Source organism: Xiphophorus maculatus, chromosome 23 (assembly GCF_002775205.1).
Source record: "Xiphophorus maculatus strain JP 163 A chromosome 23, X_maculatus-5.0-male, whole genome shotgun sequence".
In the NCBI taxonomy this organism is placed as follows: Eukaryota; Metazoa; Chordata; class Actinopteri; order Cyprinodontiformes; family Poeciliidae; genus Xiphophorus; species Xiphophorus maculatus.
The window spans coordinates 30,441,579-30,513,667 of record NC_036465.1 but is presented as its reverse complement, the minus strand read 5'-3'; the positions used below and the strand labels follow the sequence as shown (position 1 = coordinate 30,513,667).

Here is a 72,089-nt window from a genome sequence, read left to right as displayed (position 1 = left end):
TAGAAGCTTTACGACCTCTGTTGTTTTCCTGACTGCCCCCTTTGCCTGTTCTTCTTTGACAATAAAAACAGGAGTTTTTGTGAGAGCAGATCAGAACGCTCTGTGGAACTGCTCGGAGGAGAAGTTTGATAGAGCCTTCCCTTTTGCAAAAGCTCCACGTAAAATTCATATACGTTGTCTGTGGTTCTTTCTTTTATTTAGGTTCGAAAGGAAAATACCTATCAGAAGGTATAACAAGCTTGTGCTTCTACCTACATTTTGTCCCGTCTATACTTTGTGTTCTTGCCATTGACAGGAACTTAAATATTGTCTCTCTATCTCTGTTTTAGTCTTGCATCGCGTTTTTGTCATCATTTTGTGTTTTTTCTTTCTTGGCTTGTGTATGGGCGGGTTAAAAATAAATAAACTTATAATAAGAAAAGCTCATTAAGCAACAGATGAAGGAATGATCCCCTGCCACCATTTGCATGTGGTGGTGAGAAAGATGAAGCAAGGGTAAAGAGCAGCCGATAAAATAAAACCCAAGCCTGGTCCTCATGCACATCCTGCACAGCTGCAGCGTGCCCCCCCCAAACACACACACACACTCACACCATGCCGTGTGTGTGGTAAGTCTGACAGACGGAGGCTAATTCATCCAGGTGATAAGGCGTGTCATTGGCTCTTTGTGCTCTGTGGCCGTTGCTACTATGCTTAATTTGACCTGCTGGTCAATATTAGCTCTGCAGCCTCCAACTCAAAAGGACATATTTGTTCACCCTGAGCCCCCCCTCACCCCCCATACCCACACAGAGAACAAACACACACTCCAAACTCACACTCACGCAGGGTGCCGATGACACTGATAGCACGGAGCAGTCAGTCACCGCAGCCCTGAGCCTACATGGAGACAGTAACAGCAGATGTTTGATGGCCAAGCAGTGCGTTCTGGGTGTGTGTGTGTGTGTGTGTGCTGAGGCTTGGACGTCTGCCTTTACCAGGATTTTAGTTTACTCTTTAGAACTGCATCTTATCCCCGTGACCCGACTAGCAAACACAGAATGTATTCTTCAGCCATTGATCCACTAGTCTTAATGGAAGCTTTAGAGACTCTGATGAATGTGACGGGTTTTCCTCAGCGGATGTCAGAGGCTGTTTTAAAAAAGTTGTTTCTGCTCATAAGGAAGTGTGTATTTCTGGGAATGTTTCATTTGCACTTCAGACAGAAAGGTCCAAATGTGAAGGTAGAAGAGCAGGAACAGAGTTCCAACCAGCTCACTCTCCCCTCCACCTGTGAATCCAAGGTAGGGAATAGATTTGGCGTTTTTCATTACACAGCTCATGCGTGTCTTAAGTTTCCAAATCCTATATGAGGCTTTAAAGTAGGAGGGTGTGGGCGGACTGTGTGAGTGTTTCAGCTCACATCCTGTTTGTTTCGACTCTGCAGTTCTTTGAGGGTAGCAAGGTAGCGGCTCACTGGGTTTAGATTGTTTGTCATTTAGGATTTCAAGTGGAACTAACAAGCCTATAAAATGGTAACGAGAAGAAGACACGAGGAGGCGGAGGGCTTCTTGAGGAGGATAAGGAGGGAGAGACGTTCAACGTGACATTTGGAGACAGGAGAGGGAGACGGAGTGAAGAGGGAAGGAGGAACCAGAGACGGATGGTTAGGAACAAAAGGTGTGAAGGGAAATAAGAGGTGTGGGTATGAAAGGCAAGAGGTTGAGTGGGAGAAGACTCACATGAAATGGTTTGTGAGATTTAGTTACAACATCAGGTTGTTTCACACTTTGATCTGTCTGCCCCTTCCTTCACTCCTTCCTGATTCATTCTTCTGTTTGTTCCCAGCACCGGCCTCATGAAGCAGCTTTTGTTTTAAAGCCAGTGGCACACACAGAAAAAAACACACTTTAGAAAAAAAGCCACATGTGGACTACAGCTGTTCAGCTCCAATATTACACCACTGACACCAGGTCAGGTTAAAAATTAAATCAAGAACTGAACTTCCTCTATAAACTGAAGATTGAAAATTTGCAGCTTTGGCTGCTGAGACCCATGTAGAAATATGAAATAGAAAATAGAAGGACAGCAATGAAAGTATTTTTCTTGCCTTCCTATCATGAGTGATCATTAATCATTCATTCAATACAATATGTCAGAGATTATTTGGCAGTCTCTATCTTCTCTGCAGTGAACAGATCTGTGACAGCCAGAGGTTGAAAACGTAAAGAGGTAAGCAGAGCAGCTTTGCTGTGATCTGTTTAGCCTTCCTGTTACCCGCTCTGACTCCTGCTCTCACTCTAAATGAACCACAGATACAGTCTATCTAAGCATGTTGTAGATGTACACTGGGAAAAGCAAATAGTTGAACCAACTTCATTGAATTGCTTCAATTAGTAACAAGTATTTCAGTGAAGTTTAACCAACTTAATTTATTAAGTTGGTTTAACTTGACAAATTTAAGCCAGTCTTACTCCAATAATTTAGTTTACTTCAAATAAAGAAGTAAACTAATAAATGATCTCTTGTTTAAGTTTATAATGCCTTTATAATGACAGAGATAATGAAAGAGGTGCTAGACATGCGGCAAAGTCATCAGGCTGGGAATTGAACCTGCTACATTGATGACGAAGGTCTCCTTATGTTTGTTGTGCTCTACCCTGCGACACCACAGCACTCTGGTTATAAGTAAAGTCAAAGTAAAAAGTTCCGTTTAGTTAAAAATGTGAAACTTTTAAGTTGATTCAACACAATAAAGTAAGTTGTCATCACTAAGCCAAAAGAATTGAGATTACGGTAATATAAATAAGACCATAAATTGAACTACAGCCCAAATACAGTTTTTAGAGTGTAGCATTAAAACATACAAAGCAAAACCAGACCGAAGTGTACTTATTCATATGCAGATTTACATATGTCACTATTCTCACGCATTCTGGTAAAAACCAGCCTCTTGTTCTACGCTGTGCTTCATCCAGACGACCTGGACCCTCAGTTTGTTTAAAATAGAGGGACATGGAGACAGAAAAAGGTGGAAAGGGAGGAATGTGATGAAATGGGTTAAAGGGAAAGAAGGAGACGAGAGTAGAGGAGAGAAATTAGCTTGGAGAGAATACAAAAACCACAGCAACACAATACAAACTACAAAATCACTGAAAAAAACACTTTCCAAGTTATTATCAGATAGAAAACCTGGAATATGGACTCCTCCCTGTTCAGTGTTGTTCAGTTGCTCTTCATTTAGCCATGGAACCCAATTGGATTTCTGTGTTTATATGAGTTTATCAGTCATCTAATAGGGGACCTGCTGAAATATGAAGAACTATAGTCAATCCTGATGCCAGATTTAATTCAGACAAGGTAAAAAAAAAGCAAGCAGCAGATGTGGAGAGTGTGTCAAGCTGTGTCCACTTTATTCCGGTCCAGTTAGAACGGTCTGATCGCTGAGACTTTATGATTTTTGTTATGTCATTTCTTAAGTAAAACCACCTGACCTGAGAGGCTGAAACAGCAGGAAAGCTAGAAGCATTTATTTAGTGCAGTATGAAGGTTTCCAGCAGGCTCACATGGGCAAGTCAGTAATTGTAATTACTGCAGTGTGCTTTCTGTTCGCTGCTCATTCCTTCATCACCTGTGGTTTTAAACCATGAACTCAGTAATGGGTCCTCCTGTCTAAAAATAATAAAAAACACAGGCTGTGTTTCAAGCAGTGGCTGAAAATCACTTCAACATTTACTTTGGCTTTAGCATCTTTGTAAAGCATTGAAATACTTTTGTTTCATTCAGAAGGTTGCAATCTTTTCAAATCAACAAAATAGAAGTCTTAATCAAACACTTCAATGTACCTATGAACTCTTCCCTTTTCATAGGTAAGAGTGACTCAGCTTTTCTGAGTCGTGTTTTGTTTTAGACTCTAATAGCTGTTGCTACGAGAACCTGAAACACATTCAGTGCGAACATGATGAGCTCTATGCACAGAAACCATATTGTCTTGGAGATATCTGATAAGATGTTCACCAGACTTATAAGTAAAAATCAAAGCACATAAAATAATTGTGACCCAAGAAGAAAAACAACAACCTTACTCTACAATCAGGATCTTCATACAGGAGCTGACAGGAGAGGAGAGCCAGTCAATTCTGCTCTTATTCAGTGTTGTGACCTGGAATGGAGTTTTCCTTCAGTGTGGCACGTCACACTTTACGCTCCTGTTCAGGCTCTGTCCTTTCATGAATTCACATTGTACACATTCGCCATGCGTATGCGTATTGTTGTTATAACAGTCAGCCAGACAGCCACATATATTTATAGTGAGTGAGTATATAATAGTGATTGGAAGGTGAAAGTTTCTCTGACTGCAAATACAATCAGGGGAAGCCTGCTGAATCAGTAGGTTGAAGCCACTTCAGCATAAATAACTAAAGTGGTTGTTTTCTGAAGGAGCCGCTCACATCCTTGTGCAGAAATTTTGTCCCTTTTTTCCATCTAACTTTGCCTTGATTCAGTGAGGATTACCTTGCAGTGACAGCTGGAGGCACTGGGGGTGCAGGACTTTCTGAACCAGACTGAAAAGCATGTCATGGCAGACGGGTCTTTATGGTTAGAAAGCTAACCAGTGAATGCAGTGCCGCACTCACTGCTGTTAAGAAATACCACTGACACAAAGAAAGGAGAACATCTACAAGGTTAAAAGCTCAGTACTGCCAGAAGTCACTGAAGCCCTTATGGTTCTGCATGAACCAGTCAAAATCCAGAAATCAGTCCTCAATGTCGCAGTTGAGTGACGAAAATCTCATGATTTTGTTCTCAGCATTACATCATCCACCACTTCTTCTCAGAACCTCCCGGTGAACTGTCTGCCATCTTCTGCATGTGAAACTGTTGTCTGATTGGTCAGAATTTCATGAGTGTGTTTATTTATGCGTGAAGCAGCCCCAACTGCTCTACTTCCAAAAAACTTTGTTTTCAGCCAGAGAGCAGGATGGATTGTCTTGAGCCTAAATGTGAGGCTGTGAGGAAGTAAATACTGTTGGACCAAAAAACTGAGCCCCCCTGGTTCGGTTCTGGTCCCACTCAGTGGGTGAACGTCTCACCGATGCCTTCTGCTCTTTTATTGGCTTCAGATAACATTTAAAAGAAAATGAGATGTTGCAGCTCCTCCTCCAAGCTTCAGAACTTGTGTGGTTCTTCAGTTCAGGTGTGTGGTAGACCACCGCTACGACCAGCCACTGTGAAGTGTCCTGCAGTGGGAGGTTCATGACAGCTCGGTTCAGTGGGTTTTGTGTGTGTGTGAAAACAAAACCACGTGACCACGTGCCGACTGTTGAACTTCCATCCTGCCATGCTGGACCCTCTGGGGCTGTGCTGGTTCACGGTTTCAGCCGCCAAGCTGGGAAAGTGGCTTCAGCAGATTTAAAGAGAAACATTGACAGATGTTGCCAATAAAAGTTCACAGCTAGAAACAGAACTCTGTACTCTGGAAAGCCCTCGGGTTCATGATCAAAGTTTGAGTTGGAACCAGCCCAGACAAGGTTAATTTATAAATATTAATCAATAATTAATTAATTATTGATTCATTGATTATGAATCTGAATATTGATGTTCTGCTTTTTCTTTCTTTTATGTTTTTCACCTTACAGATGAAGAACCTTCAGCATGAGCTGCAGTTGTAGAGACGCTGTCCCAAACCGGCTCACATCGTTCCGCTTATGCCGACTTTTCAGCTTCGAAATCATAACCATCATGGCAGAAGGTTTGTTTGCTGCTAGTGGTGCCACACTCACTGCCAGTGGCCACTGAGACAAGATACTAAACGCTTTCAGCTGCCTCTGTCTGTGGTCAGTGTGCATAAATACTGTTGAATTCAACGCAATAAAAATGTTGTGATTACAGACTTTGTTGGCTGCAGCGCTGATGTAGCTGCAAGCTTGAGTAGAACAGAATAAATGCAGTTATAGGATGTGAATGGGCCAACTGCTGTTGTGGATAAGACTGCATTAGAACTTAACTTACTAAAGCAATCTGTGACGATCACCAGCACTCGTTCTTGGAGCTAGAAGCCGAACCCTTGAGCAAGGCAGTAATCAGACCTCCTCGTTTCAGCCAGATGTGTTCAGGAAGAGATTCATACTGTTGCCGCAGCGCTTCCTTTGTGATGCGACGGCGGTTGTTATTTGTTGTGATGTCATATTGCTCTTCACCATATGCTTCCCCCTAGAGAGACCAGGCTCTCCGTTGATTAGCTGAACAGCTTGGGAGCCCACAGGCCGCGGTGCTGGATGACCTCTGGGGGTGAGCAGGGAGGCATGTAATTTGCTTGATGGTGTAAGGTTATAACACTTGCGCATGTGGGGGTGTGCGTGCAGGCGTGTGTGTGTGTGTGTATACACAGGCATAATAATTAAAATGCTTCCCTTGATTACAGTCTGTGATTTGTAAGTGAAACAGAAAAAGCTGTCGATAAATGAACACGACGGCGTTATGCATTTTATTGTCTCCTGAACCCTGCTGTTACTTCCTGGTTCTGCCAGCTGATGTCATGTTTAGGGTTCTGTTCTGTTATTTGGTCTCCCTGATGTGAGTGAGATTAATCTATGCCTGTAAAAATTTTCACCTGGCAGCCATCTTGCTCCTATCTTGGCTGCTTCCTGTCAAGGAACTGCACATAAAAAACTCTCACTATTATGTATTTGCATCGTGTAGCTGATCTCTATGGTTGGCCAGACATTAAAGTCTCATCCAGTTTATCTTTTTTTTTTTTTTTGGAGTCATGGAGTCCAGCAGGGCTCCTAACTGCCCATACCACAGCGCTGTGGCCACTGCCCTCTGCACCAATTACCATCTGCTCCACTGGTGCTGAAGAACGAACGTAAAATTGCAGAAAGTTTAGGCAATGCTCAACCAGTCAGGTGAAATAGAACTACAGTTTAGTCCACGTCTTCAACAAGCAGTGGTTTCTCCATCGTCCAAACCCTCTGGACGAAGCAAAGCTACAACAAAAGGCTGTTTTTTTCCAGTACTTTTACTGATCTAGCGACCCAGAACAGGAGCATCTAGCTTATATATTCAACTCAACCCAGAACAGGAATCAAACCTATTAGTTAAAACAAAAAGATCCAGAGAAACTCCTATTAGTCTATGAATTATGGAGTAGCCTACTTTTTGCTTTTTCTTTGTTATTTTGTTTGTATTTCCTCTAATTCATGTAAAGCATGTTTAATTGCCTGGGGGCTGAAAATGTGCGATATAAATAAAATGACCTTACCTGACCACTACATCTCCGGTCCACTAGGCATTCACATCAAACCATCCAGTCATAGTTAAACGGACTAGAGTTTGATTAGAGTGGATTAAACAGGGCTGGTGTGAATAATCCCAAACACAATGTCTGACCTACAGCTGAATGGTTGACCATGACACCTTGCTTATTTTAGAACAATTGCTATGGGCACCAACCATTGTGGCACCAGTAATGTTGTACAAAATATTTTAGTAAATTTTAGTAAAGCTTTCTCTTATTGGTTGGTGTTTTTAAGCTTTTTCAATGATGTTAAATAACGATTAATTTATTTAAAGAATTTTTACACAATTTCACCATTGGTGCCAATAATAGTGCAGTGAAACACAGCAACTGCTTCAATCACAGTAGGTTTAATCTTCAGACACCAGTTCTAAACTATGACGGCAGAAATTTGCAAGAAAAAAAATTCAGAAATTTGGAGATTAATGAGAGAAATTTTCTAGTGAAAATGATTGAAATTTGAGTTTGAAACATACATTTGCTCAGTAAAACTCTTTTGACAGTCAGACATTTTCAGGTTTTCTTCTAGCAAATTTCAGAGTTTCTTGTCAGATATTTACTCCTTCTTTTTGTTCCTCTGTTTACAATGGCCCTAATATGCTGCCGTACTAAACAGCTGATACAGTAAAACCTTTACTGGCCAATAAATGACTGTACCAAATGATTTCCTCCTATCAACACTATAGCTGTGCATTATAAGGAGGAAACGTGGCAATGTCTCAGGAGGTTGAACTTTTTATTGTGAAGAATCAAAAATGAAACAAATATTGAAAGCAGACAAACATCAACTGCAGAATAATTCATAGAGTTAAATTCAGACTGTTTATCTCAGTTTTATGATGTCTTTGCTGGTCAAATGTCAAAAAAAGCCATCAGACCCATGCAGTGTTGCAGGAACATTGTGACACTGCAGGCAGTTAGGGTCCTTTATGATTCTGTTATTGTCTTATGTACAAATGAAATGAAAGTGATGCTACAGTGGTTTAACAGGTGGAGCCCCTGCAGCCCTCTAAATGACCCCACTTTTTAACTCGCTGCCTTTCAGAGGCAAAATAACTGAAAGCTGCATGTGGTGCAAAGTGGCCTATTACAATAATATAGCATAATCCTCTGAAATGTACTTCCTTTCATAGTTTTTGCCTCCTCCTTCCATCCAGGAGAGTTGAAATCACCGCATATACCTGAGGACTTATTCCCAGTATTCTTTGTGTATTTTTCTGATATTCCTTCTTAGAATTATTAGACATCCAAGAACCAAGTGAGAAGGACTGTGAAAGCGTTTCTAAAACTCACTGAGCGACTGTAAATCCCCTCAGGTTAGGGTGGTATGGTTAGAGGAGGATTACCAGCTGCATGAATGTTAGCTGGAGAAGACAGAGGATGATGTGCTGCGTTATCATCCAGCGAGGTTTAAGTGGCCGAAAGCACCACTAGTGACTCACTCGCTCTAGTCAGCAATGACTCATTAATATATGCTTAGATGAGGCGATATATATTTTCAATATGTTTTTCAATGTCATATTTTCTACCATTAACACCTTTTCAGTAAACCTCTAGCAGTGCAGAAATAATTGGTTACTCTGTTTAAAATGGATCAAATCTTAGCAATACTTAGAAAAGCAGAAAATATTTCATATGTTATTGGCTCATAAGAATAAAAATGTTACATCTTAAAATCTTGATGGGAATAAAAGCTTCTGACTGCAGTGTGTGTTCTGTGGTTAATGTCTAACCATACCAGTACACATAAAAAAGTTTATATTGTCTAAATGTGCAACATTTCTTATAAAATCAGCTCAGAAAAGTGAAACTCGTATATTATATAGAATCATCACACACAGTGACATACTCAGCCTTTGTTTCTGCTCATTTTGATGATATTGGCTTATAGACATAAACCCAATTTCCTGAGACATGTTCAGTGTCTCAGGAAATTAGAATACTGTTACAAAGGTAATTAGTGGAAACTCCTGATCAGCGAATGAACTCAAAACACCTGCAAATTTTTCCTGGACTTTTAAACACTTTCTCACTCTGGCTCAGTCTGTTACATGATCACGTTAGACTGCTGACTGGACAGACGTCCAGTAGACAGTCAGACATCCTTCACAAGGACGGGAAGACACTAAGGTCAATTCTGAAGAAACTGGTTGTTCAAAGTTCAATATTCAAGCATATTAACAAAAAATTGAGTGGAAGGAAGAAGTGTGGTAGGAAAAGGTGCCCCAGCAACAAGAACTTCAGCCTTAAGAGGATAATAAAGTGAAATCCATTCCAGAAGAGCCACACACAGATAAATACTAGACATGGACTGTAGCATGTAGCATTCTCATGTCAAAGCACTGCTGGATCAGAGACAACATCAGAGACATTTTACTGGCTGAGGAGGAAAGGAACCTAGACACTTCATGCTTCCTCTGCTGACCAGCTGGATGGAGATGCTGCTTTGATTTTCCAGCCAGACTTGGTACCAACCCACACTGCCAGAGGTTCCAAAGGAAAAAAAACTATAATTGCAAAGGAGCATAAAGACTGGACTCTAGAATGATCTAACAAGGTCATGTGATCTGATGAGTCCAGATTGACCTTCTTCCAAAATGATGGGCAAACCAGAGTAAGATGACAGGTAGATGAAGTGTTGCACCCATCATACCCAGTGTATACATGTAACAGCATGTAGGGGGCAGCGCTGTGATGTAGGGTTGCTGCAGTTGGTCAGGTCAAAGTTCAGCTGACTACCTGGAGATGCTGAAAGAGCAGGTTGTTCCATCAATGGGTTATTTTCTGTCCTGATGACACGGTGATATTAAAAGATGACAACGTCAAGCTTCATCAGACTGAAATTGTTTAAGAGTCCTTCAGGGAAACATCATGTTGGAACATGGATCAGACTCCACAGAGTCTGAACTTTGACCTCACTGAGAGTCTTTGGGACGTGCTGGAGAAAGTTTTTATTTTCACTCAGTGGTCAGACTCTCCCATCATCAGTAGAAGACCTCAGTGAAAAAAGTGAATGCAACAGTGGATGGAAATAAATCTGACAAGCAGAAGCTTATCTGAAGAATCCTGCAGTGAATGTGAGTTAGAGTTAAAATCAGGAATGTGCACAGACAGACACCAGTGGTGCTACAACACCTGGGCAACAAAGTGCCTTTCTGAAATATTTGTCTTTTTCTAACAGTGTACAACGTGGCCCAAGGTATCATCTCTGGATTTAAATGCACGTCAGTTTGCCACATTTTGTCTGTCTATGCCACTGATCAAAGTCAGAGGCGATCCAATAAAATATTTGGTGTGAACTTTTCTTTTTGGTTGCAGTTTTTTTCTGACCAAGCAGTGTAAATATGATACCTGGTTTGTTTTGTTCTCTTTTTTTAAACAGCGTAATATAATGCAGGCTGCTATAAATTTGGTCACATTGGTATTTCAGCTGTAAAGTTTCTGAAAACTAAATGACACAAAGATCCAGAGGATTTCATTCAACCCAGAGCAGGAATTGGAACAAACTTAGAATCCAGGGAAACTATATTAGTTTATAGAGAAACGACTCATTACCTTAGATCAGTGTTTCTCAATTCCGGTCCTCATGCCTCCCTGCCCTGCATGTTTTAGGTGTCTCCCTTCTGCCACACACCTGGGTTGAATATGTGGGTGATTAACAGGCTTCTGCAGCACTTGATGGTCATGCAGTCATTTGAATCAGCTGGTCTGGAATAAAGGTACATCTAAAATATGCAGAGCAGGGGGGCCTGAGGACTGGAATTGAGAAGCACTGCCTTAGATCAACATTTAGGACCATCTATTTAATAAAATCAAACATGGAGAACCAGCATCCAGTTTTGTCAGATCATGAATCCAGAGAAACCCTTACTAGTTTATAAATTCTTATTTTTATTAAACATGGGAAACCAATATGTAGTTCTATACTTTTACCTTTTTTGTAAACTTTTTATACTTTTATTTTCTCTTGCCTGTCTTTTGTTATTTTGTTTGCATTTCCTCTAACTCATGCAAAGCACTTTGAATTGCCTTGTTGCTGAAAATGTGCTATATAAATAAACTGACCTTACAAACACCAGAAAAGACAATCTGTTTCAACCGACAGGAACATAAATGGACTGAGACAAAGTATTTGATCAGTAATTTTCAGTTTTTCTTCTTCTGAATAAAAGTCTGAACTGTTTGTGTTATTATATCCTGAATCTTGGTGCAGTCAGACTGCTCCATTATAATGACCTCAATGAGGCACTGTTTGCATCCGACTGCCCCTAAAGGTGAAGATGATGATGATGATCTGTGGGGAGGAGGAGGAGGAAGAAGGGATGTCACTAGTTAATAACCTCAGCCTCCCCCTGCCTGTCAGCATCATGATCGCAGAAAGCACCGGGAGCTCTCCACGGAAGGAGCCGCGTCGTGATGACCGACAGTGAGCGGAGCTGCAGCCCGTGACGCCCGACGTTTCCTCCACCCAGCCGGGTAGATATCTCAGCGCAGCGCGGTGGGATCGCTGGAGCCTTGGCACACACACACGCACACACACGCTCAGAAACTGCCTTCGTCTCTCCAGAGTGCACTTCGAGACTATTCTTCCGAGGCTTCTCCTTCTCTCCATCTGCGGAATTGAGAACTTCGGGGGCGGGGGGAGCAGACCGCTGCAGGCGGAGGATAAACGGACCCACGGATAGGTGTCCGCCGGCCGGCTGCGCGTTTTTCTGCGGCGCGCAAAGCGGAGCTGCTGGAAGTGTTCCCGTCCCTCCTCACTAGTCCTGTACTCCCCCCTTCCCCGAGCCCTCTGACCGGGCGTCCCGAACGCGACCAACATGGTTCTTCTGGGGTTCCTGCTCGCTTTTCTCCTCCCAGGTAAGAGTCGCTCTCTGCTGTGATTCTGCAGACCAGAACCAGAAACAGAAACCGGCTCCTTACAACTTTACCAGACATGAGCACTGAAAGCAAACTTCACTTGTCTTCTTGCTTTCTGATCCAAACTTCATTCTGGACCCTTTTTCTGGACTCTCTCCTCAGAGGGAGAATAAATGGGACTTTCCCGCGTTTCAGTAGGAAATTTCAGATCAACAATGTGAATATATTTTAGAGTCAGAGGTTAGTTTCTGGTTGTGGTTTAGTGGGAGACAGACTGTAAATATATTTACATTAAACGCCACTAGGCTACGCCCTTCCAGCTGAAAGCTCCTCACTGATCAACCGGTCAATCAGTCAGATGTCAGGGTAACTGGGAGGGAGTGTTCCTACCAGTTCCTTCCAGTTCACCCAGCTGGATGCACAATAATTACACCAGTAGCACTTTATATAAAGAAAAAAGAAACAAAGAAAGAATCTTTCATTCTTTATATATATATATATATATATATATATATATATATATATATATATATATATATATATATATATATGTATATATATATATATATATATATATATATATATATATATATATATATATATATATATATATATATATATATATATATCATGCATTAGTTATCTGTTACTTTGATTATAAAGGAGTGTAACATATTTTTCTCCCTTTTTCCTGAAAAACGTAGAGAATATCTGCAGATGTAAAAGTAACACAATTCTCTAATCTTGCTTTAGTGATGGAACAAGATCTGTAACACCTTCAGGATAAAATATTTTTATGGATAGTTTCCGTAAGAAAATCTTGTCTAAGCTATAGAAAAAAAATAAATTAACTTTTTCCTGTTCTAGAGTTTATCCTTTTTTCCTTCTTCCTCTCCAGAGGGAACATGGATACAGTAAAACATCTCTGAATTTTTTGAAGCTTTTCAGAAGTTAGTCTCCTTTTTTATATTTCAATTCAAGTCCAATTTTGTCTGATTAAAGGTCTCGATGAGGCTCTTATTTTCTCCCGGAGGGCAGGGCCTTTTATCTCATCTGAACAACAAGTCGGATCTCCTGAGGATTTGATTTGCACCACATGTTCAGCTGCACTTCTTGAGAATTTCAGATCCATTTAACAAAAAGTTTTTTTTATCTGAAATGCTGCATTTTGTTAGAATAAAGTGAGATAAATTCCTTGTGGGTGCGAGCGTGATCCTGAGGACCAGCTTGTTGAGCTCAACTCCATGTCTGTGTGTGTTCCAGACTTCAAACTCTGGGAGAAATTAATAATAACAGTAACAAAAAACAAAAAAACCCCAAAACAAAACAAAAAAACAATGAGCTGTGAATGGCTATCATACCATATTTAATAGGCGTGGTTGAAGCTGCAGAAACCATTTTGTAATTTCACATTGCAGTCTGGAACAGGTTTACAGGTAGATGCTGCTGGTCCAAATTCAGTGCAATTATCTGGCTCCAGATGCAGAAAATATGAGCAAATATTCAGACTCATAATTCAAGGTGGCTGGATAGTTTTTAATATCTTAAGGCAACACAAAAGATGAAACAGTTTCTTACAAAAAAACAAACAAAAAAAAAACACAGAGCCAGTTTGTATGGCTCCGAATGGGCTCTGGAGGAGTGGTGGGGGGTTATTGATTATTTCATCAGAAAGATCACATAGAGTCAGAGGGGATTTTTCAGCTGTGCCGCATTTGGACACGTTACCTGCCACGGCCAAATATTTGTTCAACTCCAACGCTTTAAGACGAACTGAAAACTGGACGTATGTGATGTTGCTGATTGGTTTTTAAAAGACAAATTTGCTTCCAGAAAAAAACAAAGAAAAGCTTTTTAAATTTAATTGATTTTCTTTCCACTTTTTGTGTGATTGAGATGACCTTTTGTTGGTCATGCGAATAAAGAAAAAAAAAAACAATCTTAACATCCGTGGGATTCTTTCTATTATAAATAATAATATAAAGAATATCTCTCATACTTGTGTTTGGCCACCAGGCAGAGTTTATGTTCAGCTGAATTTCAGAAAATTGTGTTGTGTAATGGTAACAGGGTCAGTGATTCACTAGTCCAGCTGTATGTAATTTACCATCATTTCCTGTTTATTATCTCATTGGATTTTTTTTAAAGATATTTTTTCTCAAAAAGTAAAGAAGAAAAATAGAAGAAAAACATAAAGCTCCATCTGCTTGGTGTTTTCAGTTTGTCCTCCAGGTGCAGGCGGCCGGCTCTCTGGTCAGCGCCTTTATCAGGGCCGTAGCAGAACTAATGAAATTCTCCCACGGTGGATTTAAACGAGAGCTTGTTCTGTACTGCGGCGTGGCCCTTCTGTGTTCATTAGTCCTGTTAATGATTGTCCAGCGTGTTCTGATGCTGGGACGTTGAGTGACAGGCTCATGTATCTCCAGGTCTGCCCCCCTCAGAGCCCCCTATCCCCCTCCACGCTCGGTTCTCTCCCTGAAGGCTTTCAGGTCGTGTCTGACTCGTTCCTTTTTTCAATCTCAATCTAAATTCCCCCTCGGATTCAGCTGCGCGTCAGAATAAATTGTTCAAGTCGTTCAATGAGGAAGTGCAGTCAACCGACACCGGTGTGCAAACACATTTGGAGCAGCGGTGTTTGACGTCTTATCGGCGCTCAGACAGGTGTGCGTGTTTGTGTGTATTTTTAGGGGGTTGGAGTGAATTCGTAACATGGTTCACTTTGCGTAGACGCCTCCTGGGAGTTTTCCAGGACATAAAGTGATACTGATACTTTGGGAGTGTAGCAGTTCAGCAAACAGGTCTGCATCACTCCGCGTTGGTTCCCCTTTAAACGTCCTCATGTCTCTGGACCGGCTGGATCAGCAGGGCAGCGTCTGGCATAAATGGAACCCTGGGTTATGCTTTCCTTCTCCACATGCAGAAACCAATTAATAAACACAGATGAGATTTTAACTACATGTCTGATAATACTAAGAATTCTGACTAACATCTGATTCAGTCGGCTGGGTTTTCATGCATCTGGACATTTCTCCATCAATCTAATTGCTAATAATTAAAATGCTTTTTTTCTGTTTTAACAAATAGATGTTGCAGAAAGTGGATTTTAAACGATATCTGCTCACCGTACAGTAAACAGATATCTGTGTTTCTCCTGCTGCCCTCTGATGGGATGGCACCCTGGGCGGAGAGCCACAATGGCCAAATCTAACCCCCACTTTTTAAGGAACTGTAACCTCATGTTTTAATGGAGATTTTTGTGTAATTGTTTTCATGGATATTTCATGTAGCACAGAAACTTTAATTTGGTTCTCTTTCAGATCACTTCTTTCTGGGATCGGTACACATCTAGAAATCAAACTGCATCATTTTCTTACTTAATGAAGTCATTAAATGCAGTAGTTTTTTGCTCATAACATTCCATCCATCTCTCGGTTCCTTTTCTACACCCGTTAGCCTCACCAGGCCATCACAGGGCAACAAACCAGATCAGCAGCCGTTACGTAGTCCGTCACTGTTAGGATCTCTCATCACCTTCCTTGTGTTTTGTTCTTTGCTGTGAGACAAAACCTGAAGAAAACCCAGAGCTGCTCCCAGAGAGCATCAGCACATAATATCTCTGCATGAATTCAACTTTTAGATGATCACTTTTTTCAGGTTGTTTAATCTTCAACTTACCAAACTATCCAAAAAGAGCAAAACCATACATATATTTATTTGTTTTCATAACTTTGCTTAAAAGAAAACTAAACCTTTAAATAGGGAATAAAAATGATTTAAACTTGATCATATATAATCATTTCATAACAGAGTAACTGGCATTATGATTCAAAGACTAAATCCTTACAGAAATTGAGATTCTAGTTTATCATTTTAAATCAACATTCCAGGCATCATATGATCATAAGGTACTTCCAAATGGTTTGGTTGTTACACAGACCATCTAAACCATGAAGGTTCAGAGTGTGGCCCCAGGGGCCAGATATGGCCCTTGAAATGATATCTGTTTGGCCCCAGACCACAAGTCGAAAATGGTAAAAAATTAGCTCTCAAAATAGAAAATTGATGAATTCAAAAAATGTGAAAATAAAGCAAGCATTCAAAGTGCTTTTGTTTTGGATCTCTAGTGGTACACAGATTTCATAAAAACTGTTCATTATTGAGCAAGTAAAACAAAACAAACAAAAAAATTACAATAAACCCAATTTTTTGCATTTTAATTTAATTTAATTAGACAGATTTGGCCTCTGGAGCAGAAAATTTGGACACCTCTGATTTAAACTAATGACATCATAATCACATCATATCTTAAAACATATTATAAACCAACTGGACTTTCATGGTAAACAATCTAGAGTTTGATTAAAGCAGATGAAACAGGGCTGGTGTGAATGAACCCATGAACCCTTGTGGATGTGCCCATACCTGGTGTACCCCAAGGCAGTGTGATGGAACCTCTTACTTTCCAATATGCAGGAGGAGCCAGAGGTGTTTGTTCCATATGAGAAGACATGTTGGAAAAGAACATGGCGACTTCCTGTGGCTGTGTGAGTTTTAGCTTGATTTCAATAGCTGTTTAGTTTGAACCCTGTTTGTTTCCACAGACTTTTACTCATTAACAGCTGGTTTCATCTTAGGGACCTTTTGAGACATAAAGCAGACTCAGTTTGCACTATTTTCACTCTCATCCTGATGACAGAATAAGCTTCCTCAAAGCAGTAGGATTCTTCTGTGCTATCAAATATCTTGCGACTCATTTATTTTTAAGAAAGACATCTGTCCTAACACTCCAACACTCCAAACCCGTGCATAAATTGTTCCTCAGCACCTCTTCCTTTTATGGCTCCTAATTTAGAAGTTAAAGAATTTCATTCACACAGCATGAGTTCTTACTCTACTGTAGTGTGTGCGTGTGGGTGTGTGTGCGTGTGTGTGTGCGTGTGTGCGTGTGTGTGTGTGTGTGTTGTTCCTTTTTCATTACTTGCTTTGGGTAAAAAGCCAAAATGATTAAGAAAACTCTTCTCCCACACAAGAACGTATATTCATACACACAGATGTCGGGCGGTTTTGGCTCTGCTCTTTAAGCCGCCTCACCTTTGAAACACTTATTTCTGACGATTATCCCACTGCACTGCAGGGGAACATGCTTTGAACAACAGGGGCCATTGCAGTAAGCAGACAGTGAGATTGAGACTGAGAGAGGACGTCTTATCTCTATTGATCGCTGGTGACAGATGATGACGTCCATGAAAAGCAATGAGGCCAGTGAAATGAGTATCATAAAGCTGCTTTGATGATAAGTGTGGAAAGAAAAAAAAAGAAGCAGCTTGGAGTCGGATGGCGAGGCGATCATCCCGGGTCAGACCCGGTTAGAGGGAGGAGTGAGGATGAAGAGGATTAGAGGTGAGTGAGGGGAATGAACTTGGTGAAAGAAGTGAGGAAATCCATCTTCCCTCTTCTGTTACATTTAATGAAAAATGAGCAGCGGACGAGGCTTCCATCCACCTGCTTCCATCTGATCTGGAAGCAGGAGTGTATTCGCCGTGTGTGCCTGCTGATGAGTGTGTGTGTGCCGCATGCTTCTCAAAGGGAATCGGTGTGTCTGGGGGAGTAGTTTGGAGGTCTTCTGTGTGGTTTGTTGATAACTGGGATTTGGAACTCAAACACAGAGAAAGCAGATGGTGTGTTGGCTGCTGCTGCCTTCACTGTGTGTTTGTTGAGTGTGTGAACAAACATTATGCTGCGTGCGGGGATGCGTCTGCGAGTGTGTCCTTATCTCAACTCGACTCCGGCCCCGAGTCAGTGGTCCCTGAAGGTACCTCTGCTCTCTGCGGTGAAGGTCTGGGCCAAGGCTTGACCTCATGTCCATCTGCTATCATAGTGACAGATGTGTCAGAAATTGGCTTCAGATCTGTGGCTGGACCTACAATACCAAGTTAGTCTCTCTGACAGATTTGGGATGGCAGCAGGAACCACTGACTTCCATTTCCGCTTGTTCTTTAAATCCTACAAATGTTTTCAAGTTCTCAGCTTCAGACGTCTGCTTGTTGTGTAACGTGTGAAGCAGAGTGTCTCTGAGGGAACATTCATTATCTGTGGAGAAAAATAAACACTTTGCCTTTTCGTTCACATTTTCACTTTTGAAACACTTTTGACAATTGAACCACACGTCTTTCTGAAGGTAAAAAAAATTATTTGACTCTGAATCAGTTTGTTTCTTTGGCAGCAATCACCCCCAGTTTAATACACACGTTGCCATTTCATACTTTCCTACTTCCATTTTGTACCAACAAGCAAACCCTTTCACACTGATATACTTGTATTTCAGTTCATTTCCCTGCCTAGCTGCCCATTTCAGATGTCATAATGTCATAGTGGTAAAGCTGTTAAATCACATTGTGTAATTGAATTTCATAGTTTATTATTTACTGAAAAAATTGTTTTACATGCCTTTTACATTTACTCTAATTTAGGCAAGTAGGCTAGAATGAAATATGAACGATTAAGTCCTCTGATCAACCAGAATAACTCTAAGTGACTTCCTGCTGGTAGTAATAAGTAATAAAACCACTTTTCCTTTCAGTAGACCATGACTAACATATAGGAAATCATCATAGGTTAAATTATAGGTTGCAAAGGTTACAAAACATCCCCCTGGTGTTCTGATGGATGGTCTGTGCAGAGCGTCTCGTGATAGACCAGGAAAAGTCACGTACAAAACTGCAGGGATTCAACATGGTGACTCTGCACCATGTTGAATCTCTGGAGTTTTGGAGCTGGTCCTCAAACAGAAACCTCTGTTTGAGGACCAGCTAATTTCAATTTACTGTCACTTGAACTTTGGCTGATTGTATAGTTTGAGGTTATAATTAAAGCACAGCTGATTTCCAGAAGATACACTAAGCCATGTTGTTGAATTATTGTTGTTCTGTGTTGTTACCCTTCACGACATGGTGAAGGGTAACATGATTGGGCTTGTGCTAACGGGTTAGCCTGGCCATTGCATTCTAATATAATTCTGCTCAGTACTTATCTCCCTACTGGGATTTCTTCCACTGAGCTCATCAGTTTCTCAGGATGCATTTCATCTTGGCCAATCAGTGAACAGAATGAGGAGGTTTGAATTGTGATGTTGAGATTCTGAGCTGTTTCAGAATTGTCTGTGGTTGTGTCTTTTTAATAGCAGCAGAGGAAGTGAATGACCACACTTCCAGATATTGTTAGCTAATATTAGCTTGCATCAGAGCAGAAGGGAAAAAATGATAATAATAACTTGAGTATTATACATCAAACTAAGCAGGATGTCTTCATAGAAGATATTTATGTGAATCGCTCTATGGCTCGCTCATGATTCCACTACTCATGCCTCTGAAAGTCTTTTCAGACCTTTCAGCGTCTGTCCCCATCACAGGTCTGCTGGTGTTCATAATGGTGTCCTAATTGGACGGTTCTCTCTTGCTGCGGAACAGTTTCTGTCTGAATGTATGATCTAAACAGCATGAGAACATTTTAAAACAGTTAAAATCCAACCCATTCTTTGCAATAACCAGATAAATAAAAAGCTTAGCGTTTGAGTAACAATAACCAAAACATTTTTTTTCCAGATCTTGTTTGGAAACTTTACTCAAATCACAGTAATCCAAAGTGTTTGAAATAGGAAAACATAAAACCATCATTTACTTCTGCTCTTCCAGCAGTCATTTTCTCTTCTATAGCTTGTGAAACTCGGAACCATTTTCTTTGACAAGATTTTTCTTTTGTTGTTGCTTCTCACTCCGTTCCCCTGACAGCTGCAATTCTTGGCTGTTTGACAGATTTTCTTTCTACTGCATTTTTGCAGTCGGGATGTTTGGAGTTCGAAGTAGTTTTCAGTCATTGTGCATTTATTCTCTTTATGGCAGCAAAACGAGACCTTTCAGGCACTCCGGGACTAAATGCATAAAATTTTTGTGGTTTAATGTGTTAACATTGTATGTACACAAAGGAAAAAAAATGCCTGGCTATTTGGAGTTTCCAGAAAAAAAAATCTCTCCTTTGGATATTTAACATTTTTAATAGCTTTTACAAATCAATTAGGACCTTTAAAATTAGGCTTTTTTTTTTGGCAAAACAAAAAACCCTTTCAATGTCAAAGTGAAATCTGGTTTCTACAAAATAATGACAATTAAATCCAAATTTGACACATAAAGTTGGTGATTACCTTAATATTCATCCCCTTTAAAGTGACTGACCTAATTCAACAGAGTCCCTGCCAATTGGTGCATGCATGTCGTCTCACTGCAGTCAGGTGATCTCCATTCCTCTCATTGTGATTGTAGAATAAAGACATCTGGTTCTGGACGGTCCATTCTCTGGTTTTCAGTAACCATGGCTACCATTCCATGAAGACTAACCACTCCAACCAGTCAAAGAAAAGGTTACTGAGAAGTACCAATCAGGGGATGGACACAAAAAATCCCTAAGGTCATGAACCTGGAGTTCAGTTATCATCAACAATAAATAAAAATTCAATGATAAAATGACAGCTATTTTCTTTTTTTGGTTACTATATTGTCCCCAACCCTAAATAATAATAACTCAAAGCAAAACAAATTAGGAGAGATGTTTTTTAACTCCCCACAAACAGAAACACTGATAACTATAACTAATGTCATATTTAACACTGAAGCTTATTGAGCTAAGGTCTGGTTTCCGTTGCTGAGTTCTGTTTGGATGAAAGTGGAAGTTCAGCTTGTGACTGAACAAGGATGTTATGATTCTATCTCCCAGGTGTGAGCAGCGACTGTGACTGGTTCTCCTTCTTGTGAGGAGAATATTGTACGGCCAGTTGACATGACGCCAAGACAAGATGGCTCCTCCTCCATGTGAAAACAGAACAGACCTCCGACAAACTAACACGGTTATATGGTGAAGTAGTGAAGCTCACTGCGTTACTGCATTCCCTGAGATATTTGTGGATGCATTTTTGCCTTATCAGCCAACAATAAGACAAAGAAAATGCAAAATATTTCGAATGAGTCATACATCAGGTCTGGAGAAATTTATGTTAAATCCCAAAGGTCTGAGGAGCGCTACACTGCTTTGGCAAATAACTAAATGTGTTTTTTTTCATTTATCTTTGGCTACTTGGTGGTTTTCTGCTCTCTCATGTTGAAATACATTTTTGTTTGTATTTCTTTTGGTTTTTATTGCATAAATATTCTCAGCAGCTCAGCTGTATTAATCTGTACCACTCAGACATATTGCACCCAAACAATTTGTGGAACATGCAGCAGTAATCTGTGGCCCCTTCAGACCCAGAGCCTCCAGACAGAACCATATTGTTCCATGTTGTACTGGAATTATTAGGTTGTCCTGCTGCTCAAAACTGGAGGATATTCATCATTTATTTTATTATTAGATTTATTAATCTTCCAAATATTTGAACAGCCATGCTTTCTTCTATATCTATGTGACCTTCATGGCAGTGTTGGGCAGTTGTTTTCCACTTGAGCAATTACCTAATAGTACGTATCTGAACTATGTTTCGATCATGTATGTCAGGCTGCATATGAATATTTGAACCACAGCCTGAAAAGTTACTGGTTTACAAAGAACCGGCACCTTTTTGAAGCCAGAGCTCACATCTATCATTTTGGAGCCTGAAACATTAATCTTTGATTTCACCACAAGCATCCAATGTAATGATGGCAAAAACCTTCATGCAGATGAACATGTGGCAGTCGATCATTGTTGTATTCAGCTGTTCATAAGCTCAACCAGAAGCATTTATCCATCTTTTACATTTTTCCAGACTGTTTGAGTTTTGGAAATGGAATAAACTTTATTCTGCCCTCTAAGTGCTGTGGATAAAACGGGTCTTAAGTGCAAAGCCTGCCTCAAATGCTCAAGCTGGTTAGAATGGCCACAGATTATGATGGATAAACTATTTTTTTCCCACCTTTAGCACATTATACAATGAATACATGAGGTTGATTGACAGCGCTAAGACCCTTCTCCTGGCTCTGATTGGTTGTTTTTGGTTGTGCTCTTATCAGACGGCAGTGGCAGCACAGGGAGGAGGTGGAAGGACTCGATTATCACAGATTATCTGTCTCATATCGTACTGTCACAACACAATCATCATTTTACCAAATATGTAAAACATATTTGTTAAAGGACATAAATTATGAACATGACATTAATTGTTCACCCTCTTGTGTTTAATCAAACATCTCAAAGTTTTGGTGTTGAGCTAGTGGCTGAATCTACACTCTGCTGCCACACTGGAATTACAAAAGGCAAGATTTTCAAATCGGGGAACATTTCTCCAGTTGAAGCAATCAGAAGTCTTCATTCCTCTCTGAACGAGGGCCAGCAGGAGGAAATCCTGCAGAATGCCATCTTGCAACAAGGGTGCGCCAAAGCCTCCGGTCCAGAACTGTTGAGCGCTCCATCAGCTCCTGGAGAATGAGATGCAATGAGTTCAGAGTCAGAGATAATACTCAGATTGGAATGAATGTTTTATAATTGACTGATTGTGTTGCCTCCACAAAAATGTCTGCACCTAACCTGTGTATGAAGCAAAGCATTGAAGAATGGGGCTGTTTTTTTTTTTTACCAGGTTTCCTTTTTAGAAGTAAAGGCTTCTTGGGCTGCCAGCCCAAGCAGGTTGAGTTCATATGTTGTGCACAAGACAAAGAACATTCATAAAGCTGGATCAGGGTGTAATTAACAGAACACAACTATTGGCAACCCCTAGGCAACATAGCGCCTAATGTTTCTGTAAAGGCACCTTGGATGCCTTTACAGTTTGCTATAATCCATGAACACATGTTGACAATCTGAAGGGCTGGTTTACATCAGGCCACCCTCTGTATCTGAGCTGAGGGACTCAGCTGAATCCCTCCTCCCCAATTCTTTTCTTCTCCCATTCAGCCACTTTACTTGAGGCTGCAGTTTGCTCAGTACACAGCAACCCAACAGGAGAAGGCATTCATCACTGTGTGGGATGTTTCCAATCATCCTGACATCATCCATTATATTGGTCTTTGATCATAATTACACTAATCATGGCCCCTCTATTAGCACTGTGTCTTATAAACAAGGAAGTGGGGGAAATTAGATATGTGATTCAGAGTCTCTAAATGTCTGGGATATGTGATAAGAGCTTTGCAGGTGACTGACTTCTGTGCAAAAATGATGAGGAATCAAGGCACAAACTCCTAAGAGTTGGAGGTATAAAATAGCCAATTAAGATAAGATAAGATAAGATTTATTTGTCATTGTCATCAACAAATTACAACGAGATTGAGATTTGCTCGACTCGAGTTAAGATGCAGGTTGCGTGTATATACATAATATACAAAGATAAAGAAATGAATAAGAACAAAATGAGAAATAAATGGACATCAGAAGATGGTTGCAGCGCCTGGAGGTGTCGCAACAGAATTTACATTTATAACAAAGTGGTGTCAAGAGCAGAAGTTCTTATGCCTTTATATTGTTATTTTTCAGCACTGTGTTCCACATGTTAAATTTTTTTATTATTAGAGTGGTTGACCTACCCTGGTGCTCCAGAACTAATTTTACAAGTGTTTTGAAGTTTGTGATCTGTTAAAAGGTCACTCAGACTCCAATTACGAGCTCTCAACTTCAGCTCTTAGTAAGGAAGCGCATGAAGTGGAGCCAAAGTCCATGCAGGCGCCCTCACATGTCCGGTAACCACAGGCTGCAAACACACAGCCTGCCTCTCCTCAGCTTCAGTCGGGTTTCAGGGTGAGCTTTTCACAATTCAGCCATCAGAAATGAAGGAAGCCATCAGGAGTGGAAACTCCACTGCTGCATGACCTTATTATTGAAAAGACTGATATGGTGAGCATCATTAAAGCAGAAAATGGTAAGGTAAGGGAAAAAGAAAATAAAAATGTATCAGTTCTTACATTTCCTTTCATACTCATTTTGATGCAGGGAGCGTGAAAACAGGAAATAACAGGTTTTAAATGATACACAGTACATCCATTTCTGTATTTTATAGCTGTGAAATAGAATATTTAGAAAAAGATGCCTAACAGAAACAGAGAAACACAATCGGGTAAAAAAAGGAGTTAATGGCAGCAGGTTATTGCAATCTGGAAAAGAAAGCATCAAAAATAAGTTGGAAATTTTTTTTTTTACAGAAATGCAGAAATGGCTCCTTAACAACAACTAAACTAGATTTTCACCTTTTGGTTGGGAAACGTTTCATTTCAGTTTTTGGCAGAATGTCATCTTCTGGAGTTATTTTCTCGTGAGTGAATTTGTACAACTGAGAATTATTGTCACTGAGCAGTACATTTCCACCAAAAAAGTATTTTAAGGTGATTTTCACACTATTTACAAGAGAAAACTGGGATATTCTTTGATTTTAAAAAGTTGGAAAATTGTGAGGGAAAAGTTAAAATTGTCCAGGAATAAAGGCATTCTGTAATTAGAGGAATTGTAAATAAAGAAGACTGCCGTGGCGCATCAGAAAGCCTAGTGGACATCAGAGACGTCTTTGTGTAATTTTGTCTGTTAAATATAATCCACAAACTGTCACCACTGCTTCTTCACAGTTTGCCATGAACTCACGTTTGGTCTCGAGGGCTTTTGTGAGATTTCTTGTATGATATCTGATTGTTGGAGAGTAAAATCTGTGTGTGTGTGTGTGTATGGTGTGTTACTCCTGCTATCTGGCTCCACACCACACACTGCACGACCAAACCCGTTATGCCGTAGTGTTTTTAGCGTCGTGTGTGTGATCTCTGTGGTGAACCAGGCATTAGTTCTGCAGATACGTGCTTGGATATATGAAGCTGTAGTAATGGAGCCAGCAGAGGAACTTCAGAATGAATAGGATAGAACAGGTGTATGTTAAGACTCCATTTCTGGCTGTACAGTACAGCACAGTGCCTCTGTAATGAATAATTGAACTAGCTTTCTGTTTACTTACTGATTACCTCACTCTCCAACATGTTGACTCCACTGATCTGAAACTGACATGCCATTTAAGTCAGAATTGATGGGATTATGCCTTTATTTTTTTATTATTTTTATTTTTTTATGTCAGCCACTCCTTATTGTTGTGTTCTGTCATTCCTACTGAGACCTCTTTCCTCTCTCCTTTGTGATAAATTAAAGTTTTTGAGATGGCTGTCTGTTCTTCCTCTATTCATTCGACTGTGTTTGCCATCTCTTGCTATTCTAACTAACCATTTACTCCTCTATTGGTTCCAAACAATCCCAAAGAGGATGTGAAACGCATCACGTCCACTTTTCATCACAGTGCCAGGATTACTTTCACCCAGAAAAGCTCTCTTCCTCCTCTTTGTCCTCAACACAGTTGTTGGGAACAAAATATGAAAACGTGTGAGCAGCAGGAATGTGTGGTGTTGCAGGAAGAGCGTCTAGGCTGGGCAGCTGGAATGAAAAGAGAGGAACATCGTTGTGGAGAAGCTTCACCTCTTGCTTTGCACTTCAAACTAAGTACAGCCTGTTGGACCCTAAGGGGGTATAAATAAATTTCTGCCTGACAAAAACACACAAAAGTAAATCACTTATAGCCTCAGAGCTATTAGATTTAAGAAGAAACTTTTGGTACCTCTGTAAAGGTAAGATGTCATAGAATGGTTTTCTGGTGTCAGCACCATTGTAGCTTTGACCCTGCCTGAAATATTAGGGACAAAATACAAAATATTTTGCATTTTTTGAACCTCGCCAAAATTTTCTTTGAAATAAACATTGCAAAACACTACCAAAATATTATTTATAGCACAAAAAAGTAGTACAGACTTTTAAATCTAAATGTTGTGTAAAAGTATACCAAATTTGGACTCAATCAGATGAATCATATTTATTTTAGAATGGTATTAGTGAGAAATTTCTTAGGCGGAGAGGCCATTTTGGCACATTTATCCAAAAATGTGCCAAATGTGTTTATTACATCAATACTGGGGGTTTGTTAAAATTAAATAGCTTATTACCATCTAATGACACTTTCTACATATAATATAACCATTGGTCATGACATTTACCCCATTTATATGCAAAATGTACCATCATGTACAGTATAATATGTATAATAATGATGAACTAAAAGCTCTTTCTTTGACTCCAAATAGAAAACTTTTATTGAAACAAGGTAAAACAGTCAAAAATACTTTTTGAAGTAATTTCCAAGAACAAATAAACAATTTTGCAATTTTTTTGGCATAATGGACATCTTACCTCAAAGAAGATGAAGAATCATGAGAGGTGGGGGGGGGGGGGGGGGGGGTTCAGCTCCATCTGAGCTTGATGGTTCAGCTTCCACTTGACTATAAATAAAAATAAAGTATTTGAAGAATTAGAGGTTTATTACAAAGTAAACATGAAATCCTTACTAGTAAAATAAAACATATTTTAGTAAAACATAAATAAACAAATAACCACATGGTTTTACTTCCTGCCGTTATTACAAGCATATAATCAAATAAATAAATAAATAAATAAATAGAACCAAAACATCAAATATTTGTTGTGAAATTGCGGGGGGGAAACTTACAGATCACCGAGATCAAGTCTGTCAGCTGTCTGTCAGCTGTGTCCGGTTCTCTCCTCTCCGGCTCTCTCCTCTCCGGCTTTCTCCTCTTCCTCCTCCTCCGAATCCCACTGGCTATAAGAATAGTTTTCCAGCTCCACATCGCTCCGAAATATTTCTTACAGCGCCTCCACATCTGACATCTTCCTCTGCGCCATTGCAGTTGAGCTAATTTTTGCTAGAGTTAGCTCCGCTCGTAGCAAATCGAAAAACCGTTGTTCTTTCGCAGAACGCACAAGTGAAATGATAATTCTTGCTGTACACACCTTATTTGAATGCTTCGAACTGCGCCCATCGACACCTATCCCGAAAAGAACCATTCACTGAGCGCATTTGAGTAGCGCACGGAGAGCGCACAAAGAGCGCATAGATTACGCACGCGTTTAGATCGTGTTCCGGAAAATACGTCATGATTTTGCATAGCCGACATTTTGTGCCAAGCTCTGAGAGTCTTTCCACTGTCTCGTGAAGACACAAAATGGTCGTGATGATCAGCGGATCCGGTGTTTTCCGGGCAGTTGCGTCATCGCCCGAAGACCTTTAAATCTCATCAGCGGTTTTTAAATAGGTCTAAAATCTTAACATTTTGGGCAAAACCTTTATGCGGAATAGTTTTTGAAAGATTAAAGCCTCTTTTAGCGGATAATAATAAAAAAAAATAATTAAAGGCACGTAAAGCCCTTGTTTACAGAGCGAGCCGAGGTCACGTGGCAGCTGGACCCACCGGTGGGTCCGTCGGGTTCTAGAGGTTGTGGCACAGAGTGTAGGAGTCTAAAGGCCAGCAGCAGCTGTTTCTGTTTGTTAATGGTAATTATATCACAAGCTCAGAATGAATGCCCTAAGGATTTATTGATGCTGTAGTGCATCATTATTAAAGACAGAGCTGGTGCTGAAGCTGCTGCCTGTGATCGGTGAAGTTGTCTTTTGTGATTTATCACGCTTCTTCACTGCGAGGAAGCGAGTGATCGATATTTTCACATGAATACCTATTCATTCTTCTGTCCTTCACATGCAATGTGAGCGATGGCTGCCGTGTTTTGTGCAGTTTTTATCCACAGGTTATGGGTTTTATTGGTGCTGATGTCAGGGTTCTGTCGGACCAGTCCACAACTTTCAGTTTGTGTTTAGTAGAATAATGTTTGCTGATCTTCCTCTACATTCAACAGATTCTGAAGGTAAGATTTCCTCGTCAGTACCTACAACGATGTTCTTGTGCTTTCTTTAGTTTTCAGCAGAACTTTGATGAATGTGACTCAATACACTCAGCTAGGTATGCTTCCACAATTACTTTATTTTATCCAGCGGTTCCCTTTATTATCATTTGTGATTTAGTTGGAATCATAAATGATGATTTGTTGAGTTTCCCTCAGCCTGTGTGCCCAACCAATCCAACCTTATTGCCATTTTTTTCTCTAATAGTTATGAGACCAGTCCAGTTGGCCGTGGTATGGGATGTGTCAGTGGAGGACACCGCTAACTAAAACCTTAGTTGTGCTCTAAAGTACTAATCATAAACATTAGCTCTGCTAAAGCTCTGTACAACACAGTAGTTTTCAGAAACTAATGCTAACATGCTAAATTCAATTTAAAATATATCTTTCCTTCAAAGACTACAACCCTTTAACTCAGTGGTTCCCAAAGATTTTCTGGGGCCCCTATGGATTACAATAAAATCCCCCCAAAAAGAAATAAAAAATCCACTGGGCTCACACAACGTTCAACCAGACATAAACTTATACACATATTTTGTTTTCAAACTCCACTGAAGTTTATTTCACACTGCAGGTTGCAACAAAACAAACTACAAACCATCTTTACAGTGAAACACTTTTGTTTAACTGTTTTTTTTTTTCATCCATACTGCTTCTCGCGCCCCCCCTGCAATGACTGTTCGGTTAATTAGTCTCTCTAAATTCTCCCTAGTTGTGAGTGTGTGTGTGTGTGTGTGTGTGTGTGTGTAATGGTTGCTTGTCCTGTCTGTCTCTGTGTTGCCCTGCGATGGACTGCTGACCTGTCCAGGGTGACCCTTGCCTGTAATGATCTTATATATCATGTTTTTGCTTTTGTCTTGTTCTCTGTGTTTTATTTTGTGTCTCTTGTGTGAATGTGAGAAGAGGAAACTTCAAAATAAGAGCATGAATGCAAACATTTAATTACTTGATAAATTCTTAACAGTCACTAACCAAAACTTGAACACAGATATTGAACTTTATTCACCTGAATGTTTACAAAGCAGTCAAGTAAATATCGCTTTAGAATTTATCAGGAAAAATGAATTTAATTAATACAATTTTATTTCAGAGCGGTGCAGTGGTTTTCTTCCTGGCTTTGGATCAGACCTTTAGCTTGGAGGCATTGTGTCTCACCTCTGATCCCTTTTTGTGCCGTACATGGACAGGATGTTATAGTCATGGAGAGAAGGGTGTTTGATTTGAGAACCTCAACAGCCCATCATGGGCATCTACAGGTACTGGTGTGCTTCACATCCAAGTGGGGACTGTGATGTGGTGAAGAAAGAATGAGGCTGAGAAGAGAAGTTCATGATTACCAATTTATCTGTGTTCTGCTTATGAGACATGGATATGGAGTGAAATACAAAGATCCTGGTTCAAACCTCTTCTGTATGGTGGCTAGGCTCACCCTTAGAGATAAAATGAGGATTTCCATCATCTGAACAAATGTAACAGTAGAGCTACTGCTCATCTGCATTAAAGGACTCAACTGAGGTACTCTGATCTGGATGGGAGGTCTGTGGGGGATGACTCACTGAGAGAACAAACTGGACAGTCCCAGGAAAACTGGATGGATGGATGGATGGATTTGCTGAAGAATATGACACTGAAATCTATCTTCCCTGATTTTCCTTGTCTAATCGCCATTTTGGATACCTAATAATACAGAATATAATTTCTTATTTTCATTGATGGAAATTAATGATTTTTTTTTGTCGCTGTGCTGTGCTCTTGTCTGGTGATGTGGCTGTATCCTCTGGGATTGCTAAATAAAAGTAATGTGTTTTAAAGAACACGCTTCTCAGGCAAACAGCCAATGATTTTACGGCCTAAAACTCTGTCATGCAGCTCAGCTAGCTTGTAGAAAAATGACAAGTAGTGTAATTGCAGAATTGCTAATGGACAAAATCATTGCGTTCTGTTTGTTCACTTTGGTACAACCATTTCAGTGACCCAGTTCTAAGTCATCAGGGAGTCAGGAACAAAGCACTGCCTGCCACTGTCTACTCTTTATAAGTGCCATGGCATGGTGATGAAGATGTTTCCTTTAACATGGCGTCATCTCACTGGCCAGTGAACGTCCTCTTGGGAACAATAAAGATCATCTGATTCATTTTCCACATTGATCTAATTCTGTAATAATCAATCGAATACTGACTGACCGGGTCTCTCAGACTAATATATCAGTTTAATTGGCAGCATATGGACCAACATGCATTTCTGTTTCATATGAGTAGGAGATGTGTGTAGCAATATATTCATATGTCATATGGTCAGTTCATATAAATGAACCACTCAGAACCAGTCATAGGCTGCATTTGTTGGGATGTAAATTGACTGTCTTAAGGAAGTCAACATAGGAGTGACTCCCTTCACACTCTGAGATCACAGAGCTGCTGTGCAACCAATGGAAAGTTGTCATTGTTATCAACACAGTAGATCACCAAAACTAAATCCAACTACACTGAGATAGTTTATTGGAAAACTTACTTGTAAATATTTGAACTGCATTATTTTTGCAGCACTTGATTACTAAGAAGATAAAAAGCTGGTTGCCATTAGAACTTATTCAGCTCCACTTGACAGAACTTGGTTTTCAGGGTTTCCATTCAGAATGATTACTTGGTATGAACGCACGGCTGTTATGTATCTACCTAGCAGGGTTCACAACAATGACTCTGTTACAAGAGGCATTCTGTCAAAATGCCTCTGAGCATATGCCAAGCTTTACGGAAACTGGCAAAACATATTTCAATGACGGGATGCAAGTCAAATTCTTTAATTCTATGAACTAATGACAACATGTCTCCGAGATTCCAAGCAAAAATTTAGTATTTGTTTGCAGAAAATGAGAAATGGTCAAAATAACGAAAAAGATGCAGTGCTTTCAGATCTCAAATAATGCAAAGAAAACAAGTTTATATTAGTTTAGAAACAACAATACTAATGTTTGAACTCAAGAAGAGTTCAAATATTACATTAACATTACACACATACACACACCCGCGCACGCGCCCACACACACACACCTACACCCCCCCGACACACACACACAAATATATACACTTATTACATTACTACTCTTAATTACTCCACACAATGCAGCGTTAGTAATACCCAAAACCCTCTTAATAGATGTAACTGTGTTTGTATGTCAAATAAAAGCAAACAAATGCTTGGCCTGCTTCCATCTATCTTCAAGAAATCTGTTTTAAACACAACAAATCATTTGAAATTGGAATAAAATCTTCACAAACAAACAGAAAGAAATACATCCTAACATGAAATGTGTGTAACGTTTATATTTAGAGCAGTCATGATAGTAATGATAAACAAAAACCTGAAAATGCATAACTCTGTATAGAGCTAAGGGAAACCTTCCCAAAGGTATCTGGCTTTGAAACAAAATGTCACATTTTCATCAAGTGTTTTTTTTAACTCTTCAAGACTGTCAGGTGTCCATAATTATCCTGCATAATTTCTGTTTTCTTATGGTTTACTGACTCTGTCTATGGTGATAGTTTTTCTTGGTTAACGTTCATCTTGATCAACCCACAGAAAACAGTGGATAGAAAGCTGTATTAGTATTTGCATCTATTCACAGATTTGCATGAAAATTGGGGTGAAATTTATGTGAAATGTAGATGACAGCTGGATGTGCCAGAGTATTTCAGAATGGGATGGTGCAACATCACATCAGTTTCAGCTAACCCTTCCAGGAGTCACTCTGTATTTGACGGTTTTTATCTGGAAGGAAACAGGCTTGACGTAATAATCTGGAATATTAATGATCCCTTCTCTCTGTTTTTAGAAGAGCCTGAGGAGGAAGGCTGTAGTTATAACCCATGTCATCAAATTATTATACAGGGATGTGAAAATCTATTTGGCCCTTAGAGATCTAAGTTTAATATCAGACAAATATTACCTGATTATAACACTAGCAGTCTTCAAATGACAGGTTAAATTGAAGACTAACCTTTTTTATTGGGAAAAATGTCAGTCAAACCAACCTGTTCATCTGTGACAAAGTCACCATCTTCTAAACCTGATAACTCATTGTCTTAACTGGTAAATGTTTTTTAATCGCTGTGAAGGAATTTGGCTGTGCTGTGATTTCAACTCAGTTACATTAATATGTTGTTCCAACATAAACGTTAGCATTCACCACCTCTTCTGTTCACTGATTGGCCAGGTTGCAATTGCAATTCTGAGTTGCTGGTGTGCTTTGGATCTTTGTCATGTTGTGTAACCCCAATGTACTTGACTGTTTTGTTTGATTTCATTAGTCCTGGTTTGGTTTTTGTCTGTGGTACTTTTATGTTAGACTGTGCAGTGAAATCACTTGAACACTTATTATTATTTTTTATTAAAACTGTCATTAAAACTTATTATAAAACTGTCTACAGTCAGTAGACAGTTTTATAATAAACTGTCTACTGCCAGTAGCTATTATCGTTGCTATATATATATCAATGATAATAGCTACTGGCTTGATTCTTGATGCCAAACATAAGGAATAAAGGAACCTTTGGACTATCAGTATTGTTTTAGTCTTGAGGACAGACTTTCACCATGCCTCTCTAGCTTATTTGAAAGGACTTTCTGAGATCTTTGAGAATTTACACCAGCTTGTTCACAATATCAAATAAAAACCCATTTCAAAGTATATTAGACTAGATTATTCTGTATTTAAAGCAGAATTATGTTTCAAATCTTATACTTTTAGTGTAAAATGGTTCAGTCCAGGTTTGAGGACTATAAGTATAGGTTTGTGAAGTAAAGCAGACTAGCTCAAAATAGTGAAAAATTAGATGGAATCGCCCTTTAGTCATTTCCATATTTGGTAGCTGAAATAGGAGGCTAGCTTCAGGCCTGTGTATTATTATATTATAGTTCTGCATATTATAATAACATAATTTTTATATAGTTCCCATGTGTAACTGTAGTCAAGCTTGGAGATGCTCTGATAGCCTTTAGCTAACATGCTTATCTATGATTTTCTGTCTATGTGTCCATATTCAGCGTGTCTCTATGTCACCATACAGCACAGTGAGTACTGGTCACCCTTTAAATAGACAAACTGACTGATTACAAGTGGAGTACTAGAGAATGTTGTTTTGTTGTTTTCACACAAGTCTTCCTGCTTTCACAGCCCACAGTCCAATGGTAACACTGCAGATGTCCATTGTCCTCTAATCCTCTGGTGGTCGGCCCAATCTCTTTGATGGTAGAAAGTCAGTAGACTGTGACTCTCCCATGTGATGCTGTGGAATCTTACAGGACACACAGTTTATGACTGGAAACTGATCCCACATTTGGGAAAGAAAGAGATTTTGTGCCAGAGTTTATAATCAGTCAATCAACTTGGGTCTGAACTTTTCTGGTCATAGATCAGCCTTTGAAATTATCTTTATTTTTGAATTTGCAAAAAGTATAAAGACTTTTTTGTCCAAGCCTGCTTCATTAGTTTATTTTTTAAGATGTTTATTTAAAGAAAACTTTTTCATTGATTAGTACTTCAAGTCATTTCAGTGACCTTTGTGGGTTTTCGGTCAATTAACATAGTGGTATTTCATTCTGTGTTGTTCTTTTCGACATTAGTCTGAAGCATATTTAAAGTCACAAAGTAAAACTTTGTGACTTAAAGAAGTATACAGCAGACTTAAGACCATTTAAATTGTCTTCTTTATGAGCAGTGATTGGCAGCTGTGATCTATCTCTCAGTAAAAAGGTCAGAGCTCTTTAAGTGTAGCTGGAGGCGGTGACCCCGCCACATCCAGCAACTGAGGGAGCCAGTGAAAAGCTGGTACACAACATGTTGTTGCTACTTGGAAATGTAAGAAATCTGCATTGTGGGCAACTCCTGGTTGGATTGTTAGTTAAATTTGCCCTGCAGTGAAATAATAAATAAAAGTAGTGTATAGTTTTCATCGATGTCTTCAATTCCTGCTGCTGGGTAATATCAAGCCAAATAAGATGAGTAGTTGTGTTTTTCTCTTCACCACAGTGATTGTTCATTAGGCAGTTTAAATGGAAATATAATAAAAAAGAAATCCATCCATCCATCCATCCATCCATCCATCCATCCATCCATCCATCCATCCATGCATCATGCACGCTTATTCCTAGTGGGGTCGCAAGGCGTGCTGGTGCCTATCTCCAGAGGTCAACGGGAGAGAGGCGGGGTCACCATGGACAGATTATAAAGAAGAAATAAAAGATAAAGGGATTCTTTGGAAAAACTCTTGCACGTTTCAAGTTACACAGGGTGTCAGAATCAGAAACAACTTTATTGGCCAAGACAACAATATGGATATATGCATAAGTACACCTAATGTCTATGTTCTTTGAAGGCAGGTTATAATAGTGTAATAGTGTGGTATGCTTACGCAGGCTGTAAGTTGTTTATTGTGTGGATCAGAGAGACAGCCTGGGGGAACGAATGCTCTCCAGGGTGGCTGGGAATAATGCTCTGTAGCACCGGCCCCAAGATAGAAGTATAAACACTTTGCACACAGCATGTGTGGAGTCTGCAGTGATATTTGTGGTCCATTTCCTGACCCTACAACTGTACAGAGCCTGGATGTCAACCATCCTGTAAGCAAGCCAAGGACAATTCCCTTTCTTCTGCTTTATTTCATTCTAGGCCTATTTGGTGCTTTTTGAAAAGAAAATTGATTTATGAAAACAGCATGAATAACAAATTTCAGTCTGGGTTCAATCAATATTATTGTACAGAAAAGATTTTTTTTTCCAAGTATAAACATTTTACCAACTTCTTTTTAACTCTTTAATTAGGCAAATGACCCATACTTGTGTAATAGATCTGACTGCTGCTCTAATACTGTGGAACATGAATTCTCCTGACATCTGAACAGCGTGGAGCAAATAGATAAACTGTATAATATCCTGTGGCTATAATGATCTGCTGTGCTTCAGGTCATAGTTTGCAAACAGGAAAGTCTGTCCAAAAAAATCTGTACATTTGTCAGTTTCTGTCCTACTGAGATGTGGGGGTCCTCAGGGGCCCATTATGGGCACTGCCCTGTTCTCACTCGCCTAAACTAACACATTTAGATGGAATCAAACCCACAACTTTCTGATGTCTTTCTGCAGACTTCTATGGTGAGCCACAGCCATCCCATTCTTTCAGAGCTGGAAAACATTCTGCATGGTGCCCACTCTCCTGTGGTTGGGAAGATATAAACTTTTACCCTTGAATTTAAAAAAAGTCTTGAGGATGATCAAGAATGAGAACCAGGAACTACTGGAGCACCAGCTGACTGAGACTGCCAACACCTTCATGCTTGACTGAATGTTGCAGCAACCCTCATGGATAAACTAAGTGACTAATACAGAAGGTTTATGGTCAGATGGGCCAGAGATTAAGTCATTTGGTGAAAATGACAAGAAGTATGTTTGGAAGAGGCAAAGTGCGGCTTTAAACAAAGTAAAACTGGATCAACTGTAAAGCATTGTGAGCATAATCCTGATGGAAGGTTTAGCTTCCAGTGAATGCTATGTTGTTTCCTTCAGTGGTTCTTGCTGAAGCGCCACCACAGGCAAGGAGGGGAACGGGTTGCTCAAAACTTGTTTGTTTTGGCACAGTGCAGTTTGTCTAAAAGCAGACCACACCAGCTGAAAATGGAACAAATATTGACATTTGGGTTCTGAATTAGCCTTCAGACAGCCGTGACCTCTTGTTCAACCATCCAGTCTGTATGAGGAAAACAACTGATTTAAAATAAACTCCTGCAGAGAAGAGATGACACATGTCCAGCCAGAGTTATGCTAGATCAGTGGTGCCCAAAGTCGGTCCTCAAAGGCCGGCGTTGGCCCTTGAGGATCCTACATGTTTCAGTTCTCTCCCTGGTGGTACCAACAACCTTTTCAGCAGGTCAATGTTCTTCTTAGGCCTCTAATAAACCATCATTTGATCCAGGTGCGTAAAACCAGGAAGAGAACTAAAACATGCAGGATGCCGGCCCTCCAGGACCCACTTTGGGCACCACTGCACTAGATGCTTGTTGGTTCATACAAAAAGTGTTTACATGAGGTACCATTTATTCACTCAGACTTTATTTGGGCTGTATGCATGTATTTGACCATGTGTAGGTTAAAATTCTAGCTGTAAACAAATCATCAAAGTTCTATGTCATATAGTTATCAAATAACTATATGACATTATAATGGAACAAGAATAGTTCATAGATGTATTTGAAAACCCCAAATTAATATGAAGTAAATTAGAATTTACTTCCATAATTCTAACCAGCACTGCAGATATTTGTAACCAGTTGCTTCCATAGGAAGCAGCAGAGTTAAAGCAGTTCTAATTATCATCCCAGCAAAGCTTGAACTGAGCAAAAGTGTCTCAATCAGAGTCTGGCTGCTGTGTGTGTGTGCGGGTGTGTGTGTGTGTGTGCGTGCTGGAAAGGCTCCCAGCTTGAAGTGTGTGACATGGACATCAGTGCTGTGTTTCCTTTACACCGCCAATAGAAATGAGTGAACGTTCTGCAGAAGTGTGACCATGTGCTGCTGCGGGGAGACAGGACCGCCTCTGGTCAGAGAGCGGCTCAGAGTCAAGCCGTCGGCGCCGAGGGTGTTCTACCGAGGGTCCGCAAACTGAGCTGTGGTGGAGTGTCAGGATGCAGTGCTGCACAAAGGCTGTTTGTTCAACCTACAATGTTTTATGTGTGTGGTTAGTCTTTCATCAGCACACTCAGTATTCAATTTACATACTGTCTACTGATCCGGCACTGAATGTTAAGCTGTTTATGCTCCCTCAGCCACTTTATTCTGACACTGAGATGTGTGTGTGGAGGGGTGTGTGTGCGGGTGTGTGTCTTAGACAGATTGCTTCGCCCCCTCTGCCCCCTCCCCTGTGGTTGTGCAGTATTGTGTTCTGGTAATAATGATGGGTTCTGTGCTTCCTAGTCTCCTTCCCAGCAGGACAAGCACATAAAAGGGTCCTTCTCAGGGTAGTTGTGTGTGCGACGTCTCTGTGTTGTTATTTTGCCACTGCATGTGTGTGTTTGGGTGTGTAGGGGTGAACATTTCCGTGCGAGTGTAAGAACATCATTTTCGGCTGTGCATGCTGATTGTGCTTCATGCTGTGCGCGCGTCCAACCCATCAAGGTTCACATTGGTACTCTGGTTTTCTGTTTCTGCCTCCATTTCTTCTTCTCTCTCCTGCAGTACTTCTTTCTCTCTCTCCATCTATCTTTCTATTTCTCGATTTCTGCCTCCCAGATGACATTTCTTCGCAGCCTCCAGACTGCCACATATCGAATCTTTAGAAGAAAGCCTCCTCATGTTTAATGTTGCTAATAAAGGCAACCATATAGTAGGGAACAAACCATTCCAGATGGATGAACTCTGAATTCCATACAATATAAAATCTTTAAATAAATTTGGAGTCATTAATGTTTGACAAAATGTAAAATCCCAGATTGGAGAAGCCAAAAGGAGCCCTGAGCTTTGAGCCCTGACACGTGGCAGGCAGCAGCTGAGCTGTTCATGTGGAGCCAACGAGGTCAGAAGTCTTGGAAATGATTCTCTGGTCCTTTTTTTACACTTATTAATGTACGGAAGCACATTTAGCTGCCAGAGATTGGAAATAAATTCAGGAGCCGTGTTTAAAACCTCTCAGCTGTCATGAAACACACCGGTGTCTTCATGGACCCATTCACTTACATACAAGCATTTTGCAGTTACAGGGATTAAATGAGAAAATGTTTTCTTTATAATGAAATTAAAAAAAAACTTGTTATGGTGAGATTTATATCTCATTAAAATCAAAATATCTTCTCTTTTAAACAAGAAAGGTTGTAACAGTAAAACAACAACAGGTCTTGGAATTTTTACGTCATCTAGAAGAAACAATGTGGGAAGAAGGAGCAAGGCCCCTTTAGGCATTTACAACAAGTCAGAAAGTGTCAGAGGAGTAAATCTTTATATCTTGTTAAAACAAGTTTTGCATCTTGTTGTAACATAAAAATTTCTTGTAATAACAAGAAATAAAACTTATCTTGTTTTAAGTAGATCATTTCGCTCTTCAATGAGTTTTACAACTTGTTTAATCTTGAAAGTTTTTCGGTAAATGAAGATACGGCTCCTGAATTCATTTTCCAGGTTAACAGGTCAAACCTTTTCTGCGGACAACCAAGCTAGGGCATAATTTAATTAATCAATTATAATTAATCCAATTTTAAAAAGCTATATACTGACAATATGAGCAACATTTTCAATTCAAAAAATATTTTGCTGTGAAATTACTGCATAAATAGACATATGAGCTCAACAACAACAATATTTATTGCTTTGATTCTGTTATTTGGATCATTCAACCATCAGATTAGATCAACATGTTGTTTTATCCACTCATATTTCCAGAGTTTCAGGAATTCCTGATCATTCAAGAAACTTCTTTAGAAATGTGAACTGTAGACGGTAATGTTAGCGTTAGCTGCTGCTACATGTTTAGCACTGAGATTCTATTTTAGGTTTGAATAGCTTTTCTGATAGGCTAACTCCTTTTAGCACACCTTGAAGACAAATATAGTAAACAGAAATGAACCCTCAGAGGGCCAAAAGAAGCAGCATTTTCATCGACTGCCATTGTTTGCGTTTTTTTCTGATTTATGGGTATACCAGGAAAAAACAATTGAAAAAAATCGAAATTGAAATTAACACATTAAAGTCTCTGCCTTAATATAATCTAACAGAATTTGAAGCAGGCCAGGGTAAATTGATTTAAAAAGAAAATATTAATCAATTAACAAAATGTGATTGCTGTATATCAGGCAGCATTTTAAAGTTGTTTTTGGTCCCTTTGACATGTTGTCTGACTGTCCCACCAGGATACAAACACTGCACTCCATGGAAGACAAATGTTTGCCTTCAGACTACATTTACCTTCTCTCCCACAACATATGTTTCCCAGGCTTCACACATTTTGATCAATTTTTTAAAAGAAATATTAAGGGGTTCTAACACATATTTTGTTCATTTTTATTGGTGATTCTATCCATAAAAGGTTGTTTTTATTGTTTAACAGACAAACAAGCTTTTGTTATTTTAAATTTTAGATTTGAATAAACAGTTTTCCTCCATTTGCCATGGCTTGACATATTTTATTTATAAAAAGAAAAATTATTCAACCCTAAGTTATGATAAAAAAGGTTTTCCCTCTATTTTATTTTGATGTTTGCTTATCATGCCACATTTTTAAAGCTTTGGAATGCGTGTAGAGGTGTTGCAAAACCTGCTTGCAATGTTTGCTTTAAGAGTGATGATGGAGAAATTTTCTTAACTGCCCTCTGTCTTTTTACATCTACAGAAAGCAAATGATATTAGAATATTAGTACATGACTTGCACAAGGAGACCGAGGTGATGAGGTGTGTGGTATGTGTGAAACAGATGAATGGAGCAGAAGTCAGGTTGAAGAGAGGCTGACGATACAGAGGTATGAAAATAAGAATGGAGTAAAGACAGAACAGCTGCATGTGAATGACAGATAGGTGGAGGAGTGAGGGGATGGAGGTGATGAGCTATGTCCATCCAAAACAACAGCCTGGAGGAGATGGTGAAGAGGAGGATGCTCTGTGAAGTTGAGGGTGAAGATGTGTGACAGGAGGCTAAGTGGGGGACTAAAACAAACATTTACATGATGGCTGTGATATCTGATGGTAAAAGGATGAACATGAAACTATCAGAAATGTTTGATGTTTGACTGCTGCTTCTAAGGTTAAATAGTTTTGCTCTAAGCTGGTGTTTACAACTGAGTCCTCTGCTTTTTTTTTCAATTGAATTAGGGTGGCTGGTGTCACTTTCACAGTTAACTACAAGAAGCAATTCATGTTGACACTGCTGACCTTCATCATCTTTAGGTCAGCATAGGGAAAGAGGAAGAATCCATCAATTACCAGCTGAGTGGCCCAGCCTTTGTAATCTCTACTAGCAGAGTAAACCTGGAAAGGCAAAAATAAAACACAGCCAGGGCTGCACAGTGGTGCAGTTGGTAGCACTGTTGCCTTGCAGCAAGATTTTCCTGGGTTCTAGAAACTTTCTGCATGGAGTTAGCATGTTCTCCCTGTGCATGCATGGGTTCTCTCTGGGTACTCTGGCTTCCCCCCACAGTCCAAAAACATGACTGTCAGGTTAATTGGTCTCTCAGAAAAAGAACTGTCGGTTCTTAATATTTTGAAATAAGAAAAAAATGCATTTTATGAACAGATTAACTGGTGTTTTAGACTACCTATTGCTGGCAGATCTATTCTGACTGAGCCACTCCAACATATTTAGAGATGCACAATATGTTAGCACCAATGTCGGTATCAGATGATATTAGTCATTTTTTTTAACATCTCAGTTTTGGCCCAATGAATAAGAGTGGGCCGATATTAACACATAATATTTATTTCCATCTTGTTGGCATTTGTTTCTGGAGGAGGTCGGTCATATGGTATTTGTTTGATAGTGATGCAGCAAAGAATTGTGGGAGTTTAACAGAAGCAGAGAAGCAGTGGTGAAGTCAGCAGGGTGGTTGTTTTTTTAAGGTGTCAGAAGGGCAGTGAAATGTCACATATAAATAACGTCTGTAAATATCAGTTGTTGACCATAAGGATAATATCAGATATCAATATCGGCTCAAATGTTCCTGTCTGTTCATCCCTGCATCCATGACCTTCATGTTTGGGTTTGTTGCTCTTCTGGAAGCTGATCATCAACACCAGTCTCAGGTTTTAAGCCTCTAGCTGTCTTCCTTCCAGGATTGTCCTCTGAAGTTCAACATCGCCACATCATACAGTGATGACAGTGTGTCCATGGAGATGCACTGTGAGTTTTCCCCTCCATGTTGACTAAAAAGTCCCATTTAGGGCAGCTCAAGTTTTTTTCATGTTTGCTGTGTCCACTTCATGGTATGTGACAAACTGCAAACAGGACCTCCGGTGTCCGACTTCCAACATCGACTTTCTTACTGTTATATAGTAAAAGGTTAGATGTCATGTTGTTTGTTTGTCACACAGCATCACACTGAATGTGAGTTTGATGGCTCTACCTTTGCAAGGCTTTGTTGTTGATATTTACCGCTCCATTTTTCAATTACTAATGTAATCTTTTCCTTTTTTCTGTTTCTCAGGTGTGACACTCTCCACATCCCAGATATTCCCCTTCCCAGCTCCTGTGACCGACTGCGTTGAAGCTCACCGTGTGTGCTCCACTGAGCCGCAGTGCGAGGCGCTCTACCGAGGCTTGGAGCTGTGCGCGGTCGATGCGGCAGTCGCACCGCTAGGGGAACAAGAAGCATCTGAGTGCCTGGAGAGACAGGACGCCCTGTTGGCCAAACACCCGTCACTTCTGGCCTGCAAGTGCCAGCGTGGCTTCAGGAAGGAGGAGCGGTGCCTCCGCATATACTGGAGGGTTCGCCTCCTGCCAGGTAAGCTAGGTCCCTGCTGGGGCTGCAGTGAGTTAGGGCACAGAATAATAATAATATTTATAAATATAATTTTATTTGGAAGGGACAATATACAGTTCAAACAGAAATGTCACCATTTGGTCCACTGTACCAGATTGTAGCATAGGCTAATTTGCATCTGTGTTCATTATTAGCAAACATTTTTACACACAAATAAATTAGGAAGAGTAATTTAGCTAATACATATTTGTTTCATCAATGACAACAAAGTAAAAGGTTACCCAAATCAATCAGTTAAAAAAATACTTTATTGATCCCACAGGGAAATTAAATAATCAACCAGTCTAAGAGTGTTTTCAGGTCATTAAAACAGATTCTTAAATAAATGTACAGAGTGAACTGAAGACTACTGTATAATATGAAAGAGCAGTAGCAGAATATTCTCTGCTTCTTACAGAGAATATTCTGCATCTTCTTCTGCTTCTCATGGAGTAACATTGAAAGCTAATATTAGCAGACTAATTAGCCAGACCCGGTTATCTAGACAACTTTGCTTTCAAAAGAGCATTACCTTTCTCTCAGTAATTGGCAGATTTTAGTTCCCAATCCAGAACTTTCTAAGGAGCCAGCTGTGTTTCTGTCTCTCAAAAAAAGCGTGAGCCGAAGCAGGAGAGGAATCTGTTCCAGAACTTTCTCCGATATTTTATCAAAAGGACTCCAAGCTGGAGGAGCGGTAACACAAACAAGTAAATGGTTTTTAAGCTATAACCTTTTGAAGCCGCCAAGGCTCCTGTGATGGACATGCAACCTGTCCAGTGTGACCCCGCCTCTCGACTGTTGACTGCTAGAGATAGGCACCAGCACCCCTCACTACCCTAGTAGGGATAAGGCTGTAGGATGGATGGATGGATGGATGGATGGATGGATGGATGGATGGATGGATGGATGGATGGATGGATGGATGGATCCAGCTCCCCTGTGTTGGCCTGAGAAGGCTGACATTCTCAAATTCTCCCTCCCCGAAAGAAAAACATGCTAACTTGTCTTCAAACATTGGACCGTAGTAGTGCTTGGTGTTCAGGAAAGGTAAGCACATTGTCCCAACCAGCCACAGAGGATCCACCTTTTATGTACAGCTGTGACAGGAACATCAAATCCACATTGATCCAAACAAAGAAAATAATTTCATCAGATAATGTTTCCCTGGATCTGTTCAGCGGCTGGCTGTGCATCACTGATCTAGGGAAGACATGACACCAGGATACTATGAAAACAATATAAGTTAAGGCTTTGGTGTTGTTCTGCTCAGAATCATTGGTTTCTGTCATTCATGTGGATGACATCTTGACACTGTTTAATCTTTATATTTCCTTAAACCATTCCCACGGTAGTTAAACTCTGAAAATAGAAACACTCCTAAGAGGAGTAGCTGTGGTAAAGCAAAAGTTGTTTCTGGAAGTCAACAAATTCATCGGGACGTTAACTTAACCTCCAAATTTCTCCCATATCAGTCAAACTGAGCGTTACTGACCCATCTCACAACTTTAAGAACTGACGGCTTGGAGCACCTCAGACACGACTGAGGGGAATGTTCAACTCTAGCAGATCAGGACTGTTTTACTGTAAAAGTGAGAGCGGTTGTGTATTGAGCATTACCTAATAATCTGATCTATAGAATATTAAAGTGCCACTCACATTTATTAAAGTGAAATGTGATCAGTCTAAGGAAAGCAAAGATCTTTACATTTTTGCAGTCTCATTCTGAACTCTGGGCAGCGAGCATCTCTGGAGATCAATGAGTCTTTTAACAGGAAGAAACTTTCAACTGAAACAGGATCAATATACCCAGACTTCACCGAGTCCATCATTTTACCTCTACTAAACAATCCCAACCCCAATCATTACCAGGGTCTTTACTTTTAAAAGTTCATACAAAGTTGGAGGGGCAGGGAAAGTCTTTCACTGACCTGTGTGACCTCTGAGTCTGACATTTTGTACATTTACAAATCTATCTCAGTGGTGTCAACTTCCTGACCTGTGGGTCAGTCAGAGGAATCAGTGTAAGATGCTTTTATGTTTATTTGCTTTCCTACTCCCAACCTGACATGGTCTTATGTCAGTTTATTTTCCATAGATTTCTCATTCTGTCTGCTAACAGTCTTCTCTTTTGACCCTAAACATCCTGAGATGGCCATACGTTCAAGTGTCGTCTTGAAAAGCCTCCGCTCAGAACACAAAGAGCGGAGGCTCACCAGCACATCTGAAGTGCTGGTGTATTGTGTGCATTAGTAAGTGAGCTAACACTAGCCGGCAGACTCCTCTTCCCCTGTGGCCTATTAGTCAGTGGAGCATTAGTGTAATTACACACTCTTCAGTTCCCAGTGCTGCTAGGCCGCTCCAGCGTTTCATTACCATAAATATATGGCCGGGAATAGGATTTACATACATAAACATTTTACATGCCATCGGATTCTTGATTGAGTTTGTTCTTTGAATTGTGTTTAAATAATTTGCAGGACAATACAGCCTGTCCAGCAGCCCATCGAGGCTCTGCTAATGGGATTCACAATTGGAAAGAAATTGCCAGTAAATACATGGTTATGATTACTTTGCATATTCCTTCTGAATTTATATATTTAATTTGTTCTACTGAATTTTATAGATTTGTAATAAACAGTGAATTGTCGCAGGCTAATTGTGTTTTTCCTAATATTATCTATTAAGAGAACTTTAGCATATGTGTTAATTAATTTTATGTCTTCTTACAAATGGTGTCTGTTACTGGATTAGTATAAAACATTTAGCGTAAACAGTCTTTCAGAATCTGAAGATTGACTATCAAAAGATTGACTGCTTTTGTTTCCTTTCATGCTTCTTTCTTTTTTTCTTACTGGAATCAACAAATAAATCTTAAAACTGCAGTATGTAACTTTTACAAAAAACATGTTTGTAGATAAAAGTTTGGTGGTCACAGCATATGCAACCTCTGGTAAGCTTCATATCGTAGCGTCCTTAATGTTTGAGCTGGCACATTCCATACATCACGAGACAAATGTTAGTGACTGGATAAAACCAGATCCAGTCATTTAAAACTTCAGAATCCACATCTCAACAACCAATGGTTTCTCCATAGCCAAGTGTACAGACCTTCTGGATGACACAAGGTTTTACCAGGCTAAGCTTTTCCAAATCCAGAATGTTTCATGTCAAAAGAGTTTCAAAGCTCAAAGGAATAAAACATCAAATTTGCTGGAATACGTTCAGCCTTCCTGTTATCTGCTGAAATATACTCCTGGTCAGTTTAAAGATTTGTCAGTACAAATTGTCTTCATGTGGTAGACATCTTATTTTCTCTACCTGTCAGGATCAGTCAGGTTGAAGATTAACTCTCGTAAAGTTTTATAATTTGCTGAGACTTTTGTGTTGGTTTCTTTGTACAGTATATTCTCTTACATGAGGAGGCAGAAGTGTTGATCTGGCTTTAAATCACAGTGGCACAGTGTACTTCTGTTCCTCCATGTCTCTCTTTTGCATATGATGTTTTCCTGTCATCCAGGCTGTATGCTCACTGGGAGCAAACAAGAACAACAATGTTCTAGGTTGGTTTGATGCGTTCCTGACAGAAACCTTCTGAAGAGTGAGGCATTGAAGGAAAAGTACCACAGTAGTGAATTCATTGATATAATGAATGTATGTATAAAAATGAGTATGAATAATATGATGTACTATTTTAACCAAAATATGACCATTGTCAGTTTTTGAACTCTGAGTAGAAACAAGGGTCGGCCAAGTTTCTCCGGCAGAGTGACCGAGGGCAGCCCAGATTTCTGGGGCAGAGCTGACCAGGCACGCCACATTCAAACACACATCTGCCCAGAATGACCACAAATCGAACCAAGAGCAGAGAGGGAAAAACAATGTCCATCCATTGTATTTACTGCTTATCCTTACCGGTCACTGGGGGCCGATTCCTATCTCCAGCAGTCATTGGCTGAATGGCGAGGTGCATAAGGAGGCTTGCTTTAAAGAAAATACTGTATGAGGGAGAACTCTGAGGCCCAGCTAACTGAAGTGATGTAATGACAAGCTCACATTTAGCAGTAAGATCCCAACATTTGGGGCATGTAGATTTTGATGGCCATAATGAGCACAAGACTGAAGCAGGAAACAAAGATGTTCATGACAGTAAGGCTCTTCTACACTGACATATATGGACATCTGTCCATACATTGCTTTGCCTGTGTTAGGTCAGATCTGTGAGATGGTGCTACCAAAATAGAAGAAATACTCAACACTTGTAAAGTCAGTATCTGCACTCTGAATCTGAATGTACTGATTTCAGTGTCCCAGTGTCAGTGTTCCATTTTGCCAGCATTTACTTGGTCAGTAGGCATTACAATGTAAAGGACTGAATGAAGCCATAGTGCAGGAGTTATATCTGTAAAGTATGGCTGTATGACTGTCAGGAGGGAACATTTAGAGGCTAGCAATTCATCAAAGCCAGCACAGTGAATGTCTGTTTATCTACACCAGTGATTACTCTCTGCCACATGTACGAAATTATGATAGGAAACTCATAAAACCAAGTCAGTGAGTAGCATTTTTCACTTTGGATGTTTCTGCCTTTGGGGAGCTCTCTGCTCTGTAGGAAATGCAGAAGGAGGTCTTTGTTCTCCCAATTAGCTCCTGGGAAGAACATGTTCAGTCTGCTCAGTGCAGAGAGCTGTTGGAAAATACACAATCCTGTTTAATTTGCAGATCTAATTAAATAAATCTCAGGGTCGTTTATTTTGGTGACAGAGCAGAATAGAGTTAAGCCAAGTTCAGCTATTACTGACATCCTATCAAGGTTCCATGACAGATTACGTATTTGAGTAAATTTTAGGCTTCCTTTATATTCTGAGATGATTTTCCACTGGGTTCAGATCCTTTTAATTAGTCATTTAACTCAGAATTATTTTTAACCTATGCCTCTGTTGCATTTTAGTGATATTCATTATGTTCTATAGGTATAATCTGTAGGGTTTAGGGTTAGGGTTAGGGTAAGGGTTAGTAGTCCATGTGGTAGTCCATGTGAATTATAAGAATAAATCAGGCTGACATGGAACGGTTGGATGGATGGATGGATGGATGGATGAAGTCATTTTTTCCTCTTTTCCTAGTTGATTTAAAGTAGCAGCATACTTGTTTTGGTTTGTGGTACTGTGGTTGGAAGACTAAATGTTGTTATAATTCATAATGGGGCACTTTGGATGGGAAGATGGGCGAACTGATGCTTTTCTGTTTTCTGTCAGTTTTCTCAAATAATTGCTCTACTTTTATTCCCTCCAACCTGCTGCTGTTCTTGCTGAATATAGATCATCCTTTTGCCAATTTTTAAAATTGTTCTCTTTTTTCCACAGGAAGGGAGGAGCTGGAAATATCACCCTATGATGACTCCATGATTGACTCCCGCATGGCCTCTTTAATGTCCGGTAAGATGCTCACTTTCTGTATATGAAGTGAAATACTTAAAGCTTAACTAAAAGCAGTCATCAGAAACAAGTCAACACAGCTTCAGTTATTACAGCTGGAAACTAGAGATCAGCGTCTTCACAGGTTCTGACTAAAACATCAATCCTCCAGCTGCAGCTGATCCAGAACGCTGCTGCTGGTGTTCTGACTAAAACCAGGAAGACAGAGAACATCACCCAGTTCTACAGTCCTTCACTGAGAGAACAGACATTAAAATACTGTTGTTAGTTTATTAATCTCTGAATGGCTTAGCACCACAATACATTACAGATCTGCTGATGTTGTATCAACCTTCTGGACCTCTCAGGTCTTCTGGTTCTGGTTCTGCTCTGCATCCAGAACCAGAACCAAACATGGAGAAGCAGCATTCAGCTTCTATGCACCACAAATCTGGAACAAACTTTCAGAAACCTGGAAAACAGCCGAAACACTGAGTTCCTTTAAATCTAGACTGAAAACCCAGCTGGTTAGAGCTGCTTCTGATTCATAATAAATGAAACATTCATCAACATATTTGATGTGTATTTATGATTTTGATGATGACACTGATAAAAATGTAATGTTTGTTTCTGCTTTTCTCAATTGTTGATTGCATGGTGTCTTTTATGACTTTGTATTTTTATGATGTAAAGCACTTTGCACTGCATTGTCGCTGAACTGTGCTTCACAAATAAACTTCATTGATTGATTGCTTAGCAGTTATCAGGTAACATCTGAATGCAATTGGTTGCAGTCAGAGAAAAGATGTCTGAATTCTTTTGCACACCGCACTTTTAAGGTTTATATTTGTAAAAAAGCTTTTGAATCATGATATAGAGAATACAACTGAAAACCAAAGAAGTTTGTTCCTGCACCTTCAGAAAGAGAGAAAAAAAGAAAAACAAACAAAACTGAGAAACCATAGCAACAGACAACATATGCATATATATTAATAACAACTGCAACATTACTGTAAAGGTACATATGTACATCTGGTCCAAGTTAACACAAAATGTATTTAGTGGCAACCACAGCCCAACATAATGTGTATCTGGAAACAGCTAAATCTAAACATTAATGAAGTTTATACAGCATAATTCAATTAAGTTTGAATACATTGAGATTCATTTGGTAAATATGTAGCAAAAAGGCCAGATGGTTTCAGTTTGGTGTGTTTTTACATCCAAAGCAAACAGGCTACAATGGAGAAGCAGGATATATGATACAGAATATCATATCATGTTTTTTTTTTAATCATATTTAGCTGCTTGCTGTTGTCATATTCTCTCCATGTTCACCCCTCTAGGTTCATCCTTCATGCAGCTGGATGGTGAGAACCAGTGCCTGAAAGCAGCACAGGACTGCGGCCTGTATGAGAAGTGCGGTGCTCTTCGATCAGAATACGTGTTGGCCTGCACAAAGCCAATGCCCAACACCAGCCGATGCAACCAGTACAAGTGCCACCGGGCCCTCAGGCGCTTCCTGGAGCGGGTGCCAGAGGAATACAGCCTGGGCGTCCTGTTCTGCCCCTGCACCAACACCCTGTGTGGAGAGAGGAGGAGGAAAACCATCGTACCCTCCTGCTCCTACCAGGATGCAGAGAGTCTGCAGCCTAACTGCCTCCACCAGCAGAGCTTCTGTCGCCGAGACGACCTCTGCAGGTTAGACCTTCGGCTAACTAAATGGTAGTTTATAGCATTGCAAATTACAGTGAACATACTTTTAAGGGTTTGTCTAAGACTGTCGACAATTATTACATTTTTCTAGTTGCTGGTAAAGAGGGCAGGCATTTTTTTTCATTTGTCATTTTTTAAGAATATGAGCTCAACACAATGTTTCCTTCAGAGGTGATGGCGATATTATAGATGTCACGGATGTTTTCCCTTTTATTCACTCTGGACAAACTTTAAGTGTAATTGCTGACATCAGCTTTCAAAACAGCATCTGCCCCTGCACTGCTGCTGCCTCCTCCTCTTGACATGAGAAACGGTTCTGTAAACAACACAGAAATGAAAGGAGACACATTAATTTGGACATAAATAGGAATCTGTCAACTCTGTGGAGAAAAATGTTACTGAACTAAAAACACTTTTCTGTCTAACCCAAATTCAGACACACCTAAAATCATTCACCTAAATTTTCTGCCCACTTTTTCCATTTGATGTGGAGCTGTTTGTGTTTTTGCCAGGTCCAGGCTCGCTGATTTCCTCAGTAACTGCCAACCATCTCATCTGACAGCCAGCGGATGTTTGAAAGACTCAACAGGCCTCTGCCTCCGAGCCTATGCTGGGCTTATAGGTACCGACACAGAGAGCACACATAACATGTGCATGTTGTTTCTTGGCCTCAGTATAAGAATCAGGCAGTAATTAATCTGGAGCTCCACAGTCAACATGACGTAGGTGGATTTTCAAGCCGAAAAACCTGAGAGAAAACCGGACACTAACTTTTCTAAAAGTCCAGGTTCAGTCTTTTAAAACTCTTCTCTTCTCTGACTCTCACCCAGTGACAATCAGGCCTCCTATATGTATGAGATTAGTATTGGAAAAAATCTAAACAAAACATGCTTCACTAATATAACCTGCTTATGGCAGCACACCACATAAATATCAGTGGAAACAAAATGATATTGATACATTTCAGTCTGTATTTAACCTTTCCCATGCTCTCAAAGTAAAGTGGAGGAACTTCTAGGCCAATGCTGTGGCTGCTCCCACCCCACTGAGCATGGCTGCCTCTGCTAATGCAGTGATAACATAAAGGCTGGTTGTCATTTTATCTCACAGGTTAAACTGAGAAAGAAAACTGACATATTCACTATCGATATGTTTAGAGAAACGTCCTGACATGTGCTGACTAGCCGCTCCCCTTCCGCCATATTGGAAGTGTTGACATTATTTCCACATTATATGTTGCAGCTTTATTCCAAATTGTATTAAGTTAATCTTGTGAGTTTTCTTTTCTTTTCAAATTATTAACACTCAAATTTATGGAAGGGTTACTTGATTAGAATTGTTTTTCCTAATGATGTTTTATGTGATTATTTGCTTGCTAATCAGCCTCAGTCCAGGAGTATTTTACCCAGCAGGATGTTTCTCTTGATGAAAGCATCACTATGAATGAAGCAGTTGTGATGCGTACGGTTGTTGTGAAACATCTGTTGGGACGCAGAAATGCATGTTGAGCTGTTAGCTTGTTTATTTCAACATTAACTTTCAAATATGCCAAGATTATTATTTTTTGTATTGTTACAAAACAAGTTGTGAATTGAATAAATGTGATCTAATGCGGTAAAGTAGAGCCCGCTTCTCACTTTTGGCAATAATGGGCTTCATTATTAGGGAATGGTTTGATTTAGAAGCAGTAAAACTTCGTCTCATGGGAATGCTGACTTGGAAAACTCAAGATTAAAGTTTGATGCCAAAAAAACAGCAAAGCTTAATTGACCCAGAATAACTGCTACATTCTTGTTGCAACACCAAATGAATTTGTGCAAAAATAGCGAGAAGAAAACAGCAGAGCAGAGAGTTGATGGGTGTGAGATAGATGGCCAGGGCAGCACAGTAAAGAGAGGCCAGATAGTGTGAAGAGAGATGACAGCTGACAAACGCATGTGGATGGCCGAGTGTTGAGTGGCTTTCTGCCAGCTCTGTTGGTGATGGACGAGTTCTGGATCGGACTCGGAGCTTTCAGATGGACATAACTCTTCACACCCTGTCAGACACTCAGAATCCCCGTTCTCTGATTTTAAACAATCAAGATTACAGTGTGTGTATTGAATCCAGCGTGTTCAGAGAAACATCCAGGGTATCCGCAGACACGTTTCCTGATGCTGAGCTGATATTCTGACCTGCAGGAACCATCATGACTCCCAACTACGTCAGCAACAACTCTGCTGACGTGTCGCTGTGGTGCAACTGTGAGGGCAGTGGCAACCAGTGGCAGGACTGTCTGCGACTGCAGCGGCTTTTCACCCACAACAGCTGCCTACGTGAGTCCGCTCTGTGTGCTGACTGGTGTTCTCTGTTCGTCCCAGATTCACGTTATCTGTCCCGTCAAAGGTTCATGTTCCTATCAGGTCTCACGTTTGGGTGATACCACATCGTAATGCCACTGTGGTATTTTACAGTTGAATTGCTGATCTCACGCCAAATTTTTCCACAGTCCAGCCAATGAGTAACAGTTTGAACATGTTATATCTACTACTGAAGGAATCTTCAGTAGTAGATATTGAAGGTATTATTCCATAATTTTGAGAGAATTCCCTGAGTTGAGTGTTTTTAAAATTCTGCTAAAGAAAGATCCTTCAACTAAATTTATTGTTGATCATTTCTAAAACATGAAAGAAAAGAATATTGCCTCAATAGCATTTATTTTAAAAATGCCTAATAGTACATTTAATCCTCCACCAGAAATATTACTACAAAAAAGTATAGGCCTCCTTTAAAGATTTATTCTAGAATTCTACCTAATTTCTGTTTATTTATTTATTTACTCATTCATTCATTCATCCATTCATTCTGAATTCGAGGATTGTGCCGCTCAGGGTGGCCGCACGTTGGTCTAGAGCACAGGTGTCAAACTCCAGTCCTCGAGGGCCGCAGTCCTGCAGTTTTTAGATGTGCCACAGCTACAAAACACTGAAATGAAATGTCTTAATTACCTCCTCCTTGTGTAGATCAGTTCTCCCAGCCTTGCTAATGACCTAATTATTCTATTCAGGTGTGGTGCAGCAGAGGCACATCTAAAAGTTGCAGGACAGTGGCCCTCGAGGACTGGAGTTTGACACCCCTGGTCTAGAGGGTTTCTCAATTCCAGTCCTCATGCCTCCCTGCCCTGCATGTTTTAGGTGTTTCCCTTCTGCCACACACCTGGATTGAATCTTTGGGTGATTAACAGGCTTCTGCAGCACTTGATGGTCATGCAGTCATTTGAATCAGCTGCTCTGGTATAGAGGCACATCTAAAACATGCAGAGCAGGGGGGCCTGAGGACTGGAATTGAGAAGCACTCTAGCTGTACTTTCATTGAGATATTTTTATTTTTTAAACTTTCATTCCTGTCTTTCTGGGTGAAAAATTGATTTATTTTGACAACTGTTCTTTCTTGTTTTGGATAGTTTGTAGCTGGACTGATTTTTATATTTTTCATACTTTCCTATTTAGTTATGATACAACAGAGTGCATTGTAACAAAACAGCTTGGCAGCTGGGTGGCTTACAACAGGGAGCAGCTGATTAAGGTTGGAAAAGCCAAAATAGCTTCTCTGCATCCAGAAATCTTAGAGAAGTTGGAAAGGAGGCATGGTGGAGAGCAGAGAGGAGGAAGTTCAAACCACCACTACCATCCATTATAATGGGAAAAGTGGGATTGTTAGCTAACAGGAGAGATGAACTTATTTTTCATGTCTGTCATGGGTTACTTGCAAAGTTATCTCCAGTTGTCTGGACAACATCTGCTTTCACTACTGGTTCACTTCTGTTCCCAACCCAGACCAGGCTAGGAGGATTCTGTGCACAAAAACTTTTAAGCTAGCTTGTAGAGAGCCAGTTTGAGACACACAAAGCTGCTGCCAAGAGCCACGGACAGAGCCCAGAAATGTTGTTCCCCTGGCATGGCTTCACTAGATGTCTTTTATAAGCTTTTCTTCATGCAGCTATTGAACTATAAACCATATTTATCACTTAATAAACAGACAAACCTGAATGTGTCTAATTCTGTGACGCATATGCTATGCTTGATTGTAATACATCAGGATACCCAATCATTCCCTCTGCTTTTCTTTTTTTGGTTGTTTTGCTTTAAATTTCATTCAAAGACCCATTAAATAGTCATAAATTTGACTTGTTAAGACCCAGACTGATGAGGCAAAAGAGAACCTTTTCTGAAAGATGGGAGTCCTGTTACATCCTGGGTCAACTAACATTAACTTTAAAAACATCATGGTGGTAGCAGTTTTTCAACTTGTCACAATTTATGGAGCTATAAATTCAGCTTTCTAGCAGGAAGTCTAGAAGGAGAGTGTAGACTTTGTGACTTAACATTTGAAAAATAACCTTTTTCCTTAATAACTGAAATCACCATTTGAAATCTGCTGCTTGTATTTACTAAATAATCTTCTCATGATGTTAAAATGTGTTGGATGATCTGAAACATTTAGTTGTGACTAATATAGAAGTTTGTAGGTCTAAGGAGGTAAATATTTTTACAGTTCTGTATTTTGTTTTTTTTTTTACGTTTTTGCCACTAAATTCATGTAGTTAAAATAATTAATTCTAAAAAATTTTTTAGTGTGAGATTATGCTACTGAAATAAAATAAGAATTTATTTTAAGGCTTTTTTCACATTCTCAACAGAGCTGCCAGTACATGTCCTCTGTGTCTGTGAGGATCTGATTTAGTTAAAGGCATTTCTTAAGCTGCCCTGTGTTCGGCTTGTTTCTGCTGAAACATAGCCTAAAAAGAGAAGAAAATCATTTCACATGGTTAAACGCTTCTCAGTCTCCCATGACGCTCTGCGTGGTGTTGCAGGCGTGTTTGAAAATAGTTCACTATAAAACCATGTTTCCTTCAAAGCAGTGATTTGGCTAATCGGAGCTAAGAAAACATGATTTATTTGTCTTGCCTAAGAGAAGCAAAGAAAGAGCTCAAAGAGAGCAAATGAAAAAATGACTCTGACACAGTGGCAGTTGAATGCGACTGGGTGGCTGCCTCCTGCAGCCGTCCTCACAGCGTGAGCAGCACTCTGCTGCTTTATGGCAGCGGCACGCTCCAGTCTTAGCATCTGAAAGGTTCTCACCGCCACGAGGAGCCTGTTGGCTCTGAGAGGGGAGCGGGAACATGAAGTCCTCCAGCTGTCAGTCAATCACAGCGGCTGTCAGGTGGGTTTATCGATACACGCTGAGCTGTTTGTCCGAACACTAAAGCCCGGATCAATGCGTCAGGACACATCCCATAAAACTGATTTATCAAGCTGACGATGGCTCCGACAATAAACCTGCCAGATAGATATGTTGGTTCACACCCACTCAGATGCTGCATCACAGGCTGGAAAAGCGAACACACACACACACACCCACACACACCCACCAACGTTAGCCCCAACGCAGCAAACACCCAGTATTCCCTTCTCTGCCCATCAGAGCTAACGTTTAACCAGGATGTTTGCTCTGATTTCATTCCAACCCTGAATCTGAAGATCTGGGATCCGTGATCTTTGTTCCCACTAAGCTGCCAGGCTCCGAAGGCTGGGGGCTTTCTTTTCCCACATCTGCTCAGAGGTGATGTGGTGATGTGTGTGTGAACAGGGAATGCCATCAGCTGGATGGGAAGCCCAGGATCGCTGCCCTCTGACCCCAGTCAGCCCCCCGCTCCCAGACCGTCTCCACTGGTCCAGAAGGACGAGCTGCTGAACAGTAACCGCCTGCCTGAGCTCAACAATGATGTGAGTATATCATCGTGTTCACATTTCAAATGAGTTATGTTGGTGGGATTATAGAGTCTAGAATCCAGCATACATGGACTATAAATCCTATATAGTGGAGCTCTGGTATTTGCGGGGATTAGTGACCACAGCCACCTGAGAATGTATTTGATTTTTATTTAACCTTTATTCTACCAGGATCACCCCACTGAGACTGAAAGTCTCTTTTACAAGAGAATCCTGGCCAAGACTGGCAGCGGCACACAGAGGTTACAACAAAAACAGAAGATAATAACACCGTCATAAATTCATTAATTAAAAGATTCTTCAGTTCAAATGTTTGCAGACAGAAGAATCCATTCCATACCATTCAATCTACAATCCGATGCATATTAGAGTTACAGTAGTTCCGCATATGAAAGTGACACAAATCTGATTATTTTTTTGTGGGGGGGAAGATGAAAATGTGGCTGCCGGGAAAGAGAAAATAAATTTGGGCAAAAAAAAAGAAAAAAAAATGGAGTTGAGTTGCTGCGTGAACATAACTCCACCACTGGTCAACACATGTGGATCAAATGATCTGGATCAGCATACAGCGAAGTTCTACACACTGCCACTCATGACCTGAGGTGTGTTAAAGCAGGAACCTATCAGAAGGTTCTAGTGAATTGACTCCTGTACCAAACTCTTCTGTAAAGCCTGGCTCTCAGCGTACCATCAAAAAAATCATAAATAATTATCGTTTGTTGCGCATGATGTTTGTGATGTTCAGGGAGCATGTCTGAGTTACTCTCATGGCAAAATCAGGACAGACAAGCTATGAATAGTGATGGCTTTATTTATGAAACAAATAGAAATCTTTCCTCCTATAAACTACAGCAGCAGTTCAACCTGCCAAACACAGTCTGCTGCTGGACGGAACGGGAGACTTGTGATTAACTTTACACAGGAACCCAGGATGCCATTCATTTCTTTCCCACTGTTTATTTCGTGTTAGCCGAGAAACAATCATTGTGAGAGTGTCTTTGACTTTGTCTTTAAAGCCAATCAGATTCCACCAGTCTCTGTCTGACGGCTGAGTTCTGGCCCTGTGGTGTTTTCACTCCAGCCCTGTTTGCTCTCCGTCTGCCAGCCTGTTAATGTTCAAACTGTGGCGTGGGCACAGACACATGCTGAAGTGCGGCAGGAACACCTACGGTCTGAGAGCCCTGGCTCCTGGCTGCCCTTGTCCAGTTCGGATTGTCCAACCCGGTCCAATCCAATCACTGGCCTGGCTCCTGCTGCCTTGGCTGGACCACAATCTCCCGTGGCTCCCGACTCTCCGGCTCCCGGCGTGCCGCGCTGCCAGAGATAATCTGGGCCGGCAGACAGGAGGGAATTCCAACTTTGCTCCAATCGCTCGCTCTCTCATCCTGTCCCTGTCTGTCTGTGTCTCTCTCCCAGTGAGCAGATTAGATGAGGTGTTTGTTGGAAGGACTGCTCCATTAGTATGAATTTATTCATACCCATATGTCACCTGTCTGTTTTTCTTTCTCCCCCTGAAATCCTCTTCCTCTTCCTTCCTTCGTTCCTCCCTCAATTCCTTTATCCTCATTTCAGTCCCTGCATTTGTTTGCCGTTGTCTTTCATTTTGTTTTTGTTTTCAAATTCCTAAAGCCTCCAGTGGGTATAGCTGCTCCTCATCTCCTCATCAGTCTGTCACTCAGATGCTCATTTGGTCTCTTTGAAAAGCTTTCAGTCCTTTCTATGAATGGATTTTTTTTGTCTCAGGAATTTAAAGTTTATGCTTCAAATTAGGAGAGTTGAAACTTTTCTGTGCTGTAAATGCTGCATTTTCACAGTGGATACAGATAAATGTGAGAAGGTAGGGGAACACCTGTTAATTGTCTCTTTTGCAGATAAGTGTGTTTGTGTTTCCCCCTTTTAACAGAAAACAAAATATTGCAGAATTGCTTTTCTCTTAGAGTTTGTTTCCTATTCAGAAGTCCTAGAGATTGCCTTTCTAAAAGAGAAAACAAAGAGCAGAAAACTCAATAACTAATTAATAGAATGTTTGTGATGGCTTCAGAAAGCAGATAGTGACAGGTACTGTATAAAAAACACATTCTCCTCACTGTCTACCATTAAATCAGAATAAACCTTCCCATTAGAATTACTGATCTGAGAAAACAAATTTTGCATTTTAGAATTTAAGTTCAGAGTTTTACTTAAATGGACACCTCCATCAGGAGATGTTTCAGAAACAACCCAGAGGAGGTACAGGAGACGGGCCGGGGGACGGGTCAGGACACCCTGGATGGAGTGTCTGTGGGTTGGCCTGGAAATTCTGACATTTTATTGTTATTTTTAATTCTGTCAGTCAATAAACATTTTTTAGAATCAGATAATCACACACTGGTGCTGCGATTAATTACGATTAATCAGTATACCTAACTTTGTCAGCTAGAAATATAAATATTCACACATTTGTGGTTCTTGCATCCCCCTAAAACAAAATTAAAATGCAAATAATTATCAGATTTTTCTCCTGTAGCAGAAAGCAGTTAATATAGTCTCCTAGTACTGAACAGCAACTAAAGGAAACTTACTCTGTGTGCTACGGACCATGATAAAGTTTCAGTTACTGCACTACACATCCAACAAGTAGAAGCAAACTTGTTCAAGAGCCAAATGACAGATTACATTTTAGTTCTTGGGTGTCCCAACCCTTTCTGATGCCACCCTGGGCAACTGCCCACATAGCCCATTTCTAAAACCACCTACTGTCTGCACATTTTCAAAACAATGTTTTATTGTCTCAAACCAAACATGTCTAGAGATCCTCAGTTCTCCAGATTTTTATATTCAGGTACATGTAGATGTTCACACCCGGGCTAGTGAAGCGACACAAGGAAGTTGAAAATATTCAACTTTTGTCGCTTCCCATGTGTTGAGTCCATAACGCGTTGCTGTGAACTGGATAACCATCAGCAGGAGGGAGGCTGTTAGGTCAGAATCGGTCATTTGATTAATCAGTGCCATGTAATGTTAATACCTTAAAATATTCCGATTAATCGCATGCATTACCATGTTGTCGTTCACAGTCTTAGTTATTTTACAAAAAGAGGAAACACTAAACCACGGCGTGTGTCTATAGCCAAAACTCAATGGCCTGTTTACGTCTTCTGTAACTGAACTGTCTGACAAGATGTTCAACAGCAAAAATAATTAAACAAATAACAACACAAGTCAGAGATGGAACCTGCATAAAGTCAGCCACGAGTGAAACAAAGGCAATTTTTCACTGAGAATGACAGAGAGGTATATAATTAACAGTACCTAGCATGAGCCTTGAGCTGCTCCAGATGTTTTTGCATATTATTGAGGATAAACAGCTGGGATTCCCCAGCACTAACAATGGGCTCAATGCTGCACCGACTCATTTCCATCAAGGCTGTGATCAAAAGGAACACATTTAATTCATGCTGCAAACAAAACTTTCTGAAGTTGGCCAAAGGATCTTCTCTTACAAATAATCAAACCTGCACCCTTCCTACTGTGACAGAGTATAGCATGCTAACAACCGCGACCTTTCTATCCCGCAAGAGAATGTTATACAACAATGGATGTGGGTTGGCTATGAATAACTATTAACTATTAAGTGCCAAAGGCAATTATTAACAAAATTGCTAATTTAGAGCAAAAGTGTAAAGTTGAGGGACAGGAAATAACAGCCAGATGTCTTTCAGTCTGTTTTATGACTACCTGCCTGATGAGGTGCAGTATTTCAGAACAATAGATGTAGTTCACCACTGATGGAGCGTGGCTCTGCACATAGGAAATGGAAAGCTTTTATTTATTTTTTTTACACATACTGAATAAAAACACATACACACCTTTTCTCACTGTTTGAATTTAAATCGGACCAAACGTCTCTTATTTTGGGTTAGCATTGCTACATTTATTTCTATTTGCAGAATGGCACAATAATGAACAAAATGTCAGAAATGTAGTTTTTGAAAGTGTTCTTTTTATCTTTATTTTTTATTGGGAGTATAAAAACTTCTGGTTTCAACAGTGTAGAGAATAAATATAGGCGACTTTTTTTCCCCAAAACTGCAGAAGTCAATAAAACATGTCAGTCTTCAGTCAAACTCTAACTACTCTTGTAACGCTGAACTAAACTACCGAGTACACTGAACAAAAATATAAATGCCCCATGTCAAACATAAGAATTTTATGAATATTTGGGTTATGCAATATATAGACTAACTCAAAGTATATTTTCAGTAATTACTGATCTTCATATCAGCATTGATAACATTGTGGCCATTTGTAGCGGATTGACAGTCCTTTGAACCTGAGAAGGGTCAGGTTGAGGAATTTGATTTTGTCCAAGTTGGCTTCTCTTAGGTGGTTACAGACAGTCTGAGGTGTGATGCGTCTGTTGTGCAGACCAATAGTCTCATCAGCTGTGTGTGTTGCTGGTCTTAGCCGATCCCGGAGATGGACGAGCCAGATGTGCAGATCTTATGCTGGAGTGGTCACACGAGGATGAGGTCGATTTGCAGTAGTGCCAGTCTGTTGGAGACAAACTCTTAAATGGCCAATGGTCTGATTATGGACATTGAGCTGTGCAGCTACTGCTCTAGTGGACGTCGCTGCATCCAACATGCCAATGGCACGCTCCAGCATACCTTGCAACATCTGAGGCACTATGACTTGTGACAAAATTAGACATTTTGGGGCAGCCTTATTGTCCCCAGTGCAGGGATTGTCCAGTTGTTGCTCATTTTGTCTGATCACCCACTGGACATGCCCCACGCAGGCACTGAGTTAAAAAAGCAACTCACTGAGTATTTCTCACTGACAGCAAGTTGGATTAAAAATTATTCACAAATCAAGAGAAATATTACTTTTGTAAAATAAAATGTCAGCAAATGCTCATTTACAGTTGTTAACTCCACATGGCAACAATATTTGACATGGGGCGTTTATATTTCTGTTCAGTATGTAATTGAAAGAAAGAAAACGAATAAAATACAAAAATGTAAAACAAAAGAAAAACGAAGCAAAATCAACATCCAGTGAAATGATGTAGTGATATCACATATTAGTGGAAATGTGTGTTTAAAAAACAAGGTTTATTATGAAGAATTTGGAGTTATTAGTTTAAGACTAAATTAACAGTGTTCAAATATTCAGTTCACATGCAAAGCAGAAGTGAAGATAGAAACATTCCAATAAAGTACTGTTTTATTAAATTATTTTCTAAATTTGAAATCAATAGGCTTTTAGACAATTGATTCTTAATGCTGTGTTTGAAACTCCGAATGTGGGTCTATTTTATTCAGGTTAGAGAGACAAGAGGAAAGGAAAAATTCCCATAAAACAGAATAAAGTCATGCTTTATGGTGGACCATCAGTGCTCAGACCTGTTGTTGCTCTAGAGTCTGAAACACTGGTAACCATCTCTGCTCCCAGGTCTGCTCTGACCTGACACAATGCAAACATCAACAATGCAAAAAACGCAGCGATATTTAAATTGTTTATCCTTAGCTAACATTATCTAGCTTTTTAAAACCACAACTTCATGTGTTCATGCTGTGAAACTCCACCTTCCTGCAAACAGATGTAAATGGGTTAATGCAGTGCATTCTGGGTTTTTACCCGTCTCTCTTGTTTTCTGTCTCCACCTCAGTCCTTCATGGTTGGAACCAAAACAGAGCTGCCACCGAAACATCAAGTCAGAGTAGCAATGATCAGTTGGACACTTAGTGAAAAAGGCTCAAACCAGAGGCTGTGTAGTATTTGCATTATAATCTGTAGTTAAACATTTGTTTTAGTGAAAACAGCAACACCAGTGTTAACTAACATGTAACACTGGTGTTGCTTAGAGGTTTCATACTAAATTCTGGTGGAAGTGATCTGCTGCTAAAATGAGTAAAAAACTCCATCACTGAGTGATATTCAGTTAAATTCAATTAACATAAATTCAATTTCTGTTGGGGGTCAAGAAATATGTTTGCTGTTGTCTGAGTGAGTTAAATTACAGCTATGGACTTTTTATTATTTCCCAATTAACATTTTCTGACCCTAATAAGTTAAGAAAAGGGTTTTAGATGTTCCTTCTAATCGACATTTCATCAGTGCTACATGGTGTACATAAGGACTCTAATTGTTCTCTGCTTAATTCACTCACCTATTACATTTGAGAAGCTGGAGGAGACACTCCGTATCAGAGTTTTTCCACATCTATCTCCTGCTGAAATGCTAGGCTAACATTAACATGCTGAGTCTGTATCCTGATAGGACTTGATGATGACTAGGATCGCAGAAGAAACTTATTTTAAAACCTCTGTGTTTTGTTTTGAACATTGTAATGTTTAGCAGCACAACAAAGGTACTTTAACTTTTAAAAGACAAACGTGTAAAAATCAGTTGTGCACAACTGATCCGAGAACTATAATGTTAATCTACTGAAGCTGCTAAATGCTGCTGCGGCTCTCACTGACTCTGCCTGCATCCCAACAGGTGGTCGAGAGTGAGGAAGAGGAGGAGTTGACACAGACGGTGGAAGAGGAGGAGGCTGATGAAGGTGGCCAGTTTGATGTGATCCCTCTGTACTCGGAAAGGGCCACCGTCTCCAACCTGGGCTCATCTGAAGCAGGGGGCGCTGCAGCGCCCAGCGCCAGCCCCACTAAACCAGTACTGCTGCTTTTTCTGCTCCTAACTACTGCCCACAGCTGGGGGTAGAACAATATATAGAAGATACACACACAGACATATACACACCCATACATGTACACACTCACATCAAATGGTTCCACAAATAACACTGATTGCTGAAAAGGTTCAAGAAACAGTAGGAAGAAATGAACTTTGCTTTTCTTTGTCAGAAGCATCTTCTTGGTTCTTGACTCCTGTCTTTGTTTTCGTTCTTCACTCCAAACATGACAAACAGCACTTTTTATTTATTTGGCTCTGACTGCAGTCACTGGGGGTAGAGGGGGTTCCACATGCTACCTATAACCAGTGAGCATACTTTAATATGTACTTAAAATGAGCACACAGATAATAGTTTCTTTGTTTGAAGTGGGACTGACAGGATCTGTGAACGGCTCCTTCACATTAGCTTAAATTATACATCGGAAATCTGCTGATGCGTAAGCAAGTAGCCAAAACAAAGTGTTCACAAAATGTCTACCACCAGCACGAGCAATTTGCAAACATGGCACGTGTTTGAAAATGGGTAGAAAAGTTTTTAAAGGTTTAGCATGGAGCGAGTTATTTATTTAAAATCAGCACATTTTGTAAATTTGCCCTGATATTTAATTAATTATCATTCAGTTTTATAGTGTAAATGCTAGTTACAGCTAGAATACCAGGCAGGGTGTCATCCTGTGTGGAGCTGTCTCTCAGCTCCTCCACATGAAGGAGAACATGGAAGTCTGCCTCGGGGAAATCACTTTTGAACTCCTTAAAATTATGACTTTTAATTCCAAAATGGGATTCCAATCTGTATTCCACTCAGCTGAGCAGGACGTCAGTGGGGCGAATTAAACTACCTGTGCTTCTGTAAGCCCAGAATCAGGAAAACGAAACCCTACAGGGAAAGAACTTTTGGGCTTCATTAGTTATGTTTTCATCCAATTGTCATGTGACTTTTGAGAAAACTTTTAAATTCTTATAAAAAATTAAGAAAAACAATATAGGTATGGATATAGAAATATTTCAGAGTTTCGTGTCTCTGGTAAGGCACAGACCAACCAGTAGATGGGATGGTTTGTTATATCAGAATGTAATTGGCAAACATGTTTCCATCTGCTTTAGCTCATTAACTATTTTTTCAAAAACCATCTCAAGCAACATTAAAAGTTTGCAAAATTATGGAAGTTATTTTGAATTTTGCCATTTTTATTAAATGCGATACTGCAAACAAACAAAAGAAACAAAACATTGATGGGTATGCCACAATAGTCAAAACAGGATTTATTAGGATGACTTCTGGAGGCAGTTAGTTGTACTGGATGTATTTAGGGGTATCAGAGTAAAGGTGGTCAAAGAACACGTGACAATTTCAGATTTTTATTTAAAAACATATTTTTTTGTATGAAAACTGAATTGGCCGGGACGAGCTACTGATGGTGTCTGTCTGAGAAGCTTTTTTGTCCATCCCAAAATGTACGGAATAAAAAACATGTCAAAGCTCATAAAGTCAAATATTGTCATATCTTTAGTGTAGAATTCATCTATCCCACTGCATAAGGTATTTTAATTTGTTCATTTTTATTAATTATTTACATTGATAAGATACAAATTTTGATGCAATAAATCACCTTTTGTTTTTTACATACAAAAGTTTCAAGTGTAATCTTTGTATTCATGTGTTTCCACTACGCCCAGGAATCTGACACAAGCGACAGCCGCTAACCGCAGACAACCACATGGCCCAATGGGGTGTTCATTTGTGCTTCAAAAACCGATCTGATTGGATGCTGGAAAAGACTATTGTTATGTTCAAGTTGTGCTAAAAGGAGTTAGCCTATAAACAAAGATATTCAATCCTAAAACAGCATCTCAATGCTAAACATGTAGCCGCAGCAGATGCTAACGCTAATGTCAACGTCTACAGAAGCTCCATGAATGATCAGGAGTTCCTGAAATGGATAGAATAACATTTTGCTCCAATCTGATGGTTGGAGAATGTAAATAATAAATGACAAAACTATAAATATATTTGTTGTTGAGCTCACATGTTTATTTATTCTGTAATTTAGCAGCAAAAAGGGGTTTCTGATGTGAAATGTTAACTGTTTTGTCAATATATAGTCTTCGATTAAAATGCAATTAATAAACTACACACTCTGGAATTAACTCCATTAAAAATTTGAATCCAGTCCCACCACTAGTTTGAATTCATGCAGATGAGTCAGTAAGTGAGGAACTGGTGCAAACTGGTTTAAGTGGTTGCATGTGAAAACCCCACAGCTTCGGTCAGAGCCTGTTGTTGGCCGCACTGGGTGTGAATGAGTCACCCTAACCATGACTGAGAGGGACGGGGCCATGGGGGGTTAATGCTCATGAACTTTGTTGCAGTGATATTCTGAGTTCTCCAGACTCTCCAGCCAGCATGAGTGACAGACGCTCAGTGTGTGATGAACGTAGGGCAGCAGGTTGGTGATCTGTGTGTTTGTGTGCGAGCATTCAGGCATCAAACATGCAAATGTCCTTTGTTATAATTCGACCCTAGCACTTCGTCATTCCCACCCACGTCAGCACTGCAAAAAAAAGATGCATACACACACATTTGCACACACGGTTCCCCCCCCCCCCCCCCCCCCCCCCCCGCACGTTCAGCCAATGCAGCTCTTTCTGGCTTTATTGCTCTATTGCTGTCCCCGTCGTCCTCCCAGGTGATGCAGGACCCGGGCCCCGGCCGCTACAGGCGCCGATATGAATTAAGCCGTCATAATAAAAACAATACACAAGAAACAATATGAGCTCTAAAATAAAATGGCAGAACAAATCAAATTGCTCCCCAGCAGGCAAAAAAACAAAACAAAACAAAAAAAACATACAGACTTGGAATAAAAAAACTCACTTCTGACAAAGACTGAGACACTGTAAAGGGAATGAGAAAGAGAGATATAAAGGAGAAATTAAGAAAAAAAAATAAGGCCAAGTCCCTGTGTGGTCTTTGTGCGTTTGATGTTTTACTTGTTTTTAGTTGGGAGGCTGATAATCAGTCCCTGACAACATCTCTTTATCATCTGACAGGCTCCTGTGGAGGGGGCAGGGTGGGAGGGGTGTGTATGTGTGTGTGTCTGGTGGAGGGAGGTGTACATCAGGCAGTTTTAGAAACTGTGCTATAGCGAGAACAGAAAGGACCCTGGAGCACAAACAGCAGAGAGAATCGCAGGCTCTTGATTTTCTGTGTCATATAAATCTTTTGCTGACACAAAATTTTTTTCCCCTCTTGTTCTTTTTTCTTATTCCTGGGGAGTGTGTGAAATTAACTTCCATCTTACTGGTGGCAGTGACAGCGGAGGGCAAGGGGGAGGAGGAGGAGTGGGGAAGAGGAGAGGCTTGACAGGAGAGGAAGAGCGGAAGGAAACGAGAAAGACTCCAGCAACTTACAGGAGACAACAATGGAGCTAGATATTAGGAAGAAATGAAAAGGCAAATTATGGGGAAAATTAATTAATTCACTAATTAATTCAAATTAAATCAAAAGGTACTTCATAGCTTAAGGGTGTGATGACTAATAGAACCAGGTTTTTACTCATTTAGAAATGAAAAAGACACAAAAGGGCAAGAAGAACGAGATGCACACAGGAGAAAACAAGAGAAAAAGTGCAAGAGGTCAAAAAAAGGAAATGAGGTCAGAAAACAGTTTTAGAAGAGAACAGCTACAAATAAATAGAGAAAGCAGAGGATGATCCATGATCAGTGGGAGAGGAGAAAAAACAAACAAAACTGGAGGAAAATGCATTTATATACAGTATATATATATATATATATATATATATATATATATATATATATATATATATATATATATATATATACAGAGCATTGGGATGATTACAGTACAAGCCCATCAATGAATCAGAACATTACTGAAAGTCATTTTATTTTAGAAACTTTATCACTTAGTGAAACACATTATATTACACAGAGTTGAATGTTTCCCAGCCTTTATTTTTTTACTAATTATTATGATTTTCCTGTTGCAGTTAATGAAAACGTGGCAATGTTGTTAAAAGTTATTATTTTCAAGAGGTACTTTTAATCTATATTCTAGTTTATTGAATATGACAGGTGGTTTTAATGGAATCAGCAGGACTAAATTGGTCCCTGAGAATAAAGAGTGTGGGTCTCTGTTATAAACACCATGGGTTAGATGCAACTGTGGAATTCTGAAATCCAAATAAAAAAGCACAACTAACTCCTGGCCAAATGTCAGAATTAGTCTTTAAAATAATATAATTGGAGAATCATCTTTAGATGTTTCCATCTTTTTATTCCCTTTTTATGTTCAGCAAAAAGGACTAAATACCCAGTAAGTGCTAGTGAGGAGAAGAGGAAGAGTAGGGATAATAGAGGAGGAACGACAAACAAAGACGAAGAGGAAGAAAAAGTTTTCTTTGTGAAGCCAGGAAGGAAACGCTGCCAAGGAATGAAAGGATGAGAGAGGGGGGTCAGGTTCTTTAACCTTCCTTTCTTCTTCCTCAGGCCCTGTGTTAGGCTCAGCTGCTGAGCAACACACCCCGCCTGAAGGGCCTTTCTGACCCAACATGGCCCTCACACAAAGACTTTGTCCATCACTGAAAGCAATCTTTCCACAGAATGCAGAGTTCTCCAGGGATTTGCCTTTACTTTGTTAAAGTGTCGACTGTGCTGCGATCACAGAGGCAGAGAACGCTGTTTACTTGGAGGTTAAAAAATCTAATTAACAAACAGGCAACAAAACTAACAGCTTCATTGTAGTCAGATAATATATTAGGTGTTTAGTTACTTAGAGGGAGCCCGTGTCATTGGGTCAGCCCCTCCCCAACCTGTTGACACTTGTCTACAGTGTTCAACTGAACATGTGGGAAATAAACCGACTGTGTGTAACAGTTAGCAACTCTGCATTAGATATCAGCATGTGATAATGCATATTTAATTATTAATAAGAAAGATAAATATAATGTAGAATATCAAATTTTTCTCAATTCTTCCAACTAGACCAAGTTCTAATGAGCTCTAGGAGCCATGTGTGGCCCTTGGAATAAGTTTGTACAGCCCCTGTGTTTTCAAATTAGGTTTCCATGGCAAGTTTACATCTGCCTAAATGGAAGATAAGTAAGTGTTAAGAACAACACAAAGGTTTTTTTTCTTTCTCTTTTTATTTCATAGAAAGACCTGCGAAAAATCCTGCGACCTTTTACTCAGAAACACACTTGGGAACATTCACCCATTACATCGGCTAAACATAGTGAAGGTCTTAAAAGGAAAATTCCTGTTTTTGTTGCTGGAAATGAACTAAAAACATTTTATCGACCAAAAAAGTAGAAAACAACTGGCCCAAAAAATTTAAATAAACGTAAAAATTACGGCAAATGTCACACTAACACTTCATGAAAATATTACCTGTTTAATTCATTGCTGTGCATTCCTCTTGCTCTAATTTTAATTGTTCGACATTTGGAACACAAACTGAACAGCTTTGTTCATTTTCTCTGCTGCTATTCCTAAAGCTACAGACTGCATTTCTAAAACAGCACAGAAAATTGACGTCAACATTTACAATATCTCCTTCTGTTCACTGAAAGGCCCGATTGAAATTCATAGACAAATCCATCTCAATGGGAGAAGCTCTGAGGGGTGATGAGAATCGAGCAAAATTGCTGGAGAAAGCAAACAAACAATCAATCAATCAATCAATCAATCAATCAATCAATCAATCAATCAATCAATCAATCAATCAATCAATCAATCAATCAATCAATCAATCAATCAATCAATCAAGTTTATTTGTACAGCATATTTCAGCAACATATAACATATATAAATACATCATATTCACCAGTTTCACCAGTTGTGAAAAACAATAACAATAACTTCTGGCAATTGTCAAGCTGCGTTTTATGAACAATAACTGACCAGTAGAGTCTTAACATAATATATATTTTTGTCAATTCCTCTTATTGCCTAAAACTAAAGTCAAACTCCATGGTTTAAGTTTAGGGAGTAGGAAATGCTTTGTTTCTGTGAAAGTGACAGAACTGAACTGACCCAGAGCTGCTCTGTTGAGTCTGCAGCCATGTGGACGGCCTGATGTTGGACAGTCCAGCTTCTGGACTGTCTGGACTGTCCAACATCCCTCTGTCCTCCATCCTGCCTTTACATAGATTAAGGTAGCCGGGTCAGCCTCTCCCTCACCTCCTACCACCCAGTAGTGGGGGTTAATAGAGATCAGCGGGGGGGAGCACACGTCTGATTGACATGGGGACCGGGGCGATGGCTTTTTACCAGGGCCTGTTGTTCATTTTAATTGTTGTCTCAGCTCTTTGTCGTCGGGTGGAGACCCGGAGGGCAGGAAGACAAGAGGGATGGACAGGGGGGAGAGTAGACGGGAGGGAGTGGGCACTAGTGATTTACATTAACATGTAGTGAAATAAACAAGCAGAGAAGTCAAGCGTTAAATCAACTTGGAGAGAGAGAGACGGAGAGAAACCCTCCAGGGTGAGAGGGGAACAGAGAGGAGGAGAATGTGTGTGTGCTCCAAAACAAATGCTGTTTTATTGTTCTATTAGTGCGCACTGGATTTCCATGCAGAATAGCACACACACACACACACACACACACGCCCACTGTCAGATTTGAATGTCTAGAGTCTCTGTTTTCTCTCTCCAGTATTTTAGCATTCTAATCCATCACTGGCCTGACATGGGGATGCTGTCTCCCTCTCTCCCTCCATGCTGCTGCTCATACACGCCATCCGAACGGAAGATAAAGGCAAAGCAGCGGGAAAAACAAACTCCACAGCAGGGAGAGCTTTATCCAGACAGATAAAGCGGTGGAATAAAGCAGCGACGGAGAGATACAGTGGAAGTGGAAGTGGAAGATGTGGAAGGACAGCAGAAAAAGGGGAAGTAAGCAACTGAAGAGGGAGAGGAGGAGTGAAAGAGTGGAGATGAGAGGAAAACAGAAAAAGAGTAGAAAATCAAAGCAGAAAGAGATGGCGTGTGTGAGGGTGTGTGTGTGTTGCAATGAGTTGCGGCTGAAGTCTGAACCTCCCTGCTCCAACTCTGTAGGTCCTGACGCATCATTGCTAGAAGACACACATACTGTCATCCATACACACACACATACACACACACACACGTACAAAGGCTGTGTCCTTCCTTTTCGATTTCAGATCCACAAAAACACACACTTGCTGTGATTTCTGAATCATTCATACGAATAAAGACAGAAGCACAGACACACAGTCCTGTCTGCTGAACTGGAGTCCTGCAGCTTTAACCCTCCAGACTTGAGAGAGGAGTTCCCTCATTTTTTTAAGGCACTTATGTGACTGCTCATGTGCAGAGCTGCTGGACGACTAAACTTCTGACACCAATATACAGTTAATTACATTACAATAAAACACCCTCAGCATTGCAGTTTGATAAAGGATTTTATTTCTTTATTTTTTGCTTTAGTTGCCGTGGTGAAGTTCTGTCCTGCCTCAGATCATCTCCTGCGGAGAACAGGAATTAAAGATTTTATTTATTTATTATTACAAAAGCATTTTTGTAAATTTATTTGAAAAAACCCAAATAAACTTTGACATTGTTTACTATTTTGGACATTACACAAAGCAGTATATTTATCTGGACTCATAACATCTTATGTTTTTGCTTTTTTCTGACCTATCAAGTCTTTGGCCGATCTTTGTAAGTTGAGTTGAAGTAGATTTAAAATACATACAAAAAAAATTATAAAATTTACCAGTAATAATACCCAGTTGTGGGTACACTTCCACTAATCCGACAATGTGCTAATAGTGGAGCTAATTTCTTGTTTAGCACTTCAGCGCTTTTAGCTTTGAAAATGTTTAGCGCATCTCGTTTCCCCTAAATGTTTCCATATAGATCCTAAAACTCTGATTTACCGGACTGTTTTGCAAACTTTCAGTTGAATAAAGTACAGCATGTTAAGAAATCTTGAAATAGTTGGTTTATACTCATGCTCTTATTTTGAAGTGGTTGAACACTGTACGCAGCAACTTTGTTTCCTGTCACGTTTTTTTCTTTTTTCTGAACTTCGATTGAATTTACATTGACACAAATCAAATTCAAATCCAGTGTTATTTTTATGTTTTTTTTGTATTTTCCTGTGGTGTCAGTTAGCCGCAGTCAGCTAGCACTGAATGTAGCACCTTTTCTCCAAGTAACAACCACAGTGGAGACAAGTCAGAATTAGCGCCTTAAAGAAATGAGATAAAACTTCAGAGGGATGTAAAAAAAACCTTAAAGCTTGTTATCATGAATTACTTCTGCTCATACTGTAGCAAGACTGTAGCAGTAAAACCTCTGAATGTATCGTGGCCTGTATTGGTTATGAATGAAGTGTTTTTTTGTTGTTTGTGTTGAATCTTTGATCAGTGTGTTACTGTTCTGTTCTTAATGTAAGAAACGCTTCGACATGCACAGGTTCGGTTCAGTAACAGCAGTTAACGGATCTATCAAGCACCGTCTGTTATCAATTCGGACATTTTGTGTAAAAAAAAATTATGTGCTGTTATATTTTTTACCCTTCATTCATTAGCATTTCTGGCAGTATATCCATATATTCTCACACCTATATGACGATATTGATGCTGCTAACGGAGAGTCTCCAGTCCTCTCATGCTTAACACTGAGCGGGATCAGCTCTGAACATTTAAAGAGACAGTACAGGATAAGACGTGGAGCTGGTGGCGGCCCTCGTGCGCCTCCTGAACTCTCAGAAAGACTCTCTCCTTCGTCCCACATGGATTGCTAATTCAGATATCTGCTTGGTGGGTTTTTTTGTCTCTTTAGCTGAATGTTGTTTTTTTTCAGCCGTAACAGATGCACCATCCTTTTACTGTCTGCAATTTGTTGCCATGGATACCCGTGTCTCACCTAGGCTCCTGCACCCCGGGTGATCCCAAAAGGTAAATGGAGCTGAATGATCTTCGGAAGTCTTATTCTTTTCAATCCAGCAGCACCTGGTGGGGCACGCCAGCCGTTTTCATGTTTTTCCCTCCCCGATTTGACTCACTGAGTGAAACCCGTTCCTCCTCCTCCCCCAGCTCTTATCCCGGCAGGTGCCTGGCTGAATGGGACATCATCGCTGCGGAGATTGAGGCGATGACACACACACACACGCACGCACACACACCAAGCGAGAGAGCACACACATGGGCTCAAACAGTCACAGACTTGGAAATGAGGCTGGCTTTCATGAGCGAGCGGCTGCAGTCTGAAAGGTCGTCTCCTCCAAACAGAGACAGTCGTGAGGACTGAGCCGTCACTGGAGGGGAACTCTGTAGAGACGGACAAATCCCCCCCTACCCTCACCCCTGTTTGAGTCTGTCACCTGTTCCCCTGTGCTAATTCTACACTAAAGCCAGAAACTGTTCCATGTAAATGCTTTTGAAGAACGTTGACCGCTGCCACCTCCAGCCCACTGCCCCCGGCTTCCTGTCTACAGCATGTCAGTGTTCGGTACATGAGGGAGTCAGAGCCCACAGGATGGCCTCTCCCGCTTTGTTCCATGTTAGTGTGTTATTTTCTTACGCTCTGTTGGGCCTGTGCTTTTTTTTTTTGCCTCTTCGAACTGTTGATGACTGTTTCATAAGCACACAAACCTCAACAGGCCCTCTGGCAAACACATAGGGAGAAGACTGAAAAAAAAAGATGGAAGCTCTGGCCCTGGTTGCTACAGATCAGAGGGTGGTTTCCAAGCTGTGTTGTTTTAAAAACTTGGTATCTCAGTGGGCGTATATGTGGCCTCGCATGAAATATTTCAATTTCCGATCATCCGGTGTCATTTTGCCCCGCTGAATGTGCCCTGAGGGAATATGAAGCACTCCATGCCTCTGCTGTATTCAGCTGTGAATAATAAAATAAATGTACAAGCTGACCTTTCTTTACCCCGGGTTCTGCTGTTGTTCTTCTTATCTTTTCTTTTACATCCTGAAGGTTTCTGTGCTGTTTTTCTCTTTTTTCCCATTTATGTAAGCAGTAGAAGAGTTTCTCGACCTTTTTTGGGCCAGCGCCCCCTGTCCATTACTTGGGTCCATTACCTCCCCCACACAGCAAATCCAGCAGGCCCAAATTAACTCTGTCAGATTTGATTTCAACACTTTTGAAGTGTCTATATGGGTCCACAGCAGAAAATGTTCATTTAACTCTTTTTGGAGAGTTGGTACCTTAACTCTCAGTAAGTGTCAAATATCAAATCTGCTGGAGTTAATCATTTAACACTAATTCAGTGTTAAATCTCAATATTAACTTTCAGAGTATTTTTTTTAACTTCATAAGAGTTATTTGTAATTAATGTTAAATAGGTATTTTATTGGGGCTGCACAGTGGTGCAGTTGGTAGAACTGTTGCCTTGCAGCAAGAAGGTCCTGGGTTCGATTCCCGGCCAGGGTCTTTCTGGATGGAGTTTGCATGTTCTCCCTGTGCATGGTGGGTTCTCTCCAGGTACTCCGGCTTCCTCCCACAGTTCAAAAACGTGTGTGTGTGTGTGTGTGTGTGTGTGTGTGTGTGTGTGTGTGTGTGTGTGTGTGTGTGTGTGTGCGTGTGCATGGTCATTTGTCCTGTCTGTCTCTGTGTTGCCCTGGACAGACTGGCGACCTGTCCAGGGTGACCCCGCCTCTCGCCCGGAACGTTAGCTGGAGATGGGCACCAGCAAGAGCATTAGAAAATGGATGGATGGAGATATTTTATTGTTTTGAACTTGTAAAAATTCTTTGGAAAATAAACATGTAATAAAGAGGCATTTATTTATTTCAAAATGTGCACCATAATTACAAAACATATTTTGTAATTATGTTTCACATGTCGCTTTCATTCACATATTGCTTATCAAAAGGTCTGACATATCAGCTGTGCAATACAAAATGCAGTTTGCTTAATAAATGTTTCTTCAATATGCATGAGATTGTTCAAAGTACAAGGTGGAGAAAATAAAGTCAGCAGTTCATGTAATATAATAGAGTAAATGTTCATTTAACAGGCAGATTGTCGGATATTACAGTACATAACAGAACAACGTGATAATCAGATCCATCACTTCTTACCCAGTTTATGTTTCTGTTAAT

At 40.1% G+C, this 72,089-nt stretch overlaps 1 protein-coding gene across 2 annotated transcripts; it reads left to right on the top strand.

Moving 5' to 3' along the window:
- Nucleotides 1-11,648: 11,648 nt before the first annotated feature.
- LOC102219971 (GDNF family receptor alpha-4-like) lies at nt 11,649-63,580 on the top strand. 2 transcript variants are annotated; one of them, XM_023328195.1, is made up of 9 exons: nt 11,649-11,755; nt 11,847-12,139; nt 41,092-41,388; nt 46,770-46,841; nt 48,167-48,521; nt 49,049-49,158; nt 50,717-50,851; nt 54,165-54,301; nt 60,794-63,580. In XM_023328195.1, exons 2-9 carry the CDS (start codon nt 12,100-12,102, stop codon nt 61,013-61,015), a joined length of 1,368 nt encoding a protein of 455 aa, XP_023183963.1. In that variant the 5' UTR covers nt 11,649-11,755; nt 11,847-12,099; the 3' UTR covers nt 61,016-63,580. The 2 variants fall into 2 exon arrangements, with proteins under 2 accessions (XP_023183963.1, XP_023183962.1); XM_023328194.1 differs by having other exon boundaries at nt 11,649-12,139.
- The last annotated feature ends 8,509 nt before the right edge of the window (nt 63,581-72,089 follow it).

Bases quoted from the DNA above. Each gene is read 5' to 3' on its own strand.
- LOC102219971 (XM_023328195.1), top strand. From the start codon at position 12,100: ATGGTTCTTCTGGGGTTCCTGCTCGCTTTTCTCCTCCCAG. The intron at 49,159-50,716 runs GTACCGACACAG...TCTGACCTGCAG, and splicing joins AGCCTATGCTGGGCTTATAG to GAACCATCATGACTCCCAAC. The intron at 50,852-54,164 runs GTGAGTCCGCTC...GTGTGTGAACAG, and splicing joins CACCCACAACAGCTGCCTAC to GGAATGCCATCAGCTGGATG.